This window comes from Gossypium hirsutum, chromosome A07 (genome assembly GCF_007990345.1).
Source record: "Gossypium hirsutum isolate 1008001.06 chromosome A07, Gossypium_hirsutum_v2.1, whole genome shotgun sequence".
Taxonomy (NCBI): domain Eukaryota; kingdom Viridiplantae; phylum Streptophyta; class Magnoliopsida; order Malvales; family Malvaceae; genus Gossypium; species Gossypium hirsutum.
In genome coordinates, this window is record NC_053430.1 from 33,962,530 (window position 1) to 34,034,618 (window position 72,089).

Genomic DNA, 72,089 nt, shown 5'->3' on the forward strand with positions numbered 1-72,089 from the left:
TATCACCTTTCCCGATTTAACAACATTTTTAGGATATTGCTAAACATTTATTTTAATTCCAAATAAATCTCAACATATATCAAATAATATCAAAATAATACATTAAGTCACGTGTTTACTTACCTCGGTGCAAAATATCGTAATTTTGCACTTTACTCCACTATCTTTTCTTTTCCTCGTTTGATATACTCTTCACGTCTTTCTTGATCTATAATAGCAAATTTAACTCATTTAAAGTCCACATTTATTAAAATAATCCACCACCCAACTTTTTGAAAATTACAATTTTGCCCCCAAACTTTTGCATAATTACACTTTTGTCCCCAAGCTCGGAAATTAAACTTCATCACTTATTCTTAGGTTTTATGACATGCTGAACATTTTTCCCTTCTATGGCAACATCAAATTCTCACTCTAACATACACTTATGAACAATAATTATTTTTACCGATTATGCCTATTTACCCGTTTTCGCTTAAAATCGCTTAGCAAAAGTTGTTTAACATAATTTATAGCTTCATATTCCACCATAAAACAGCAAAATAAACACATTTCACCTATGGGTATTTTTCCAAATATGAGCCCTAACACGAATTATTGCTTGAATAAGCTAAACCGAGTTACGAGGATTCCAAAAATGCGAAGAACATTAAAAACGGGGCTAGGATGCACTTACTATGAGCTTGAGAAAGCAAAGAAACCTTAGCTATGGCTTCCTTCAAATTTCGGCAGCAACTAATGAGGAAGATGATGATTTTTGTCATCTTTTTCCCATTTTATTTTTTTTATTACCAAATGACTAATATGCCCCCACTTAAAAAAAATCTATTTCTCTCATTTCTTATGTCTATTTTTGTCCATCAACTAACTAATGGTCTAATTACCACATAAAGACCTCCAATTTAAAATTTCATAACAATTAGACACCTCTAAGATGTAGAACTCAACTTTTGCACTATTTACAATTTAGTCCTTTTGACTAAATTGAGTGCCCAAACGTCGAAATTTTCGAACGAAATTTTTACGAAAATTTTCCGTGAAATTGTAGATCATAAAAATATAATAATAACCATATTTCCCCTCGTCGGATTTGTGGTCCCGAAACCACTATTCCGACTAGGCCCAGAATCGGGCTGTTACAGTTTACAAGTGAAATTTGAATAATGAAAGAATGAAGGGTGAAATTGTTGAAGATATGATCTTTAATCTTTTGAACATCTCATTTACGAGACTCTACTTATTTCTCTTCATTGACTTCTAGTTGTTTGGGTTAGTTTGAGGGAGATTCTAGTTATTTGGAACATTAAGTGCGCAAGTTATTATAGTCTTGCATAGAGAGGTATTGATACCCGACAAAAATAGTCATTAGAAGCAAGGAAGTATCGATACCATAAGTCAAGTATTGATACTTTAACATTTTAGAAATGGTAAAATGTGAGACAATAAATAAAATAATCTAGTTATATTTCATTTTATTTTAGGAAATGTAAGTGAAAAGAAGCATTACAAAGTTTATAGAGAAATGAAAAAAGAAGAAGAAAGAAAATGGGAAAAATTAGATGAAACTAGAGGTGCCTATGGGTTGGGCTGGTCTCAACCAAAATTTTTGTCCTGGGCCCGACCCAAAAAATGGGTCTAACATTTTGCCCAAGTCTAACCCGAATAAAAATGCTAAAATTAGGGTTTGGCCCGTCTGTATTAATTTTTATATTAATTTTTAAAATATATATAATACATCAAAAATACTAAAAATATTAAAATAAATGTTTCCCAACAAATTGAAAATAAAATTTAAAAAATGTATACTTAAATAATACTAAGACTAAAATAGTAACAAAATTAACAATAAAACAAGAGTTATACAATATCAAACAATAACAACAAAATAGTAGAAACATTATAGTTAAATGATAGCAAAAAAAAGTAAAAAAAACAAAAAAAAAACAAAACAAAACAAGAAAGTAATAACACAATAGTAAAAAATATCAAGATAATAATAATAAATAGTTTTTTTTCTACATATTCAGGCCGGGCCAGACTCGAGCCAAAAAAATCTTGCCCGAGACCTGACTCGTTTTCTAAACAGGCTTTTTTTTGTTTTTTTGCCCAAGCCTATTTTTCGAGCCTATATTTTTATCTTAACCCTCCCACTTTTCGGACGAATCTTCAGAACAGGCCATGGATAGGTCTAGATGAAACATAAAGCTAATAATCTCTATTTTAACTTTGCAAGTTAGGTTATTTGCTTTTTAAATCTTTCGTACTGGTGTATTTTCCAACTCAAACCCCTGTTTTAGTTTAATTTAGCTTCAATTTAATCCTTGATCTCATTTTATAATAAACTCAATTTATTACCTGTATAGAGTTGTGTTTTTCAATTCAATCGCTAAATGTAGTTTTCAATTATTTTTTAAATAGATCATTATTGGTGATATTCAAATGGATGCTATGAATAAAGGAGTTGAAGATCTAACCGTAGAGTTATAATTTACAAAAAAGCTATATTTGGATAAATGCACTATAATTAAACAATATAAAGGCTTAATAGTTAAGTATGGAGAATAATTTATGGTTATGACAACAAAGTGGACAAATGAAGCAAAAGAAAATGTATCTATTAAGAATTAATTGAATGAGTTATACAATAAAAGAAATAAGCATTAAGGATTTTATATATATATATAATGTCAAATTTAGTTCTCAACGTTTATATTTTTATTAATTTGGGTTTTTTAAGTTAAATTTAGTCCTTAATCTTTAAAAAAAGATAGTCTAATTTAACTATTAACTTTTTAAAAAGAATACACGTAAACTATCATGCATATTGTCACACCTACATTGTTAAAAGAAATTAATGTTTTAGTTAACATTTCAATTAAAAAAACAAGCTATGTAACTCTTTTTTGAAAAGTTGGAATGAAATTTAACTCATAAAAAGAATAAAAACTAAATTGACAAAAGATGTAAACAATTTGAGATTATTCCTCGTTAACATTCATCCCATAAAAATAAAAAAGTTGGGGTGGGGATGGGTTTGTGAATTTAGATGTCGGATGGTAAAAACTATGTTAGCTTCCTTCACCTTTCAACTATGAAAAAAGGGCTAAAAATAAAGTTGTAAGATTGATGGTGGTGATCTTGGTTCGGTGGTATTGCTCAATGACAAGGCTGTTGGTATGTGCTATGATGATGGTTGATGAATGATTTGTTGATTGGAGTTAGTTGATGGAGGTGATGATAGTTTAATGGTGGAGGCAGAGAGGTACTTAAAGATGGTGTAGTGAGAGTTAGGGATATTGGTGATAACAGCTGCTGCAATGGTGATAATGGTAATGAATTTGAGCTTGGCAATGGAGAGCGCAAGGACAGTGATGAACAATTGAAGAAAAAGAATATAAAATGTTTTGAGTTTTAAATCCAAAAATAATATAAAACATAAAAGTTTTAAATATTGTGCTTAAGTGAAACTTATGTGACAAAAATAATGACCAAAATGTTATAATTTGATAAGTTGATGATGATAATGTAACATTATCATTTATGTAGGTTATCTTAAATTTATGTTTGTGCAATATAATTAAAACAGTTAGCAAAATGATTATACTTGGATCAATGGTCAAATTTGAAGAAAATGCATATTTTAAAAAATATTTAAGGAAATATATTATTTTTTCGATAGTTAAATGTTACTAGTTTCAAATTTTTTTCTTACTCACATTTATATTTTTAGTTCATGTTATTTCAAGCTTTGCTCTTATTTTTAATTACTAATTTAACACATTAGTTTATTTGATTATATAATTAAATAATAGTGATTTTATTCTTGAGCCTTAATTTTGATTCTTGTTCTAAACATATTTTTTATTTTTATTTATTTCAAAATTTTTTTTAATTAATAAATATATTATTTTCAATTTAAGAATGAAACTACTTATATTCAACTATTTACCGAAAACAGTTGATATATCAGAAAACATGTCATATAAAACTTGTTTTCAACAGTTTTCTATCGAAAAAGTAAACATTTCTCTAAATATTTTTTAAAATCCACATTATCTCTAAATTTTGCGTAGATGAATACTACATGCAAGGCTTCATTTGATTTTAAAAAATAATGGTAAAATTCATATTATTTTCATGTTTGTATTATAAATACCAAATATATTTCATGCTTTTATTATTAAAAATATTTTTTATTTAGCAATTGTATTTTTGAATTTTAAAAAATACCTTAAAAATAAAATACATTTTATAAGGCAAAAGGAGCTAAAAGCATTTTTAATGAGTTATGAATACTATAATGATAAAATGATGTTTACACCTACACCGATGACCGACTGAAAAAATTGATTCAGTAATGGCTTTTTCCTGATTTTCTGTGATTTTACTATAAAGATTCAATAAGTTAATATTTAATTTCTTTTTCTAATGATGATCCTCTCTCTATCAACAATGCCTACAAGCTTTTATATCTGCTATCTTTTCTAACTCAAACCCTTCCTTATTAATCCTACTCCCCATATCCAGTTTTGCCCTACAGACTTTAATCACTATAGATTTAAGTTAACTTTGTCGACTATGGCTGCTGCTACGAAGCTTCAACTGTCCTTGGAGGAAAGCAGAATTCGAGGTATACAATCCTTATTAGCTGGTTATTTGACATGGGTTTTGATGAATTTTCTTAATTGGTTTTGTAATTACTGGTTTTCATTTTTTTTCTTTTTTAACTTGAATGAATTGTCATATCTTTAAACATGGAAAACTTTTTAAATCATGATAATTTGGCTTCAACGCTATCAAAACAATTGTATTCATTCTGAAAGGTTCTAATGTAGCCCATTTTCAACATTCATGAGGCTTTCTCCTACTTTTGTTGCTTTAATGTTTTAGATCATAAAGGATGGTTCCCGTATATTGAATAAGGATATTAGACAATCTGGTGTTTGTATTTATCAGATCATCTGAAACTTTTTATAGCCCGCTACTGTTACTAGCTCAGATTATATGCCTCTTTAAAACCTAGTAGATTTGAAGTTATTCTTTTTTATTAGGATATGTTTTAGATTAGATTATTTGAAATGCATGTTGGTTGTCATTGTGGTTGTAACTGGTAAAATAGTTGGTAGAAGTTGATAGGGCATCACTTGAGGATCTTCTTTTCTGTTTTTCATTGCAAGCTAATTTGCAGAATATGTTATGTTGTCAGTTGCATGTTCAAAGTGACTGTAGTTATCTTATCAACATTGTGCTTATCCAATCCTTTACCTGATAGATCGTTTAATTTTCTGTAGTTTCTTAGTTTCTTTCAATTTCCTCTACAATTTGCTTATATCTTAAGCTTTGCCCTTCTGATTATCAGGTTCAGATTTAGGCATGTGTCCTGATCGGGTGAAGCCTCTGGCTTGGGCACCTATGAAAGGAAAATACCGACGAAATTGTTGTGGTTGATGTGGACACAGCAGCCGCACTCATCATGGACATGTTTTCTCTTCAATAGGTTGTTTTTGTTTTATGCCAATCAAACATCTTTCTCTTCTAGGCCCTTTGGTGTTCTTTTCAACTTTTAAGACTTAGGGATGGTTATATGTGATTGAAATAGAAGATGCATTGACCATTTTTGGCATAGGTTTGCCAAGGAAGCAAAAAACTGGTTATTATTTAATACATACTCTTGGGAAATATCATTCGTGCTAGTGAAAGCATGAATGTGACAATTATCACCAAAATAGTGGGACTTTTAGCAGTTACTTTGCAAATTTTTGTATCCCATTTAGCTTTTTCAAGCATGCAAGAAGCTCTGGGGTAACAATAGCCATGTTTAAGTGTGAGTTTAAGTTCAATTCCAAAAAAATGAAAGAATAAAGGAAAAAAAAAGTGTTTACTTTGGCCAAAGAAACACCAGGAAAACCTATTAACAGTTTTGATTATGATGAAATGCTGTTCATCAAGGAATTAACGTAAGATAAAACTTTATATCTCATCAAGGAGCAAGATGATGTGGTGTGGTGCTTTTAACTTCCTTCAAAGTTCCTTCTCTCTCTCTCTCTCTTATCAACTTCTGCCTAGTTGCAAATTGAAACAGAGGAAATGAATGGAATTTATCACTTTTGTCTTTTACTTCACTTTTGATTTCTATTTATTTCATGGAAAACTTTGCCTTAAGGAAATATGTTTATCATTATTATTATTATCAGTGCTTTTACAATCTCACGTTCATAATTTCACTACCTTGTGTCTCCAATTAATTATTGACTTCTTATTACAGTTTTCTTATGATTGTTACTAATTTCATTTGAGATGTTTTTTTCCCTTTCCTTTTTTTTTTCTTAATGGAATACTTACCATGTATTATCAAGGTGAGAGATGTTAAAAGTGAAAAGATTTATCGGGATATTATAATCTTTGCTTCCTTTTTTTGCTGCAATAGCAACAATGAATACCTAAAAAGGAAAATAACAAATCAATTTACAGTCATATTTCTTATCACTCTTTATAGGTACAAAATCTCTGTAATCAGTTGTGACAATGAGCAAGTCACAATACATTATGTGTTTTTGCATTTGCTTAATAGTTGAAGCAAAAACTTTTATCCTTTCTATTCTCTTGACTGGTGATGGATTACTGATGATGATAATGATGTTGATTTCATTTCTGATGGTGATAATGGAACTAGTTTCTTGATTTTGATCCTTCTAATTTCTGAGTGGTATCACAATCGGTTGTGATGAGAATTGTTTGTATTAGTATGTTTCTTTCTCTTGATCAGTTGCTTGTAAATTATTATCACTGTGTCTCTGTTTCAGCTTGATTTGCTTGTATCGACTGAAGTCTAGGAGATCAAATGGCATTAATTAGTGAGTGTCCAAAACTTAACAGTTCATTTCCTCTTTGGTAATAGCATTTTTTCTATCAGTAGCTATCTTATTCTGCTTATGTCAACAAGCATAAAGTTATTGGAAAGAGAAGAGTCCAAAGGCATGAAGGACTCAAGTAGAGGACTGAATGATCTATCTTAGCAAGAGCCCCAGGAAAGTCTGGTGTCAAAAGCAACTATTCAAGGCCTTTGATTTCCCTTTTAAATCTGTTAAGCTCCTACTTGACTTTTTCATCAGTGGCCTGCTGTGATGGAGTGATCCTTGTGTGTTATGATTTCCTATAATCTATTGTTCTATTGCTCTTAGGTTGATAATCTTTCTTTGCCTGGTGGGATAATCTGTCTTGTCTAATTTGTAAGGGCTGTAAGAGGAGTCATCTCTTTTTACCACACTTGCAGACAAGCTACTCAATTTGCTTGAAAAGTAAATATGGAAGTTGTTTTGTTGGTCCATTGGTTTTTACCATATGCTCGTATCCCCTTGAAAATCCAATGGTTCTCTATCATCTTATCAAACATGGTAAGTATCTGTATGTTCTTACCTGTGTTCCATATATGAAAATCCAAATAAAGTGTTTTTTATCACGTAACTTTCGTTTCATTTCAGGTACGTTACAGATTTCCATTCATGGAACACGTGGAAAGAACGGAAACACGCGGCTTTAGAAATATTTTTACTCTGAGAATCGCCTTTTAAGTACTTTTTCCTTATAAAAAACCAAGGTCTGAACTATTTCTCTCAAAGAAGAAAAAGGGGGATTCTTGTAAGCACTCTTGAGAAATCATCATTTTCCCTATGGCAGACAAGGATTCTTCAAGGCCAATTCCTGATCACTGGATGCTGGTTGTTAAGGAGCAGAAGGATGGATCTAGTCTTTCGGTAATTGAGCGTTTAAATGTTCTTGTTTATCTCTCTACGATCTATATGATTTTGGCACAAGAAGTCTGATACATATCAACCCTTTTAATCAAGTTTTCTACATGCATTAACTTGTTGAGTGCTTAATAATATCTCGGTTTTAGTGATGGCTGATTAAGTAGATCTGGTGTTTCCTTTCTAGATTTTATTAGCTAATCTGTCAAGTCGTGTGCGTTTTTAGAGGCATGCATGTCACTTCTTGATATGAAATATCAAGAATGCAATTTTCTCGTGCATTTACTAGGCATGAGCCTTAGTTTTCTGTTTCAAGCAAGTGACAGAACTGTGATATGGTGGTTTAAAAAGTTTTGACTCCCTTGTAAGTGCATGCACTTGACGAAATTTTAAAATTGAAGTCCATTTTTTGAATGTAAATCAGATGATAGAAAAGATCTTAAAAATCTAGCTGTTGTGAAATATTCTTTTGAAATTGGCAATTGATCCTCTCTTGGTAGACTATATTTATCTTTAGTTGGAGTCTAAACTAAATTTCTGGACCTAGAAGGTAGTCATCTATGATTGTGCAGAGAAATCTAGGATATTTGCTAGTTGTTACCATTTTGACGAAATTGGTTATTCATCTGAATGACCGATCTAATTAGTCTAAAAATGTACCCTATACTAATGGGAACTGTAAATCCCTCCTTTTGAAGCTATTACTTGACCTCTATGATATATCTTAAGAGTTTCAAGACAATAATAGAGGATTGCTTTCTGCAAAATACCACTGCATGCACCCTTCAGCATCCTCACTTCGATCTTTATTTTTTTCCCTTCTATTTAACTTCTTCCATTTATATGGAATTTCTCACCATCATCTGTATCTCTTATTGAACCCTTGTAAATAGATACCCATCAATAGGTAAGTAAGAATGTTGGTGGAACCAATTATTGTTATTTTAGCGGTTTGGCATTTGTGAAGCCAGAGTTCCATAAAAAATCCATCTATTGGAAAAGTAATTCCAGTCTTCTCTTCTTTGAAGAGTTAAAGAAAATGCTTTTACCATACTAACAAGAATGCTAGGAACAAGCTCCTATTATGGTCTTTGCTGCTAGATTTACATTTGCAATGCTGATCCTTTTTCTGACTATTTAGATTGTTTGTTGTGTTCTTCATACAATCTGTAGTAGTAACGTTGATTATGATAAAAACAGAACCTAGATGAAAATTAGATAGTATGAAGACAAATTTTATTGACTGGTGATTTTAAATGGTTGGCTATTGCAGTACTACACATGTCCTGAGAGTGGGCAAAAGTTCAACACCTATGAAGATCTCATGCGATATGTGAACTATGCAAAAGCAGCTAAGCTTTCCATCTACTCTCCTGTGAGTTTAAACTTATTTTCCCCTATGATGTCATCAAGAATTTTATATATTAATGCGTGTCATGTGCAGATATGTGTTTGACATAGGTACATTAAATTTTTTCCTAGTTTTTTCACATATTTGGCGAGTATACGAGGGATCATATTCCCATACCTTGTCTAAATAAGTAGTGAAAACGGGTACTTCATGAAAAATGATGAGCTGAAGCGTCATAGGTGGTTACCATATTCATAAGGGTTGAACATGAATTTTAGGCCCCCAACTAAAGTGGATGAAACATAGCGTGAGACAATTATCCTTAGCCTTTAAAAGGTGATTTAGGCCTTGGTTTCTGGGCTTGCTTCAGTTTTGTTTAAAGATATGCATTACTGTCATGTTCCCACTTTAGATTTGATTTAAGATTTTTTCCTCTCTAACCTCCTTAGTCCGTAATCCTTACTGGATATTTTCTTAAAATCCTTTTTCTACTAAAATCCATGCGGTGATTAATGACCTTGTTCGTTAATATTTCTATATGTTTCCAATTTGTGTAAATAATCAAATTTGTTCCTTTCATGCAGTAATAATTGAATTTTATTTTTGTTTGGATTTGTTTTCTTTTGCATTAATCCTTTGTTGTAGGATTTCTGTCCCCGGAAACCTCACCGCAAACCAAAGAAAAAAGCTAGCACACCTGAAGTAGCTCAGAGTAAGTTCTAAACTTGATTCTTCTTACTAATCTAATGTCCCTGTCCCATCCCGAGCTTTTCGTTTTCTTTCGTATCTAAGTCTCTCTATTGTATTACTTTCATAAACAGGCCATTAGTACCGCTTGAACTTGATAAAATTACATTGCAATTAACCATGAGGCATATTTAAAAGATAACATGATGAAGTGTTGGTTGATTCTACATTCTTCGTACATAATGTTAATAGCCAATGAGTTGATATTTATGTTGTCTTTGACAGATGTAGCCGAGAAGGACAAGGACTCGGACTTAGACTCAGATTCAAGCGATTCAACATTCGAGTTGCCTCCCATTGCTTCGCTCGAGTTTCTAGATGAGTGGAGTTCAGCAGAGTCTGATAAGCAATCTGCTTCGGGAAAAAAGAAGTTAGAGAAGAACCATGCTTCAAGTGAAGGTTGCAGCAGTGGTAACATGGGAAAGGCTAAGAAACAGAAGAAGTAAATGAGTAGAAGATGGTGCGGGTGCGGTTGCAGGTGTAGTTGATCAGCAAGTTTATGTTCTGCCTTTCTCTTATTTTGCAATGGTGTGGTTTTATTTAGGGTTTGAATGAGTTGAAACAAAACTAAGAACAATAGATATTTTCTTTTTCTAGTGTGGACTGAATGACGTACTTTTAAGGCTGATCAATTTGAAATAATTTACTTTACTAATCCATGCATTCTTTCTTTTTATTTTTCTTTTTAATAATTAAAGCATTTAGAATTTTTATTCCTTTGTTTTATAATATCACAAATTAAATTTAAATCGTTCAAGAAGTCATATTATTAGAATTCTTTAAATATATTTTTAATATGTATTTGTAATACCCACAATTTTTAAATAATTATTATTTTAAAAGCCAAATGATTTTGTGGTTCATTACCCCAATTTTCTTTTTTACCAAACCCAACTTTATGAGTATTTTTATAGGGTTCTTATAAACAAAAAAAAATATTATTTTACGGTATTTTTCTTAGTTTGTGGTTTTAGGGAAGGGGAAGTGAAAATCGTGGTAAATTTTAGCGATTAAGGTGAGTTTTTGTTTAGATTTTCTTGAAATTGTGTTTATAAACTGTTTTTCATTTATTTGGGTTAGTTTCAAAAGTTGTCAAATTCCAATGACTTTTCGGTGAGATTCTGGTGATATTGTTAGTGACTAACAAATGAAAGTTACCTTCAAGATCTTTCAAATAATTTAAGAGAGAATAAATTTCAAAGTTTTTAACATGGGTTTTTAATAATTTCGAGTAGCTGACTTTGACACACTAAAAATTTATCTATATTTGTTTTGTAATTTAGATGCTTTTCTTTGTACTTCTATTTGGTATTGTTATTGAAACTATGAATCCAAAAAACTTGAGTGGTTTGTGATAATTTTTTTATGTTTAAGCTTTTGAAACTTAATTTTTTGGTAATCTATTTTGACAAAACAAGTTTTTATCCTTTAGTATTATATTTATTCTTCAAATTCATGTTTTTGCATTACCGAAATAATAAGTAAATTTTGAGTTTGAATGGTTTTAAATAAATCAAACGATCATGATGTTCAGAATTTTTAAAACTTCAATTTTTTAATTGTTTTTAAAAATATTTTCGATCCAAATACATATTATTTTGCTGGTAACCATACTAAACTGGTTTTTATTAATTTATTAAGTTTTTATGTATTTTATTAAATTTAATTAAGGTAAAATATTGTTTTATTAAACTGTACAATTATGTATTAGTTTGTTAGTGGGATTGTCACCGGAAAGTCATATCTTCATTGGTGAATTTTGGGACTAAATTTTGGGGCCCATTAAATTTTTAAAAGTTTTAAGAGTTCAATGAGAATTGTAAAAAAAATAAAAAATTGGGACCTAATTAAATTTTTTAAAATTTTTTTTGAGATTAATGAGAATTTAATTTTTTTTAAAAGATTTTAATTAAAAAATAAAAAATTTGAGGACTTAAAAAACTTTGAGGGAGAAATGAAAATTTTTAAAAAAAAATTGGAGGGTGAAATTAAAAGTTGGAGGAATTGTCAGTTACTTATTGAGTAGTCTTTTAATATATTTACAGATTCTAATTTGATTAGTGAGTATGAAAAATCCTAGAAGCAGTGATTTTATTTATTATCATATTTCTTTAGAAATTTCAAAAAATTTTAAACTTATTACACAAATTTCTTTCTTTTACTTTCTTCATTTACTACACATTTTGAGCATTACTTTCAAAGCAAATTTAAAATTATTAAACCTATGGTTTTTATATTAAATATTTTAATTAATTCGTTAATTTAGAGCGTCACAGTAATAATTTTTCATTCTATTTTAACATTACAAATTGCACAAAATGTATGCCATAATTTTTCAAAGTATTTTAATTTGAGGTTTGGTTAGAAACAAACAAACAAATGGTGGAGATGTTTGTATGTATATATATTGATATTTGGTTAAAGGAAAATGAAAGACAATGTGGGTTATTGATTTTGTCTACCACTCATTTTATATTAATGGAGTTTGAGGGGTTACAAAATCCAGGGCTGCCTTCTAAATTGAATGCTACACCCACCATCCTCTTTTCTTTTTATTTTTTTACTCTCATTAAATTTATAATTGGTGTTGTATGAAGCTTAAATATAAATTTTCTCATTCCATTACTCCGTAAAAAATATCTTTTTATGTATAGATAATAACATAATCATGATAATAACACACACAATCAAATTCAACAATTATAAAAAATTACAATGTCTACTTTTATCTATGATCTTTTTCAACCTTTAAATCGGAGGAAAAATCATTTAATTGCATTTGAACCCACATCTTCCTAATTATTGCCATACAAAGCTCGATTGTCACAACTTGCAAAGATTGAGGCTCCGAACTTGCAGTCCTTAGTTCAAGACTCATCATCCACAATTGTGATATTTGAGTCTCACTCTCATCATGTGCATAACCGTATGTGAGTTTTATCCCGTTCTTCATCCGTTGTGCAATATATACTATACACATGTATGAACTTTGTTCGGTTCTTTTTAGATTAGTTCAACTTTATTCAATTCTTCACCTTTTATAATGTGAATACTCCACACATATCCAACTCTTTTTAAATTAATCCGATTTTATGCAATTCTTCAAACTTTGTAGGGTGAATCCTATGCAGATGTGTGGGTTTAAGGGAGAAATTTGGTGATTGTGGAACCTTCATAAGATAGACGAGAAACCCATAAATCTATTGGACATTAGATTTCCAAGATGTTGCTTACTATGACACCACTAGAATTGTAATTCATATATACATGAAGTATTATTATGTATAAAATATTTTGTATTTTTACAAATATTGATATATAAACAATTTTATTGTAGATTGAATGAACTTTTTTGAATTAAAAAGCCACAGTCGATAGTCCCATTCAACAATGAGAATCAAATTACATCCACGATATCGACATTGTTCGTTTGGATAGTCTTGCCCCAACCCAAGTTCTTCAATCCTTACAAGCCCTATACCATATAAGGAATCATCTAGTGAGGTAGGTTTTATTTTGGGAGACATCTTTTTTTAGTGTTCTTTGGTGAGTTAATGAATTCTTGAAGAGAGGCATAATGTCAAGGTCTCTATACTTGATCTTTTCTCTTAATTTCGATGAGAGCCCTACAAATTCACGGGGAGTGCCTTTTGACCAATGAAATGCTAGACATTTGATTTTGGTGAGGTTTGAACCCTTGCCCTTATGTGGTATTAGTAGGTAATAACACTAATGCTTGGCTAGACTAGCTAAATGCCTAACATTTTCTTGGTGGCAAGATATTCCACAAACTTCACGAACCCGTTAGGCTCTCCCTTAAAGTGGAAAGACAAAGTTTAATGATAGAACCAAGCATAAACACACCGAACACAATACCTTTACTGTTGAGAGATTCGTCGGCTCCCTAGATGACACTCCAAGAAGATGTTTCCCTCAACAAATCTATTAGGGAAATTTTAAGTTTAAATTATTTAAGTTATTTTCGATTATTTCATGTACAAATAACTTTTTAATTGAAATATTAATAAATAAATTAAATTTGGTTTTGAATGGCATTTGTTTTTAAATTAAAAAAAAAAGAGTAGTGTTTGGAAGTGATCAATAATTGAATGGTGAGAATAGATAATTATGAAATAGGAAGAAGACAAAAAGGAAGAGCCCACCCCAAAACAAAACAAATATGAAAAAGAAGAGTTAGTCCAGCATTCATTGCTTTAAGATTTATAAATGATTTATTATCAAATTCATATCAATTGCTTAAACCAAAACTTTTGGTATTTATGTATATTGGACAGGATGATACTATATACTTGGGTTACAAATTACAATCATCTTTGGATCACTTCAACATATAAATATTTTAATAGGGATTGAAATTATAAAGTGTCACATCATTCCTCTTAATCATATAATTAGATATTTTATTTTATTGTTTATGAATATAAAGCACATTTTACAACCTAACTGTCTACCTCTTTAAAAGCCACTTGAGTTTCCAGAAGACAAGCATGTGATAGGAATGGGGATGGGTGGGGTCGTTTGGGAGGGTAGAATGCCAGAGGCAGAGGATTGGATAAATGAGTGGAGTGTGAAATGGGAGATTGAGTGATTGGAAAAGGTCCAAAAAAGCTGCTTTTTCTCTCATTCATATTATAATAAAAGAGAATGGGCAACTCCGCCTATTCCTTGTTTGCCATCCCCATTTCGTCTTCATCAGCCTTCCGCTTCAATGCTTTTCTTTTTTGTATATAAATATTTAATCTTTTTTATATACATCTATTCAAATATCAAGTTATTCACTTAAATTCTTTTTATATATGACTCTCCTCGTCGTGATGTCATTCTTGCTCCTGCCTCAAGTGATTGTCGTCTCGTCCCAATGATCTTCATTGTGACGTCGTCCCTTGCTCGTCGCATCGTCGCAATGTCACATATCTCCTCGTCGTAACGTTGCATGTTTGTTTCCGATAAGTGCTTGCAAAACGTCCGATAAATGTGAGGCACACCCCACACATATAATATTGATGCCATTACCATACATGAGGTTGACCTAACCCATGAACATTTCAACCCTTAAATATATGTATTAAATAAAATAATATCATTAATAGAAATCATAAACAATAATAATACAAAGATATAGTATATAATAAAAAGGATAATTAAGATAGTATAAATTGATGCACAAATGTTATATTTACAGAATAATTTCAAAAGAGGATAAATACAATTGATAATAAATAACCACCCTAAAATAATTTAAAAATAAATTAGAAATGCATCATTTTGATCAAATCGCAAAAAATTTCATTTTAGCCATTGCCATCATTATACCAACTTGACCATGAACTTTGTTTAACCAAGAAACCATTGCCAAGAGTTTAAGAAACCTACCACATCAATAATACACAAAACGTCAAGTCTCAAATATTTATCCTTTGAATTAAATTTTATAAATACCATCACTATACACTATGATAAGGTCCTTGGAGAATATTTTTTCAATATATACGCTAAAACAACCCATGCTTCTAGAGAAAACGATAAGCGGAATAATATAAATTGAAATAAAAAAGAAGAAAAGAAAAAATTATTGAACCATCCCAAAAGGGTTTGAAAAAAATTAGGGAGGTTTTACTGCCGCATATAACAATCCCTACACTTAGCGAGTGTAATAAACATAAATAGGTTTTTTACCACATAATGAATTTGGGATTAGAGTACAAAGCATTACTAAGAATAGACTACATCGCATTCGTCAATTGGAATTAGGACCATTTGTGTCATCTTTACTCCAATTAATCACTTTGAAATTTCTGCCCATTTTTTCCTTTCTTTTTTATAAAATAAAAATTAATAATTGTGTTGACATGCAACCTCTAAAATTAAAAATTAATTTAAAATAGAATGATATTAAGACATTAGTAGTAGTAACTGAATCACAATCTAATTTTGAAAAAAAACAAACTCAAAATTACTTGACATATAGCGTCGCCGCTGGCCACCAGCACATCAGACCTGAAAGCTGCTTTATATCAACCAAATTCAGCATCGGAGATTTTAAGTGCTAAGCTGGCAAACCCAACCATACATGTCCCTTCGCATTATAATCCAGAAACCCCTTCTCTTCCTGTCTGTCAAATACCCACCACAAACGTGGCTCTGTTTTTTTTACTTCCCCACACCCCTTTCTAAACTTGCATCGGCGGCGCGTTCCTTCAACCAACTATGAAATTAATGCATTAATTTAGTATGTTTCCAGAAACCAAACCACTTCGATGTGACAAACTCAATACAACGCTAGCAATCTCTTCTTCTCCCACGTAATAAGAGACTTGGAATTAATAAAGCGAAGATGTCTTCTTTCTGGGTTTTTTTTTTCTTCTCGAGCGGGTCGACCTGAGTCAATACCCGAACCACCATCCTTGCCTTCTGCTCCCCCACCCACTCACTACCTCTTTCATCACCATGCATTGCAAGGAGTCTCCCCCAGAGGTTCGTTCTTGACTCAACTCACCCACTCACACACTTTCTTGTTTTTTTCTCACACAATACCAACTAAAAACATCACACATTTCCATGTTAAAAAAAAAAAGAGCTATCAAAGAAACCGATTGCCCTCAGCTTTCGCATTGAAGGGCGGCTTTGATCTTCTGGACGGTGCATGAGATGAGATTATTGACCGTCTCCACCGATTCCACCGTCAGTTTGGCCGTGGGTAAACTGTTGACCAATATTTGAAAAGCCACGGTGAGAAGGGACCCACCCACCCTGTGGGAATCTCCATTCCCATTTGAGGTGGTGGGTCCAGGAGAGGCTGTACCATCAGGGATGATGGAAAAACCAGAAGGCAGGAGAGCCACGTAAGCAGAATCACCACCGTTCATGACAACCTGCATGGCTGGAATGTCAACGGGCGCGTAGACCACAAGCGATCCACCCGCGTCCATGCATGTCTCCTGCAATATCAACATGCTACTCTGATTTGTGTTCATGGCCTGCACCCAATTAACCAAAGAAAATCAAAATCCCCTCGAGAATCTACCCTTTTTAAATTGTAAAATATAATATATAAGATGGTCCCCCAAAGTGTCAGATGGTGAGAAAGAGTCAAAATGAGGTCGGAGAAACTTTTATATATAATATGAAAAAAGAAAAAAAAGCTAGAAAGGTAACAAGCGTCCTTTACTTTGACTTTTTTTAAAAAGCTTACAAATCGAAACCTGTGTTTCATATCCTGCTATAAGCTGTCTTCATAGATACTTCCAAATTCCATACTCGTCCTTTCTAATTCACCTTTTATCCTCATCTGACCCACCCCCATGTCAGTTCATTTCCCCCCCCCCATTTATTTTTATGTGTGAATAAAAAAATGATGATGATGATGAGTATAATAATTACGCTGGAACGGAGAAGGGAGACGCAGTTGCCGTGATCTTGGCCTTTGGCGATGTGGGCAATCTCTTGCATGGGACCACCGTTGGACAAGATGTCCCACTCGCTCCTCAGCCGTTCATCCCGCAGAAAATCGAATAGTCTTTGAGGTGACACCGGCAGCCAAACTGAAGTAGCGGCGCTCAGCACGATGCCCGGAGGCTCCCCAGGGTTGTCCACGCTCTTCCGTGTCATCACCCTTACGTCTTCATCCACGTTCCCTGCATTCAACTTGTTCCATTTATGAACCGTCGACGCACACACTCCCGCACAGAAATTACCCGTCATCCGCTGCGCTAGCTTTAACATGCTTCGCCTCCCACTTGCCGTTATAGCTACAAAAATTAATGTAACTATTAGTGTATGTATGTATGTATATAAATCCGTTCTCCTTAGTGTTATGATGGGGTTACCAGTATGGTCTCCAGTGGGAACAGTGGAGGACATGAGGATAGCAAGACATTCGCATTGGCGTTGGAGGGTGGCGACCCAACGTTGAGCACCAAAGCCAATGCCGGAGCTTAGTAAAGGGCGGTAGAGATGGTGAACTTGACTCTCGTCGTATTCTACATGTTCAACCCATGTTACCTGCATTTTCCGGTATCAATCATCAGTATTCCATGCAAATCTTTTTGACTATCTTACAATCATTGATACAATAATGTTAAAAGAAAAAAAGAAAAATGTAGCTTTCATTAGCTTAATAAAAAAATAGTTAAGTGAAATGAACTGAATCTACCAGTCAATCTATCTTTTGATAATAAAATGAAATCTCACTAGAATTAGTATAATATTGAACAACATTTTCTTGGTCAATTCCACTCATTTTTTTTGGGGTATAATATCGTTATTGACAAATGATATTGATTAACACAAAATAAATATCGGAGGCAAATCTTGGAAAGAAAAGGTATCTCTTATGGTGACATTGTCCCTTGTGTTCAGGCATTGGAAAAAAATAAAATAAAGACAATGAATTAATAATAGAGAAAGATTTGAAAGAAGAAAGTGCAGCGCGAGGTGTGACATCGAGAAAGTGTACTAATGTCGGCTCAAAGCCTCATGGTTTCAGATACAAACAAAAGCTTTGAGTTCTGTTTTTTTTTTACTAAAAAGGCCTAAAGGGCCCTCGTTAAGATTGCCTTAATGGGAGAATCGAGGCATCAAAAGAGATTGGAATAGAAACATCAAATCAATAGTTTATTCATTAGGAGAGGATTACAATGGGATTTATATGAAATTAATGTGTTCAAAGGGCACAAATTTTTGAAGAGTAAATAGAGGCTTCCATTGATATTAAAAAACAAGTATTAATGGGAGTAAGTGAGTAACCTCGAGAGGGGGTTATTTTATATTGTGATTAAGCAAAAACCCAGATTTTGAGACTTGAAATTGGAACAATATTTTTGTCTATCATGAAAGCATCGGGCAGCTGAATGACATAAAGATACTGTTATTGATTTTCTTCTTTAAATGTTTTGTAGTTGGAAACAACTACTTGAACAAGACACAATAAATGTAAAAAGAGAAAACAAACTGTCATGAACTAAAATGTTACCTTGGAGTATCCATTAGGCATATCTTGCACAACACAACCAGAAGGAAGCCTCCTACATTTGACATATGTTGTGGGTGCACCTGAAGTTTCTCGGAGGGTGTCGATGGACACATCCACCACTGCCCAAACCCCTTCAGCATGCTGCTTGCAAAACCTTAAGAAATTCACCTCACGAACTGGAACTAAAGGAGAAAGCAGTTGCAGCTCAGCATGCATCTGAGAAAAAAAAAAAAAAAAGAGAGAATAAAATATTATATAGTGATAAGATAGATGCAAAAGCATTGATTGTGGAAGGAAATTAACTTATACCAGTTGAATTGCACCATTTCTGGTACCACCCATGCCACTAGATATCACATCAGTAGTTGATGTCCTCGCGATCATACAAGGAAACATCTCCGCCCAACGATTCTATATATGAAACAAAAAAGGCCTTAAATTTCAAGTGAAAGTGAGAAATTTGAGGGATATACATGTATATAGTTGGCTTGGCTTACCGAGTCCATTAAAGTTTCAACAAGGGCCAAACTGTTGATAATCACCACCCCGGTCTGTCTGGATGCCTCGGTGAGAAAGCCGGCTGGTTTAATGCCAATACAAGGAGTGACCATCCTTGAGTATTCATCATGGTTTAGTACTTCTCTCCCACCTTCCAAGCTCCTAATCCAAAGTGGTTCATCAGTTTGAGCCATTTTAACCAATTCATCCATTGCCGCCAACGCAAGTTCCAAAAACATGGATCTTTCGACGCCATTAGGGGGAACCACCGGCAAAGAATTTGATACCCCACCTCCAAAATCAGGCCCCAAAGGTAAGGTTGTGCTTAAACCACCAAAGCCATTGCTACCAACTCCAAGTTCCAAATTGGAGTTGGGCAATGGAGGTGCAATTGAAGTAGCTAGTGATGAAAGGGGTCGCCCTAAAAACTTGCTGGCAAGTGCACAAACTCGATCTAGCTCATCCTTTAAGCGAGCGTTTTCGATTCTAAGATGTTGCTCTTCGAGAGATAGGTCACCGATGATTGCCGGACCTCCACAGTTGGTGCAAATGGGGTTCCTCATAGCTTCCCTAATAGACATGTTCTCAGCTCGAAGCTTGTCGTTCTCTTGCCTCAGCAAAGAGTTCTCATGGCGTTCCAATTGAGTCTTCATTTGCGTACGGCGGTTTTGGAACCAAAACTTCACCTGCCTGGTTTCTAAGCAAAGCCTTTTGCTAAGCTCCAATCTCTGTTTCTCATCGGGATGAGGGCACTCCTTAAAGAGACTAAACCAAAACCAAGAAAAGAAAAGAAAAAAAAAGAGTAAAAAGCTTGGTAAGGCCATGTTCCGAATGGAAAAATTGGAGCAAAAAACATGAAAGTGAAACAATACGCTTCAAGCTCTTGGATTTGTTGAGGAGTGTGGCGGTGGTATCTCTTCTTCCTAGGACGGTTGTCGGCAGCATCTTGATCGTCGCCTGAAACTCCATCAATGTTATCACTTCCAGATCTGCTCTCATGTTCCTCTTCCCTGCTTCTTCTCCCAATACTTGCATCAAAGTTCTCACCCATTCTAACTCCATCTCCCTGATTATCTATACTCGGTTGCTGCTGCAAACATCGAAAAAAGGAAAACCCACATCAGTCCCTGAGGTGAAAAGCAACCACACACAAAAAGAACAAAGAAAGCTTATAGAGAGTGGTTGTAGTTACAAGAGCAAGAGAGAGGCCTGGAGAGTTGTATATGTTCTGAGCCATAGCACCGGCGGCCGCCATGTTGTTGCTAAAGGGGATGTCGGCGACGATTGTTGCACCCCCAAGGCCTCCACCTGAGCTGTTATCGAGAAATCCCCCAAAACTCATCAAAGCAACTCCCTTTTCTTTAACCAAATTTCTTTTCTTTTTCCTTTTCTCTGTCAAGCACTCAACTTCTGTTCTTTTTTTTTTTTTTTGGTTTCTTCTTCTGACTCTGCAAGTTTTCAACCTTTCGCTGTACCTACACTCCCATCAGACTGATTTTCTTCATTACCGAGCCATGACTCGGCCATGAGAATGAAATTAGTAACTTCGGAACTCCAAAGAACTAAAACTCAAATTTACAGATTAACATGTACATTAAAGACAAATCTATCAGACACCTTTATATTTGAACAAGACCAACAAACTTATTACAAAAAGAAAAGAGGATGGAGGAGAAAAAAGGATAAAGAAAATCCTAATGTCTCGAACTCCCTCTTTACAAAGAAGTGATTTTTAATGGAGAGAAAGAGAAAGAAGGCAAGCAAAACAAAACTCTTTTATGTCTATTCCCTTCTCTTTCTCTCTCTCTCTCTCTCTCTTTCTTTTTCTTTCTTTCTCTATAAAGAAAAAAAAAACCTGTTTTTTGGCATCCGGGTTTACGTCTGAAAAAAAAAAAGTGAGGGAAAGGGCTTAAAATCAGATAGATGGGCGTTTGTCAAAGATAGGAGGATAAATAGGAACCCTAGTTTTGGCTGAGAGTGTTGATGGTGTTGTTCTGTTAATCTTCTCGTCTCGTTCACTGCATGCTTCGCTAAACACAAGTACTACTAAAAAAAAGCTTTTCAAAACAAACTATCAAAGTCCTCTCCCCAACATCACCAACAAAATACTTTCAAAAATACAAAAAGTTTCAATCGATGACTTACGTCTCAATTACAAATTTTATAATTATATTTAGGTAAATTGTCAAAATAATTACTTTTATTTACTTTATATTATATTTTAATCACTTATGTTTGAAATATTACGTTTTAGTCATTTATGTTATTGCGTTGTAATATTTTAGTCACTGAGTCATTAACGATATAATGGTAAGCTAATGTAGCACATTAAATCACCATTTTAAACAAAAATTTTAGATTAATTTATACAATATGTCCTTATATATTTTTATTTTGAGCAATTTAATTTTTTCATTTTATGTTCTTTTAACTCTTTTTTTTTTCTTTATTTTGCATTCTCTTCTGTTTCTCCCTTTATTTTTCTCTATTCTCCATTTCTTTTAACATAGTTCTTTCCATATTTTTCACTTGTTAAAACTAGTCCCTATACTTTTATTTTTTTTGAACAATTTAAATTTTCAAGTAAGGCGTGCTTGTGTACTAATTTTAACAAATAAAAAACATAGAAAAACCACGTTAAAAGAAATGAAGAATGGAGGAAAATAGAGGGAGAAGCATAAGAAAATGAAAAAGAAAAAGAAAATTAAAAAACATAAAAGGAAAAAATTAAATTTCTCAAAATAAAAAAATATATGGACCGATTATAGAATTTAACCTAAAATATTCGTTTGAAATGATTATTTAACATGTCACGTCAACTTATCGTTACATCTTTAACGACAATTAGCTGATCAATGACTAAAATGTTACAACACGATAATGTAAGTGATTAAAACATAACATTTCAAACATAAGTGACTAAAATGTAACCTAAGGCAAACAAAAGTGACTATTTTGGTAGTTTTCCCTTATCTTTATCTTTAATTTATTGTTTTATTAAAATTTAAAATTATGTATTAATATATATTTTTTATTATCCACAAGTATTGGGTACAATGGTAAGATATATTAATACATAGCCCCTCCTCAAACCATAAATAGGAGAATAATGCACTTCAACGCATTCGAATCCACGTCCTCCTATATTAGCAACCATGTTCATGCCAATCGAGTTGAGACTCAATGGGCAAAACAAAATAATTTATCTAATATTATTAGGTATTGATTTTCTAAATTTTATATTCTTTATTTTATTATTTATTAAGATATATATGGGAAATTATTTCTCGAAATAAGTTTTTTAAAGATACTTTGACACCTATGGGTATTGAATTTATGGAGTGGTGAAATCATTACATGAATTTCTGCAACACATGTCAAGAAAGAAATATTGCAAAATGTAGTTAATAGTGACTCGATAACCATGGTAGTTCAGTATATGCTTCAATAGTTCTACCCAAAAACTTATTTGGTAGTTAACTCAATCGACCTATTAAAACAGTGGAAGTCGACAACCATGGAACTCGACTTCCACTCTATATACCCCATCTCTTTCTCTTTTCTTCCACCCAAAATCCTCTTTAACTTTCCATAAAAAAAACTTGTTATTTTTTTCTTATTTTTTTATGGAAAAATGACAAAACCAGGGTTTCCAAAAGAACACATTGTCAACTAGACAACTACGTCATTAATATGGTGAATTTTTCAACTAATTTTTTTATTTTGTAATTTTTCCATAAATATTTTTAAGATTTTCAAAATATTACATTATTATTTTTTGATTTTTTTAAATAACAAAATGATCGAGTTGTTCATGCCAAACATAATTTAAAATTTTCGGAGCTTAATGGACATATCGTAGAATGCTTGAAGAATGTCGATTTATAAGTGGCATCTATGATGGCAAAGTTCAAGTGCATTCTCAAGTTGCTTTTTATATTGTTGGAAAGATGAAGATTGAAATCACATAAATTTTATTTTTTTTATGCGGAGAAACGACTATTATGTTTGAAGATGTCACTTTAATAATGATATTCCAATCGAAGAGCGCGTTGTAATCGGACCCATTAACATCGATCCGAAGTACAAGTGTCATTGGTTGCTAGGTTTCATCTCCTTTAAAGAGAGATTGGATAATGAATTAAACAGGTGTCGTGTGAAGTGCACATAGTTAGAGAGGCTTGTCACATGTATGCAACTCTGGAGGAGATAGATCAATATGCCAGACCTTTAATGCTTTGGAGAGTGGGGTGAATGTTGTTGCCAAGCAAGCCTAGTAACAAGGTCATTATATGTATCTTCCTCTACTTAAAGATTTTAAAGTAGTAGGTAGATTCAACCAAAATGTTGCAACTCTAGAATATCTATATAGGGTGCTTTGCAAGGTAGTCCCTAAATCGATCTACTAAATAAATGGTCATAACATGCTATTGCAAACATGGGCATGGAGACAAATAGCGTAGTTAGCTCTTATCCTTTCTAGCCATGGGAGTTCCCTCTTATTAGAAGGTAAAAATATCGTATTGTATATTATTTTAAAATGTGCTTTAGTACTCGTACCTCAAATATCCTATTGCCTTGAATATTGGAACAAATTTAAAGTCTCTCGAATCATATCGTGCTATAAAAGGGACTTAACATGATATGACAAGAAATTGATCAACGAGCTAGTAAAAAGGCATGTAAATATTGCATTCACATTCAATGAAATCCATTTTCTTGTTAATGAATAATAATGTATTTTTATGTTTTTGCAGTTTCAGTGGATGTCACACTTGGACAAAGCGATTTTTGCCATTATATTAGATTTTGCTTTTGAGAAGTATGTGTTGTTCAAGGCACATGGTGCCCATAATTTGTTTCAACATTATGGAATGGCAACATTTTGATTGGGTGAAACACTAGTTCGAGTTCATTCAGAAATTTTTTATGAAAACTCAAAACATTGAGTGGTTTTGAAGGATATATGTGAGGGGGATAGTAGAAGCATTGGCTACTAGAGCATGCACCATGGATTGAGCTTTGGATCATTGAGTTGAGCAGAACATATATAAGAAACTTAACCAGTACGGTAATTTTTGACCCATCGGTTTTGAGTTCAATAAGATTCTATGTTCAGTTTCCCTTTGCAGAGATTTCTAATAAGGTTATTAATTGACAAGACAAATGATTGTAAAAACCTCAACAACCATTAGTTCAATGAGGTCGCCACCTTTTGTCGGCGAGTTGCACCACATTTTGCTCTTTAAATATTCGATAAAGCCTCATTCATCATATCATACCCCAAAATTGGGCCTAGTAGTTTTGAAGGTATTTAGGAGTTTTAGCTCTAGTGCGCTCTAAAAATTTTTTAGCATGGTAAACCGGATGTCTTCGTCTATGGCTTTTAGAAAATCAAATTAAATTTTGGAAATGATGTTCAAAAGATCTTTAATTTTAAAATAAGTACCACTTTGAAATGGGGGTTAAAATTGGGAGTGCTAAAAGAGCAAATAGCCCAAAACTTTAAAATTAACCTAATATTTCCCCCACCTATAGGTTATTCACGATAGTTCTTCCTTCTCTTTGTTTTGTGCCATCCCTTTAGTTTTCTAAGCACTAATCTTCCAATTTTATTTCCAAACTTCATCCGTTCGATTTCTTTCATTCTCATAACATTAAATCTCCATAAAATTCCATAAAAAACCATTAAAAACACCATTGATTTTATCATCTCTCAAACTTTTGGGTTTTTTAGATTTTCCGTTAAATAGTCGATTCTCCTTCAACTGAGGTAAGGTTTCGATTTCTTATTAGTTTTTAATGTTATCTAGCCTTTAAAACTAAGTTTTTACCTATTGAATCAAATATTTTGAATATATGTCAAAAATTGGATCATTAATGGTGGATTTTGGGATTTTGAATAAAAACGAGGTTTTAAAGTATTTTCCATTAATTTTGATGTGATTATAAAGTTTTTAAACATTTCTTAAAGTTTCGTTAGAGAATCCTAACATTTTATTTAATTTTTGTAAAAATTGCTATAGTATGTTAAAAATTTCGGAACAATGAATCTGTATAGTTTTGGGTAATTTGAAGGTTGAAAACTAGTCATGGATGAATAAGTAGATGAATGGAATCAGATTTAGGAAAATGAATAAGTAGAGAAGGAGAAATAAGGCGATAAATGAGAAAGGGTCACTAAGAGGAAAAATAGGGAACAATATGATGTGCCAAACTATTTTTGTGCTTGAAACTATTTGATGCTTACTACTTTTGAATTCTATACCTGTCCCAAGCCTTAAAACATTACAAGCTGAAAAGCCTTATGTGATCTAGGTAGACTTATTCACAATTTGAAATCATACTGAATAATTACATTTACGACTGTTTCTATTCTGCTAGGATAATCAAATTGCTTGTATAATTTATTGATGGATTCCTACATTTGAGACCCTTAATACTTATATACTTTGTAATATACTGAACTTAGGTATTTAATATCAAAAGTGGTAATTCAGCTATATATCATGCCGAGATTATGTGTATATAAATGTAAAATGCTTATTTATGTGCTCCAAAACTGACATTTGTACCATATCGGCTTAAGGGTTGTCTTTTCATTTACTGTTTTTGTTTCCTTTGCTTGAGAACAAGCAATGATTTAAATGTGGGGGAGTTTGATTTGTCATAATTCAGTGTAGCAGATTAAACTAGTTTTTTGCACTTTAGGAGCTTGAATACAAGTACTTTTGTTAAGTTGTAGTTAAGTTGTCGTAATATTATCTAAATTCAATAAAGTGTGTAATTTGAATCTTTTATTAACCTTAGGGGCCAAATGAGACCTAGGGTAAGCAAATATACTTCGTGAGCGTGCAGGAGATCATTAGAAGACGTGTTAATTCGATACTGGTCGATTGTGTTGCAACATGGAGAGCTGGATGTTGAAACATAGGGAGCAGAATAGAAGAATTTCAAGACTGCCTTCGATGTCACGACACAGCCTGAGGATGTCGTGACACACCCCTGAAGACACCCTAAAGATGAATCATACTACCTTCGATGTTCCGAAACAGGACTTGGTGTGCTGTGACATCACCCCTAAACAAAAAATATGTAACACCCCTCACCCGTATTCAACGCCGGAATAGGGTTACATATGGAGCATTACTAGACCTATATAACATTTGAACATACATTTCAAATACAAATTATTAATTCAAAGACAATTCAATTATAACCAATCACATAAAATTTATCAATTCATAAACAATTCAATCACAATTTAACATTTCGTCCCTAATACGAGCCTATGAGGCCCTAAACATACATTGGGAGTGGTTCGGGACTAAACTGATAATTTTGAAAACTTTTTGAACACTTAAGAAATTTTCTCAAAAATAGGGGACACACTCCCGTGTGGCCCAGCCGTGTGTCTCACACGGCCAACAGACACACCTGTGTCATAGGCCGTGTGTACATTCGAAATGGAAGCATATGGTCGTGTCCCAGCCCATGTCCGACCCCGTGTAACTCTCTGACTTGGGTCACACGGCCAACACACACGCCCGAGTGGCTAGCTCGTGTGCCCTAAAAATGGCCAAACACGCTCGTGTGCCAGGCCGTGCCAAACCTGTAGGGCATACTGACTTATGCCACACGGCCAAGTCACACGCACATGTGTGAGGCCGTATGGAGCATATTGACTTGGTTCTAATTTCAACACCAGGGACACACGGCCGTGTAACATAACCATGTGTCACACACAGTTGAGACACACACTCGTGTCTCTACCCGTTTGGACAAAAAAATAGGCTATTTACCAAGTCATTTTGCCATCCAAACTTACATACCTACACTACATCAATTATCACCAACATATAGCATATCTAATCATCTAAACCAGCCAATTCAAACATAAATCCTGCACATTCCACACTTCCATTTTACATATACACAAATCACCAAAACATACCCTATCAATTGTATCAAACTTTACTTCCTTAAATCATCACAAATGGCTAAACTCAAATATGAAATGTCAAGCCTAATTTCATAAGCATACCATTATCTTTAACTCAACCATTTGATACTCATAATACCTATAGTCATCAAGCATTACGCAACCATCATATAACTCATATCATAAAGCATAAACACATATATCAATACATGATTTAACCATACCAAAATAACTCCAAATAAGCCATCACTTATACAAACCAAACCAAAACATATACATTTACAAGCCAATTCAAATGGCCAAAATCATTACCAAAATGTAACCAACATGACCAAAGTCCCTATACATGCCATATACTCAAAATGCCAAAGTTCAGAGGTACCAAGTGATAGGTGGATAGTGTGAAACGATCTCCGATGATTCCCGAATTCGAGATAGCTTAATAACACTATAAAACACAGGAAAATAAACAAAGTATGTAATGACCCAAAATTCACGGGCATCAGAAAATGCAATATCGAGCCTCCGTTTTAGTGAAATGGGTTCGTAAATAATTATTAGAAATATTTATGAGTCTAGTGATGTGTTTAATTAGGTTTAAATTAGATGAATTTAGATTAATTTAGAGTAATTAGTAAAAAAAATAGTAAAAAAGACTAAATTGAGTAAATGGTAAAAGTTTAATTATATATTAAAAAATAGTAGGGACCAAATGAGAAATTAAGCCACATTTGGAAGTTGAGGTGACATATAAGGAAATGTCTAGAAATTTTGTTTTATTATTATTATTATTATTTAATCTTATTATATTAGAAAAGTAAATTAAAATATGATAAGTGTAAGGTGATAAAAATAGATAAATGTAGAAAAATATATGTATACAATTGTAATATAAATAATTAATTAGTAAATAGATATTTAGTATTTATATTTATTAAGTAAAAGATAATTATTAATTAAATAATTACAATATGAGATTTTTAGTTGATAAATAAATTAGATTTATGACAAATGTATGGTTGAGATAAAGTCCATGTGTATTAATTAAAATAAAAACATTTGTAATAGATATTTATTATTTATTATTATTAAATAAAAGATGTTTATTTGATGATTAATTAAATTATAAGATTTTTATGAGGTAAACAAATTAAATAGAGACAAATGTAAATTATATGATTGTACAATTGTATTAATTATATTTGTTATTAAATAGATTTTTATAAAAAACAATTATCAATATAAACTAATATATATTATAAAATAAACAAAGATGAAACATAGAAGAAAAAAAAAAGAAAGTTACAGAGTGCAAAACGGAAAAAAGAAAAGGAAAAATTCGGGATTTGAAGCTTTAAACTTTAAAAAGTAAGTCAATCAAGTCCTTTTTTCTTAATTTTGATGTTTTAAAAGCTTTAGAATAAAGTTTTGATGAAATTAAATTGAGTTTTTGGAAGTTTTAAGGTTTTTGAACATATTTTATGTTGAAAAAAAAGATAAATTAGGAATTTATTTGATAGAATTATTGATTAGAATTGATAAAGGGATTAAATTGTAAAGTAAGCTATAAGTTTTATGTTGTAGGTACTAAATTGAGGAAAATTTGAAATTAGTGAAATATACTGAAATTTTAGTAGTTAAATTTGAGTTTGGATGAAATTTGAATAGAAATAGAGTGTGAATTAAATTAGAAAAGTAGATAAATCTAGTTAGGACTAAATTGGAACTAAAATATAAATTGGATAGAAATTCAATTATTATTATAAATTAATGTTGTAATTAATAGTGCAAATTATTATTATTTTTGTAGCTAACAAGGAACTCGAGGCATCAACACACAAAGGAAAGAAGAAGGTTATCGAGGAATAATCGAGTAAATCCAGGTTTGTATTACTATAATTTAAATCTATTTATTATTAATTGTTATATTTTAATTAAAATGCATGGTAGATAAATTTAGGAAAGTAATTAAAATAATGATATTGATTTGAATGAAATTGGTTTAAAAGTGTTTATGGCTATTGAAATTAAATGTTAAATTAAATTATGTATTTAGTAAGTAAATTATGAGGTAAATGTTGTTATGGAATTGAATGATAATTGAAATGGTTGTTAAATAAATTTTAGTGTTGGATTATGATTGAATTGTTGAATTGAAAGAGAATTTTGGATTTAAAGTGAAGTTGAATTGAATGAGAAATATGTGTTAGTATTGAGTTGTATTTTGATTGATGAATGGAAAATGTATTTGATTTTGAAAGTGGATTTTTGAAATGAAAGTGAAATTGGATTGATATTGATTTGTAAGTGAAAAGTGTATTTGAATTGGTAAATATATGAGAAATTGTGATTTAAGTGGAATTGATGTGAATATTGATTGAAACATAGAAAGTGAATTAAATACCCTATTAACTAGTCAAGTTGAGTTGAGGGATACTTCAACCTCGAGTCGATGAGACACTGGGTGTCACTATTTTACTTAGGATAGATTTGATGAGGTACTGGGTACCACTTTACTTCGGCTAGGCCAATGAGACACTAGGTGTCAACTTTGCTTCGAACTATCCGATGAGGCACTAGGTACCATTCTGGTGTGTTTGGTTGGATCCGTGTATCCGCCAAGGTCCGGGTTTGTTAATAGGGTGAATAACTGAAATGAGAAAATTAAATAAATTTGATTAATCGTACTATTAAAAGTATGAGAAAGAAATTATGAGTTGAATTGTGAATTTAATTGAGACATGAGATTTGAAGCATGAACTTAAGGTTCATGAAATTGTTAAATATCGAATTATCGATATTGAAATCAATTGAATAAATGAAATGAGAAAATCGAATGAATTTGATCAATTGAACTATTGAAAGTATGAGAAAGTGAAATTATGAATTGAAATATGAATTGAAATTGAGATATCGAAATAAGACGTGAAAATAGGATGAATAGGAAATAATGAAATAGTGTATGAGTTAATTGAATATAATCATATGAATTAATTATAATTATTTTTATTGAAAAATATTGGTTTAAATAATCATTGAAAGACTAATGTTACTGAATAACTGGTGATTACTGAACGATTATATTAAAGTACTGAACAGCTGATTGTTATTTATTGATTATGAATAGAAATGAATATTTTCTTGAGAATAAGTTATTGAATTGAGATATAGAAATAAAATTTATGAAATAATGATTTATGAAATGGTTATTGATGAAATGCATGAAATGGATATTGATGTAGTAAGAAGATATATAAATTAAAATGAAGAAAAGCTATTTAAAATACATATTATTAAATTAAAAATTAAAGTTTAAATGCATGAAAGATTTATTAAAGGTAAAATAGTGGTAAGATTTAATGTATATATATATTGTTTTACCTTAAGTATTTGAATTATAGTAATACCACTGAGTGTATACGCAGCGTACGTTTTGTTTACGTGCGCAGATTAGGTACAAGAATTTTTAAAGAGTTGAATTTTGAGATTTGCAAGCTTTTATCTCATCACATCTTCAAGCAACAACATGGTATGTTTTAAAATTTTGAATAGAATGACATGTACTTAGGAAAAATATTAAGTATGTTCCAAGTGTCCGTTTTTATGTGCCGATTTTGTCAGTCGATCAACGACAACCCAAACAACATCTTTCTTTTTCGGAGTCAGGGGTAATCCTAATGCGAAATCTATCGTAACTCTGTCCCACTTCCACTCTGGTATCATCACAAGTTGAAGCAAACTCGAAGGCACTTGATGCTCGGCTTTCACTTGCTGACAAATCAAACACCTCAATACAAATTCTGAAATATCTCGTTTCATGCCCGATCACCAATACAATTGTTTCAGATCATTGTACATTTTAGTACTCCCCGGGTGAACAGATAAACAACCACTGTGTGCTTTATGCAAAATTTTTCTGAATTAGTTCAAAATTCTTTGGTACACAAATTCTGTTTCAGAATATTAAACAATCATTGGCTCCGATTTGATTGTCTGAATCATTATTCGACTTACATTGCATTCTTTTAGCTTATAACTTGGTATTGCATTTTTGAGTTTCACAAATTTTTTGAAGAAAAACCAATTTAGCTTTCAACTCTTCTAAAATAGAACCATCATCGGACGTAGTCAATCTCGTATTCATCGCTCTCAAAGTAAACAAAGATTTTCTACTCAAAGCATCTGCAACTACATTAGCTTTCCCAGGATGATAATTTGATTACTAACTCATAGTCTTTTAGTAGTTTGAGTTATCTCCATTGTCGTAAGTTCAGATCTTTTTGAGTCATAATATACTTTAAACTTTTATGATCGGTAAAGATGTGGCATTTTTCACCGTGCAAATGATGTCGCCAAATTTTCAATGCGAAAACAATAATAGCCAACTCTAAATCATGCGTTAGATAGTTCTTTTCATGCGGCTTTAACTGTCTAGAAGCATATGCTATAACTTTTCCTTCTTGCATCAATACACAACCCAAACAATTCAATGATGCGTCACTGTAAATCACAAATTCTTTACCCGATTTAGGTTGAACCAACACTGGTGCCTCAGTTAATGATGCTTTCAACTGTTCAAAACTTTATTGACATTTCTCAGACCATTCAAATTTCAAGTCTTTTTGTAGCAATCTGGTCATAAGAGTAACAATCATCAAGAATCCTTTTACAAAACGTCGATAGTAGCCAGCTAGTCCCAGAAAACTTCTGACTTCGAATACATTTCTTGGCAGTTTCCAATCAACAACTGTTGAAATCTTGCTCGAATCAACTCGTATACCTTCCGCTGAAATATTGTGCCCAAAAATTTGATTTCTCTGAGCCAAAACTCACATTTACTGAATTTAGCATACAATTGCTTATCTCTTAATGTTTGAAGCACATTTTCAAATGTTCGACATGCTCAGACTCATCTCGTGAATAGATCAGAATGTCGTCAATGAACACAACAACAAATCTGTCTAAATACAATCTAAAGATCCGATTAATCAAATCCATAAAGACTACAGGAGTATTAGTTAATCCAAAAGGCATAACGAGGAATTCATAATGTCCACACCTTGTTTTGAAAGCATTTTTCGGCATATCCGAATCTTTAACTCGTTACTGATAATAACCAGACCGCAAATCAATCTTCGAAAACACTGTTGCACCTTTCAACTGATCAAATAAATCATCTATTCTTAGCAACGGATACTTGTTCTTTATCGTAACTTTATTGAGTTGTTGATAGTCAATACACATCCTCATTGACCTGTCTTTCTTCTTTACGAACAAAACTGGCGCACCCCAGGGTGAAAAACCTAGGTCGTGCAAAACCTCTATCTGTTAACTTTTGCAACTGAAATTTCAATTTTTTCAATTCTATTGGAGCCATTCTATATGGAGCTATAAATATCGGTGTAGTTTTCGGTACTAATGCAATAGCAAATTCAACCTCTCTAATCGGTGGTAATCTAGGCAATTCTTTTGGAAACATTTCCGGAAACTAACAATCTATCGGCATTGATTTAATCTTCGATTCAGTCATCTTTATATCCACTATATAAGCAAGATAAGTTTCACAACCTTTTCTCACACATTTCTGAGCTAACATAGACGAAATCACAATAGGTAACCCACTTGACTCATTTGATTCGATTCGAAGAATTTCATTATTCTAACATTTCAATTCAATTATCTTTCGTCTACAATTTAAAACGGCATCATGCAGAGTCAACCAATCCATACCCAGAATTACATCAAAGTCATCAAAAGGTAGTACCATCAAATCAGCCGAAAAATAGTAACCCTGAGTCGTTAAAGGACAGTTCTTGCAAACTTTATCAACTAGAACATACTTGCCTAAGGGGTTTGATACTTTAATCACAAATTCAGTAGACTCAACAGACAGACCTTACTAAACACTAAATTCATACAGATATATGAATGAGTCGATCAAGGATCAATCAATGCATCACATTAGTGTCATAAAGAGAGAATGTATCGGTGATAACATCAGGTGATGATGCTTCTTCGCGAGCGCGAATAGCGTAAACTCTGGCTGGTACTCTAGCATCGGATCTCACAGCTGAATCTCTAGTCACACCTTTGCCACTAGACACATTCCCCATATTTCTCGGTGGTCTCCTTCTTGCAGTTGTATTACTCGGTCTTGTATTCTGAAATTTATCTTTTTCGAATAACTCTAAGCAATCTTGAATAAAATGATTTGGCGAGCCACATTTGAAACAAGCTTTATTACTCTTATTCCAGCACTCTCTGAAATGTCTTCTCCCACACTGTTGACACTCAGGTTTGTTGTTTTTCGCATTGCCAAAGCTTAAGATGGAAGTAGCTTGAGCTTTGGGACTCACATTTTGATTTCCATGATCTTTATTTTGATATCCCACTGAAGCATATGATCGACTATATAAATCTTGGGATTTCTTTGATGAAGAATGATGATGTTTACTGATCGACCTCTTTCTCAAATCTCTAGTATCTGAATCAGCTTTCTTCTTTTCTTTACTAAGTTCTTCGGCTTCGCAAGCTCTATCAACAAGGACAACAAACTCTTTCAAGTCTAAAATTTCGACCAGAAGTTTAATGTCTCCATTCAATCCGTTAACAAATCGCTTACACATGATTTCTTTGGTAGAAACATACTCTCGAGAATATTTGCTCAACCGCGTAAATTCTCTCTCGTACTTGGTTACGGTCATACAGCCTTGTTTCAATTCTAAAAACTCTTTGTGCTTTTGATCTAGAAACCTTTGACTTATAAATTTCTTCTTAAACTCAGTCTGAAAGAAATCCCAGGTGACCCGTTCTCTAAGTACTACAGATACTAGAGTATTCCACCACTGGTATGCAGTGTCCCTTAGAAGTAATACAACACATTTTAAACACTCAGTCAGTGTGCAAGAAAGCTCATCAAGCACTTGAATTGTATTTTAAAGCTAAAACTCATCTCTCTCAAGATCATCGTCAACAGTAGCTCTGAACTCTTCAGCTCCATACTTTCTAATTCTATCAACATGTGGGTTATTCAATCGCAAAGGTTCCAAACATTATGGAGCTACAAGAACCGGTTGGGGATTAAGAGGGGATGGAGACTGTTAAGCAGTCAAATTCATTTGGACATACTTAGTGAACCATTCGTTCATCATTTGGAAGAAGGCTTCTTTAGCCTCTCCTCCTTAGCTACCCGATACGGGTCTAGATCTAGATGGCGCTATCCCTTGAACGAGATCTGGCTCATTACTTTCATCAGCTCCATACTTTCTAATTCTATCAACATGTGGGTTATTCAATCGCAAAGGTTCCAAACATTATGGAGCTATAGGAACCGGTTGGGGATTAAGAGGGGATGGAGGCTGTTAAGCAGTCAAATTCATTTAGACATACTTAGTGAACCATTCGTTCATCATTTGGAAGAAGGCTTCTTTAGCCTCTCCTCCTTAGTTACCCGATACGGGTCTAGATCTAGATGGCGCTGTCCCTTGAACGAGATCTGGCTCATTACTTTCAACCTCATCAGCTACAGCTCTATTGGGATCCATTTACTATATGAAAACACATTTTAAAATTTCAGGAGCCATCACACTATCACAGTTTATATATGACATTTATAACTAGACTCTCACATACGCTACATTAGTCCTAAAATCGACTAAATTGTAGCTCTGATACCAATAAATGTAACACCCTTCACCCATATTCAACTCCAGAATAGGGTTATAGAGCATTACTAGACTTATATAACATTTGAACATACATTTCAAATACAAATTATCAATTCAAAGACAATTCAATCATAGCCAAACACATAAAATTTATTAATTCATAAATAATTCAATCACAATTTAACATTTCTTCCCTAATACGAGCCTATGAGGCCCTAAACATACATTGGGAGTGGGTTGGGACTAAACTGAAAATTTTAGAAACTTTTTGAACACTTAAGCAATTTTCTCAAAAACAGGAGACACACGCTCGTACGGCGTAGCCATGTGTCTCACACGGCCAACAGACACGCCCGTGTCATAGGCCGTGTGGACACTTGAAATGGAAGCACATGGCTGTGTTCCAGCCTGTGTTTGACCCCGTGTAACTCTTTGACTTGGGTCATACGGCCAACACACATGCTGGTGTGGCTAGCCCGTGTGCCCTAAAAATGGCCATACACGCCCGTGTGCTAGGCCGTGCCAAACCTGTAGGGTATACTGACTTATGCCACACTGCCAAGTCTCACGCCCGTGTGTGAGGCCGTGTGGAACATACTAACTTAATTTTAATTTCAACACCAGGGGACACACGGCCGTGTAACATAACAGTGTGTGACTGAGACACACCCCCGTGTCTCTGCCCGTGTAGACAAAAAAATAGGCTATTTACCAAGCCATTTTACCACCCAAACTTACATATACCTACACCACATCAATTATCACCAACACATGGCATATCTAATCATCTAAACTAGCCAACTCAAACATAAATCCTACATAAATCACCAAAACATACCCTATCAATTGTACCACACTTTACTTCTTTAAATTATCACAAATAGCTAAACTCAAATATGCAATATCAAGCCTAATTTCATAAGCATACCATTATCTTTAACTCAACCATTTGATACTCATAATACCTATAGTCTTCAAACATCACACAACTATCATATAACTCATATCACAAAGCATAAACACATATATCAATTCTTGATTCAACCATACCAAAATAACTCTAAATAAGCCATCACTCATGGCTATTTATACAAACCAAAACTTATACATTTACAAGCCACTTCAAACGGCCAAAATCATTACCAAAACATAACCAACATGACTAAAGTTTCCTATACATGCCATATACTCAAAATACCAAAGTTCATAGGTGCCAAGTGATAGGTGGATAGTGTGAAGCGATCTTCGACGATTCCCAAATTCGAGCTAGCTTGATAACACTATATAACATCAGAAAATAAACAAAGTAAGCTATAAAGCTTAGTAACTCGTATAAAATAAACTCAACTCAATCTCAAGATTATAATTCAATAATTTGAATATATATATCAACATTTAGTATATATTAGCTAACAAACCTTTCATATACACAATTATGATATTAATCACATTCTTCACAAGTTTCTTCGAACCAAAGCTTATACATGTCACGTACGTACCTGTACCATCTCAATCACATCTTTTGTTTACCCTTTGAACCATTTGGAATAGAAGTTGGATACTCAAGAGTCTCGCACATTAAGTAGCTATACCATGGCCCAAAGCCAAATCAACATAGCTTATATCTGAAATACTAATATTATGGCCCGAAACCAAATCAGCCGATATTCATGGCCCAAAGCCAAATCGGTATAACTAGTGCTAATATCATGGCCCGAAGCCAAATCCATGTGACCCCTAATGACATGTCACTAGTATCTTAAACTATTCCTAAGGTTCAACTGGGATTTCGAATGTTAAATCGTCGTCAAATCACTATCGATCAAATTCATAGTCTTGTATTCAAAATTTATGCAATATCAAAGCATATGAAATACATTTGTATTAAACCTTATAATATACGAACTTACCTCGGGTTCAAAAATGATGAAATTGGTCGATTAATCGAGTACTTTGTCTTTTCCCTGGTCTAATTCCAAAGTTCACTTTTCTTGATCTATATGATATCAAAATCAGCTTATTTAATCATCTCTCTATTCAATTTAGCCCAAAATTCACTTTAAAGCACTTTTACACATTTGCCCCTAATGTTTCACAACTTTTACAATTTAGTCTTTATTTCATAAAATCACAATTTAACCACAATCCATGCTAATCGAATTACTATTATGCCTCTAACAGCCCATATTTTTCATTTATTTCACATTTTAACCTCTAAATTTACACATTTGACAATTTAGCCCTTAATTTGCATTTTTATTAAAAATCACTTAACAAAACTTATATAACTATCATCAAACATTCAAAATCTATCACTAAACATCAAAATGATCATGTATTCATAAATGGAAACATTCAAAATCTTTAAAAATTTTGCAAATTAGTCCCTGGGCTAGCTAGACCTAGTTGCAACGATCACAAAAACATATAAATCATTAAAAATCGAGTTAAAATCACTTACCAATTAAGCACACAAGTAATCGAACCCTAGTTTATTCCAATGGCTTCCTTTTTGTTTGAATAATCGGTTTAAGAGAGAATTAAAAGATGATGGCTTAGTTTTTCTTATTTTATTTTAACTTAATACATAAATTGCTAATTTAACCTTTAATTAAAGCATTGAAATTCACTTTAAAGATGTCCATAAATGTGCACTACCAATTAAAATGTCTAATTACCATTGAATGACCTTAACTTTAAGGTTCTATAGCTATTAGACACCTTTAGCTATTAGAACTTAAGTTTTACGCTTTATGCGATTTAGTCCTTTTATCAAATTGACCAATCAAATGATAAAATTTCTTAACAAAATTTTCACACCAATACAATATCATACTATAGATATTAAAATAATAATAAAATAATAATTTTTACTTCAAATTTGTGGTCCCAAAACTTCTATTCTGATTTGACTAAAAACGGGCTGTTACAAAATAATTATGAACAATAAGTGTTTTGGTCCACACAATCAAACATTATGCACAAGGACGACAGGTGACCTAGGGTTAAGGACAACGACCATGCTAAAGTCTATAAATAGGCTCAATTAACACATGTGATAGACAATTTTCATATTGTATATTTTTTTTCTTCTTAGTTTTAGTCTTTAGTCTTTCTCTTTTCTTAGGCTTTATGCTTATTTCAATTTTTTTCTTTGTTTTTTGGAAAAATCAGATTTGTGAAACGTGATCAAACTCTGTGAGGATTCAACACTCTAGTCTAATACAAATTAGGCTTCTTCTAAACCTTATATTCTTGAATTATTGTTCATGCCTATTCTTTCTATCAAGTTTCTATTGTTTATGATATCCACAAGAAACTAATCCTCCTGTGAGGGATTAGAAAGTGGAGGTATGATTAATTAACTGTTTTGTAGGGTTTTCTTAAGTAGATCAACTGTTCAGGAAAGGAAGAACTTAAACGCTAGGCCTGACAACCCTAGGAAGTCATTAAGGTGGGAATTAACCCAAATTTGGTATGACCTATCTATGAACACCTCAACCCTGAACTAATCTGGACTGTGAGGTTGAGAGATAAGTAGTTCTTACCAACTTATTATTCTAGTAGAAGATCAGTAGATCATGCTAGGATATCGACCAGTTGATTGAACAAGAAAACCTGAAATGATAGTTGATTATGTTACCGAAGCAAGCTAATCACCCATGCTCAGATTTGATAAATTTACTATTTGATTTCTCATTATTCTTTATTTCTTTTCTTTTTTCTTTTTTTTTCTTTTTATCATTATTAAGAATCCTAAAAATCTTTCTTTTTATTTGATTGTAATATAATTCATCTAAAGTACTAATTAAATCTATTTATGCTTAGGTTAGAATTAATTTAATACTCACCTCCCTTGGGTATGATCCTCGAAGTACTCATCTAATCCGTTGTAACTATATTACGACCTAACCCATATACTTACGGACACTGCTTCTTCATATATTTTGTTCAGGATTTCTACGCTGGATATTGGTATGTCCGGAGGCGGTCATACCCTTTCTCACTGGGTTTGTTCTTACCTTTTAGGTTATTTTCTTGCCAAGTTAGGGTTCAATTTGCTTTGGTTCGGTTTTCCCTAGCCTTAAACAACTTGAATCTCAATCCTATCCGTTATGTCATATCATTTGGTATCATCTTCGATTTCCAATTTTCAACCAAAGTAGATAAGAATACAGATATATTTAACTCTTTCAATTTGGTTTGTGTGATAGAATCCAACATCCGTTAATTGGGAAATGATTCTCACATTAGACGGACTTATAATCATATTTCTATAAAGTCAATCCACAAGAAAATACTTTAATGTCATAGCATCTTAGGTAAGATTTTATTTTTCGAATGTCAAGAAGTTGACAGCCATTACGATATAATTGGAAGTTGTACTTTAGATGTACTTATCTATGTAGGTTTTATAGTGGAACGTAGCAGGCTTTTTTTTTGTACGTGAAAACTAACAACTATGATCGCCTATTTATATATTTTAAATTTAGATTTCTATTAGGATTCTCAACTTTTTTTCCATTAATTTAATTAGATTACAACATCTTTTATTTTTTTAAAGTATTCAAAACTCGACATTTGTAGATATCAAGTTTAGGGTTCTATGTTACCCACAACCGTTTCAAAATTAAATATTATTATTATAGTTTGATTCTTAAATATTGCATAATGAACTTGATAAAAAGAGTTGTCGAGGTCTAGTAATCATATCATAATAATTATATTGATTCCAAAAGTGTGAAAATCTTGGCGACATTGTCATGCACACCAGACTTGACACCCGTGGTTGTCGAGGTGTTTTTTCAAGAACAAATATATTTTGAGAAATAACTTTCACATACGCACATAATAATAAATAATATTAAAATAGATAAAATATGTTATAAATTCTTGTACTTTTCACAAATTTGGAATTTAGGCCATGTACTTTTATTTTCAGAAATTTAGTCACTTTATTTTTAGATTTCAAAATTCAAGTCCTATCGCTAACACTGTTTTACTTTTTTTGTTAAATTTGTTGGTTTAACATTTTGAAGTTTACAAAAAAACCCATTTGGTAGCTATTTGACTAAAAAAATGACGTTATAATGAACCTGAATTTAACAAAATAATTTTAACAATGTTAACAGTTGGAACTGAATTTCGAGATATAAAAAACTAGATGAACTACATTCTTAAAAAAAAAGTACATAAACTAAATTCTAAATTTACGAATAGTAAATAAACTTATGGCATATTTTAACCAATTAATATTTAAATTATCAAAGTAAAAGAGCATTAAGCAAACATTTACCTTATTCAAACAAAAAAAAATTATCATTTAACTTAGAAAAGAATCAACATCATTCGGAGGTTGAACATTTTTTTGTAAAAAGAACTTTTCAAATGGAGAAATATCCATTAGGGCTAGTTATCGTAGTGGTTGAAAATTTTTTATTTAAAATTGATACTATTTATTATTGCTGGTCAAAAAATACTTTTAAAAATAAAAAAAGTTCTCTTTTAGATATAATGTTGTAAAGTAAAAAATACATATTTAAATGATATTTAAATTCATTAATATTATAATATATAGACTATATAAATTTAAATTATAATAAAAATATTAAAAATAAGTTATTTAAATAATTAATATTATGATATAGGAATATATAATCTTAAGTTATAATAAAATTTATTAACATTGGGCAATAAAAAGTGTTTACTTTTTATGTTTTAAAATGATGTAAAAAAAAGTTAAAACTAATAATAATTTGACTAATATTAATAGTTATAATGTTAATGTGATGGTTAACAATACTAATATAATGGTTAATGATGTGAATATGGTATCAGCAACTCTTAATAGAGAGAAAGTGAAAGTGAAGATACATAACACCAAAAAGAAGAAAAAGAGAAAAAATGAGGAAAAGGTGAGTTGACTCTGCTCTCACTCACACTTCTCTTTAAAAGTTAAAAACTTACAGTTTTTACTTCCCCATGTGACATTGTGGTTCAGATTTGCTATTTTTTTCTCTTTCTGTACAAATTTCAATGCATAGGGATTTGTAAAAACACCAAATTTATGGACAAAACCAAAGACATTATGTATTATGTATATTTTAGATTGTATTTTAATTTTTCATAAAAAAATAAATAAATTAATCTTTGTAGGATATATGAGTGAGAAAAGCAATTTCTCCATTAAAATTTAGTGTTTATATATAAGGTATAATAATAAATTTAGCTTTCAACCTTTACACATTTATCCAATTTGACCCCTACTCTTTTATTGAAAGTAAATTAGAAAATTTTTGAAACTAATAAGGCTAAAGGGTCAAAAAGACCTTAGTAACAAAATTTTTAAAAAAATTCAATTAACCCTTTTAAAATTTAAAAATTATTAAAAAATCATAAAAATTATAAGCAAAAGTTATAAAAAGTTTAAAGTTATTAAATTTTTTATTAAAAAATATATTGATCCAATAAAAGAGTAAGGGTTAAATTTTTTTTAAAACCTTATAAGATTTTAATGGGTTGATATGTTATTTTAAATAAAAAATTTATAATTTTAAATTTGTTTATAATTTTTATGATTTGTTTATAATTTTAAAATTTTAAAAGAGCTTAATTCATTTTTTAAAATTTGTTACTAAGGCCTTTTTGACCATTTAGCCTTATTAGTTTCAATTTTTTTTAATTTACTTCCAAATAAATAGTAGGGGTCAAATTGTATGTGAAGGTTGAGGGCTAAATTTATTTTTATATCTTATATATAAATACCAAATTTTAACATATGAGCTGTTTTGCACACTCATCTAACGTATAAGGGCTAATTTGCTCTCTTTTTTAGTAGAGAGGCTAAAATACAATCTAATTTATTATACTGGAGGTTTTGTGGTACTTAGTTTTCTCTACCATTTCCATTAGGTGTTGGAGGTTTGCTATATTTAACTTGCATACTTCTATAAAAGATTTTCAAGAATAATTACTTAGGTTTTAGAATCAAATTTTTTGAATATATCTTTGGACAAAAATTAATTTTGTTACTAATAAGTGGTCAGGTGCAATGGTAAAATACATTGCATTCCCATAGGGAAAATGTAGGATTGAATCTTAGAAATAACATTATTGGGAGTAGCAACCATATACCACAAACATGTACTGCAAAATAAACATGGACAATACCAAAAAAAAATATTTTTGTTTGCTTTGTATAAGCTTTAAATTATCTATAAACCCTTCAACTTTTAAATCGAAAGATAATATATGTTTAAGCTTGTTGAAATTCATGTCCACATCGTTGTTGCAATAACAAAAACATCAACTAAGCTAAAATTCAATAAGTTAAATTGTTTATGCTTTTTTGTTGAAATAGCACAATTCTACATTTAAAAAATACAAGGTTGTGGAGTGTTTGTACTACTATAAATAGATGTGGTCTCTCCACCTTTAAATCATCCCAAAACTTGTCATTTCCTTCATAAGGCAATTTCTCCCTCTTGTAATTTTTCACATGCATATTTTACAAGGAAACATATTTGGTAGTATCTGAGGATGTAGGCATAATTTGTCGAACCTCGTTAAAATTTTGGTACTCTTTATTGTCTCTCTTTCAATATTTTGTAGAGTACATTTGTGGTGATATATTGTGCTATTAAATTACATTAGAGGGAGATTTTGTCTAGGAGGCTGGGTTTTAAGTGGGATTGTCTGTGACCCTCCAATCTTTCTTGGGAATTGAATCTGATGTGATTTTCTAGTACAATAATTTACTTTCTTATATCCTATTTTTAAAACAAGTGGTATTAGAGCTGAAGGTTATTTGAAGCATGTTCTGTTGTTGTGGTTTAAACTGATCTTCCATATCAAAAAAGATTTTCTTTGGCATATTGAAAGATTAAGGCTGAAATGGTGGACAATCTAGTAGCTTCAACATCGTCCACATGGGAAAGACAGGCAGTGGCAAATACGAGATTGGTATTAAAGATCTTCGATGGCACAGGTCATTTTGGTATGTGGCAAAATAAGGTATTTGATGCTCCCTTTCAGCAAGTTTAGACATTACCATTGAATTGCCATTGATAAGAAGAAACCAGATGATATAGAGGTTAGAAGACTATTAATCATTTGGCATGTGGTACAATTTGATCGTCCCTTTCTCGAGAGCAAATGTATGCTTTATCAAAAGAGAATTTTACAAATAGATTGTCGTTGACACTAAAAGAATTTTTTTTATGAAAAATAATCAAAATAAGCTTCACATGAAAAAAGTGTTGTTTCACGTCACTTATGTTCCGAGTACCATTATGAATGATCACGTCACCAATTTTAATCAATTAATTACTGATCTGGTAAATATGGATGAGATTTTCAAATATGAATATTTGACTTTGATGTTGTTAGGGTCACTTCTTGAGGAGCTTGAGTTCTTTGAAACAATGCTACTTCACGAGAAGGCTGATATATATCTTAGTGAAGTGTGTATTGCTTTTTACAATAATAAATTAAGAAAGAAAGAAAAGTAGATAAATTCAACCAGAGATGAAGAAGCTTTGGTAGTCCGAGGTCATTCACACGCCCAGAGTAAAGTTCAGAATGGGAGATTCTAGTCAAAGGGGAAACCAAGTAAAGACGAGTGTGCTTTCTATCAAGTAAAAGGACACTACAAGAAAAATTGTCGAAACTTGAAAAATAAGAGTGAATCTGATAAAGGGAAAGTTGAAGCAAAATCAAATCTAGCTGAGTGTGAGGATAAAGATTCAGATTTCTCACTTGTTATATCAATAACTAGCCATTCTGATGTATGGATGTTGATTCAGCTTGTAGCAATCATATGTGTCCTTATTTGGAGTGGTTATTCGATTTTGAAGAACTAAAAGGTGGAGATGTCTATACAGCAAATAATATTCTTTTTATCACATATGGGATTGGTTTTGTTCAATTGAGAAATCATGATGAATCAATAATAACTTTACATGATGTTCGTTATGTGTCAGATTTGATGAAAAATCTCATTTCTATTGGAACATTGGAATCAAAAGGTTTTTAAGTGAGAGCTAAAAATGATTGATGTGACATTGATACATACACAGATGGGGTGAAATTTACTACATTCCATTCACCGAAGGTGCCAATTTCTAAATTTGGAAACTCAATTGACTTGCGATAACTTTTTAGATAGGATTCTAATATTTCTAGGTCAATATTTCCTCATATCGATTGAAGATATGTGATACATATACGGAGGGGGTGAAATTTATTAAATTCCATTCATCGAAGGTGTCGATTTTTAAGTTTGGAAAATCAATTGAATTGTGACAACTTTTTGGATTGGATACAGACATTTCTGGGTCAATATGTCTTCATATTGATCGAAGATCTATCTCTTAGCTTCATAATGCACTTTGAATTTTTGGGAGCTCAAGTTATGCATGTTTTAGTAAATGCTACATGAGCAAAATTTTTGGACGGGATTATTACGGGAAATTATGAGTTTCGAGTTTTAGTTCGAGTTTAAATCATATTTGGTTCGATTTTTAGGCTTAATTTTTATAATATATGAGCCTAATATTGTATTTATTAGTTTTTATTATTTTACTATTTATTTATTTCAAATTTTAGGATTTTTTTAATTATTTTAAGTTATTTAGGAGTTTTATGTTTCCTAATCAACAAAAAAGTTTAGTTTTAAAACTACTTCTTGCTTGGATTAATTAGAGTTTCATTATGCTTGAGAATTTTATTTGGATGTAAGTAGCTAGCCTATATAAAGGCCTCTTCATTATTCATTAAGAACACAGTTGTTTTTCATTAATAAAATTTTCAACTCTAGGAGTTAGTTTCTTTTGTGCAAGATTACTTTATTATGATTTTTAGAAGTAATTTTCTTCTCGATTTTCTTGGAGGACTCGTGAGAATTCATTCTTCATCATTCAATTTGCCAATGATTATTTCTTGGAGGGTTGATTAGAGCCATTGATTGAATTTTTTGAGGTTTATATCTCAAAAGGTTCAATTGGACACTTATCCATCTATCCATCATTCCATGAGTTTATCCAATCCATCTTTCACTTTTTAATATTTCATTTCTTTTATTAATTTATTGTTTTAAATATTTATTCTTTGTTCTTAATTTCTTCTTTTAGTTTTTTTTCTTTATTTTCCTATATCTGTTTGGTTTTTTCTTTTCAAGTCAGATGTGAATCTTTCTTTCTTAAGTTAAACAACTTGAATACGATCCTCGTTTGCTGCCCTATCAGACATGATGTGGTGTAATTAATCATTTGATTCATGAAAATTTTGAATAATGATTAATGAATTCTTTTCTTTGTGAGTTAGATCACGTAGTTCAATTAGTTATATTTTGTAATAAAGTAGAGGTGATCAGCATATGTATAAATTTTTAATTTTAGACCATGTGATAAATAAGTATGTGGTTAGATTTGTAAATGAATGTATTAGAATTTAATGTTATTCATGGAAATACAATTAGAAGCATGTTTTGGTTTTATAATTGTTAAGATGTTTAGGAATGAAATAAGGCATTGTTCGAATAGCCAAGAGCCTTAAAGGACCAACCTATATGTTATATATTTCTAGTTCCCTTAATTTGAGTCTTTGTTAAACCTTTTTTGATGAATCTTTATTCTTTGAAACATTAAGCCCAAATTGAGTATAAATCTCAAACTTTCTCTGTCCTACATTTGATTTTCACTATGAAATAAACGTCATGCCAAGAAAATTGAGGGTTAGGTAAAAACATTTTGGTGGTTTTAAAATGAATTTGAGTGAATAATGAAGGGATGTTTCGCTATGGTGCATATAGACTCTTGCTAAAATGTGCTTAGAATGAAAAGTGTTGAGTGAACAAAAGCAATGTGAGGGTCAAAAGCAAAGCGAGTGGACAAAATTATGGATAGAGTCGAAAGCATTGTGAGCGAAAAGAGTGAAAATCTTTAGAATGTGCTCAAAGTAAAAATCAATTCCTGAGCTTAAGATATATGTTTCACTTTTAAAATGCATAATTACTCGCTAGCTACTTATACTCACTAATATTGAACTATATCTTTCATATTTTTGGAGAGAAAAGGGAGGTGAGAGAATGAGAAATAAGGTGGTGAGCTTAATGATTAAATTGTAAGAAAACAGGGGACAATTTCATGTGTTATACTATTTTTAGTGACTGAATCATTCTGAACTGATCTTTTCTTTGAGTCCTTACCGTCCTAAGCCTTAGAACATTACAAGCCTAAAAGTCCTATGCTACCTTAACATTTCTATTTACAAGACCATAACTTGCAACATTTAGTGAGAAATGAATGAGTTAAATTCCTTCTTGTGTATATGCATTATATTTGCATAACTTATTTTGAAGGAATAATATAAAGTATAATGCTTCTCTATGATTGCCTCTATATCTGTTTATTCTGTAACTTTGTGAACTAGGTTAATTTTCATTCAAAGTTGTGAATTCACGATTCATCATTATTAAGTTGTATAGTAGAAGAATTCGTTACACTGTATATATTCGTTAATTGATTTTCATGTCTCACCATTGTTTAAGAGTCGTCTAGTTGCATGTGCTAGTATCTTAAGTGTTTGCTTGAGGACAAGCAAATACTTAAGTTTAGGGGAGTTTGATTTGTCATGATTTGATATGTCAAATTAGGGTCTCTCGAACACATGGTGAGTTTTTTATCAAGAAATTTACGAGTTTTTTCGATGCTTTTTGTTAATTTTTAGTTTTTAGTGTTAATTGGTAGTTTTTCTTACATTTTGATCATTTTAAGACCTAAATTGGCAAAGCTATGCCATTGGTAGTGTAATGGTTTATTTAAGTATGTGTAAGGAAATGACAATGGCCAGACCTTGAGAAAAACATTAACTATTTTAGGTGTCACGATATTGATGCATGTGTGTCGCGACATTGACCTTCCATCACCTCAAAGGAGTAAAACTTCAATGAGAAACCAACCTGGAGAAGTCTGCCAAGGATGTCGTGACATTAGCTATGTTGTGCCGTGAAATTGACCCCAATGTCTCGACTCCAAGTCTTCGGGCTCATTACTTCAAACTGATGGTTGAAGTGAAGGATCCCAGGGCCACTATCGAGGATGTCGCGACACCAACTAGTTTGTGTTGCAACATCAAGAACCCCCAAGCCAAGATTGTACTTACCATCAAGGATGTCGCAACACTAGAGCTTGGGTGTTGCAACATTGAAGCCTGAAAGGGTAGAAAATACTACAAGGGCAATTTTGCGTCCAACACTAACTCAAGTTAACTCATGCACTCCAAGGGCATTTTTGTCAAATTTTAATGTTGTAAACTTGGTTTTATTAAAGGAATACTTGATGCCAAACAAAAATGACCCATCTTTATCATCATTTTAACTCTCTTTTTTATTTCTTTCACAATTTTTTTTAGGTTTTTATTTTTTCCTTTCTTAGCTTAGTTAGTTAATAGCTGGTAGTTCTTCATTTTTACTATAGCTTTCACTTTCTTTTAATTAGATACAAAACTTTCTCTTGTTATTTTGATTTCTCTTTAAAGTATCCAATAGATTTTATCATTGAAAATTTTCAAAAGTGTAAAAGTCTCAACTTTGGTTGTATTTTCCTCACTTTCAGTGTTGTTATCATCTTTAACAAAAACTCCTCCAAGAGTCCTCAAGAAATCCTTAATATTGTCTTTTTATATTTTCTTTGATGATTCATTTAAGCATAAAATTGGCTAATTATTGTGTTAGAATTAAGTGACCGGAATCATTATTTAAATAAAATACAGTGGTAAAATAAAATAAAAGAAGAATCCATATAGAATTACACTTTTTTATTTTATTTTAGAATAAGGTTTTTTAAACCTTATTAAATTCCATATATTTGATATTTATTAGAATAAAGTGTTTCAGTCTTACTAGAATATGGCTTTACAAGCCTATAAATAGATATAGTCTATTCCTCTTGTAATTAATTCGAATTCGACATAGTGAATTTTCTTCTCCTCTGCCCGTAGTTTTTTCCCAAAAGGGTTTCCACGTAAAAATCTATGTGTTCTTTATTTTATTTTTTTATTTTTATTTTTTTCACAAATTGATATCAGAGCTTCCGGTTATTCATCTCGATCACGGTAATGGCATCTTTGAAGTATGAAATTTCGCTGTTGGACTGCAACACCAGATTTGCATTGTGGCAGATTAAGATGCAAGCAGTTCTTGTGCAGATTGATCTGGAGGATGCCCTGGTAGGGATAGATAAGATGCCTTCAACATTAACAGATGAAGAGAAGAAGCGTAAGGATCGGAAGGCGTTAACACAATTACATCTGCATTTGTCCAACGAAATTCTGCAAGATCTGATGAAAGAGAAGACTGCTGCTGCATTATGGAAGAGGCTAGAACAAATATGCATGTCGAAAACTCTAACACGCAAGTTGCATATAAAGCAGCTTCTTTATGCTCATTGTTTAGAGGAAGGTGCGTCTGTACACGAACACTTAACTGTGTTTAAAGAAATTCTCTCAAAATTGGAGGCCATGGAGGTTCAGTATGATAAGGAAGATCTAGGGTTGATTCTACTTTGTTCGTTGTCCCCGTCTTATTCAACCTTTAGAGACACGATTTTATATAGCCGCGAGTCTCTCACAGTTGATGAGGTTTATGATTCTTTAACCTCGTATGATAAGATGAAGTATCTTGTGGTTAAACCCGACTCTCAAGGAGAGGGTTTCATTATTCGTGGGAGACAAGATCGGAATGCTGATAATAATCGTGGTAGGACACAGGAACGGAATCCTCGTGGTAAATCTAAGGGTAGATCAAAGTCTTCAAACAGAGGTAAAACTTGTAACTTCTGCAAGAAGAAAGGGCACATAAATCTGAGTGCTATAAGCTACAGAACAAAATTAAAATGGAGGCTGCAAATCAAAAGGGAAAACAACCAGAAAATTCTAATGAAGCTGATGCTGTAGAAAACTACAGCGATGGTGAACTTTTAGTCGCTTCTGTCAATGATTCTAAAGTAAGCGATGAGTGGATACTTGATTCAGGCTGCACCTTCCACATGAGTCTTAATCAGGATTAGTTTACAACTTACGAAACAGTGTCTGAAGGTGTTGTTTTGATGGGAAATAATGCTTCATGTAAAATCACAGGTGTTGGAGCAATTAAAGTTAAAATGTTTGATGGAGTTGTCAGAACACTTAGTGATGTACGACATGTTCTAGAATTGAAAAGAAATTTAATTTCATTGAATACTCTTGATTCAAAATGGTACAGATACACAACAGAAAGTAGGGTTTTAAAGATTTCCAAATGTTCCCTTGTTGTGATGAAACGGCATAAAAAGACTGCCAGGTTATATGTTTTGCAGGGTTCTACTGTTACTGGTGATGCAGCTGTCGCTTCTTCTTCCTTGTCAGATGATGATATTACTAAACTTTGGCATATGCACCTAGGGCATATGGGTGAGAATGGCATGGCAGAATTAAGCAAAAGAGGACTTCTTGATGGGAAAAGAATTTGCAAACTGAATTTCTGTGAGCATTGTGTTTTTAGGAGGCAAAAAAGAGTTCGATTCACCAGAGGAATCCATACACGAAGGGAATATTGGAGTATATTCATTCTGATCTATAGGGGCCATCCAGAGTGCCTTCGAGAGGTGGAGCTAATTATATGCTAACCTTTATTGATGATTTTTCCAGAAAAGTTTGGGCGTTCTTCTTGAAGCAGAAAAGTGATGTGTTTTCCGCATTTAAGTCTTGGAAAATTATGATTGAAAAACAGACTGGAAAACAAATAAAATACCTCCGTACAGACAATGGCTTAGAGTTCTGTTCTGATGAGTTTAATAGATTGTGCAAGGCAGAAGGGATCGTGAGACACTTGACAGTTCGCCATACTCTACAGCAAAATGGCATTGCAGAACGAATGAACAGAACGATCATGGAGAAGGTTCGATGTATGTTTTCAAATGCCAACTTATCAAAGTCGTTTTGGGCCGAAGCAGCCTCTACTGCACGTTTTTTGATCAACTGGTCCCATCTGTTGCCATTAAGAAAAAGACTCCACAAGAGGTATGGTCTGGTAATCCTGCTAATTATTCTGATTTAAAAATCTTTAGGTGTCCTGCGTATGCTCATGTTGATAATGGAAAATTGGAACCAAGATCCATTAAATGTGTTTTTCTTGGTTATAAAGCTGGTGTAAAAGGGTATAAGTTATGGTGTCCTGAAAATAGAAAAGTTGTGATTAGCAGAGATGTTGTTTTTTATGAAACTGCTATGCTACCTAACTTATCTCTTAAAGACTCTTCCAATAAAGAAAATCAAAAGTAGGTGGAGCATCAGATTAATACAGAGTCGACTTCTTAAGCTAGTATAAAAATTGAGAATAGAGTTGCTTCTTCACCGCAATACTCTATCACCAAAAACAGAACTAGAAGAGAAATTAAACCTCTAAAGAAGTATATTGAGGCTGATCTAGTTGCTTATGCTTTAAATGTGGCTGAAGATATATATGCGAATCAATAACCATCTAATTATATTGAGGCGATTAGTTGTGAAGACTCAGAAAAGTAGATGTTTGCTATGCAAGAGGAGATGGAATCACTCCACAAAAACAGAACATGGGATCTTGTAAAACTTCCTAAAGGTAAAAAGTCTGTTCGTTGTAAATGGGTGTTTAAAAATAAAGAAGGGACTCCAGGAGTTGAAGAACCCAGATATAAAGCAATGCTTGTTGCAAAGGGTTACAGTCAAATTCCAGGAGTGGACTTCACAGATGTGTTCTCCCCAATTGTTAAGCATAGTTCGATTCGAGCTTTGCTTGGTATTGTGGCCATGCATGACTTGGAGCTTGAGCAGTTAGATGTAAAAACTGTATTTTTGCATGGAGAACTTGAGGAGGATATTTACATGCAACAACCAGAGGGTTTTACAGTCTCAAAAAAAGAGGACTATGTTTGCTTGTTGGAAAAGTCTCTTTACGGTTTGAAACAGTCACCAAGACAGTGGTACAAGAGGTTTGATTCCTTTATGACTTCTCACAATTTCAAAAGAAGTAGTTTTGACAGTTGTGTTTACTTTAAGAAAACAGTGATGGTTCTTTTGTGTATCTATTTCTTTATGTTGATGACATGTTGATAGCAGCAAATGATAAATGAGAGATAAGAAAGGTCAAAACCCAACTAAGTGAAGAATTTGAGATGAAAGATTTAGGACCAGCAAAGAAGATACTTGGTATGGAGATTCTCAGAGATAGAAAAGCAAGTAAATTGTACCTAAGTCAGAAGGGGTACATTGAGAAAGTTCTTTGCAGGTTCAATATGCAGAGTGCTAAGCCTGTTAGTACTCCTTTAGCAACCCATTTCAGACTTTCATCGGCTTTGTCTCCACAATCAGATGATGAGATTGAGTACATGTCACATGTTCCATACTTTAGTGCAGTGGGATCTCTCATGTATGCTATGGTTTATTCACGTCTAGATTTATCATATGCAGTTAGTGCAGTTAGCAGATATATGGCGAATCCCGGTAAAGAACATTGGAAAGTAGTTCAGTGGATTTTAAGATATTTACGAGGAACTACTGATGTTTGCTTACAGTTTAGAAGAACTAGAGATTGGGTAATTGGGTATGTTGATGCTGATTTTGCTGGAGACCTTGATAGAAGAAGATATCTCACAGGTTATGTCTCACAGGTTGTGCAATTAGTTGGAAAGCCATTTTGCAAACTACAGTCGCTTTATCTACCACTGAAGCTGATTACATGGCGATTACTGAGGCTTGTAAAGAAGTTATTTGGTTGAAGGGAATCTTTAGTGAACTCAATGAAGACTTTCAAATCAACACAGTATTTTGTGATAGTGAGAGTGTCATCTTTCTTACAAAAGATCAAATGTTTCATGAGAAAACAAAACACATTGATGTTCGGTATCCTTTTGTTCGTGATATTATTGCTCGTCGTGATATTGTTGTGAGCAAAATTAGTACCCATGAAAATCCTGCAGATATGATGACTAAGTCACTTCCTATAACCAAGTTTGAGCATTGCTTAGACTTGGTTGGTGTTCATTGTTGAAGTTAAACCTTTAAGGGGTTTTATGGAAGAGGTGGAGAACTTGTTCGTTGAGAGTTCGCGATGAAGAACTTGTTCATTGAGAATTCGTGTCAAGGTGGAGATTGTTAGAATCAAGTGACCCGAATCCTTATTTAAATAAAATACAGTGGTAAAATAAAATAAAATAATAATCCATATAGAATTAAACTTCTTTTATTTTATTTTAGAATAAGGTTTTTTAAACCTTATTAAATTCCATATATTTGATATTTATTAGAATAAGGTGTTTCGGTTTTACTAGAATATGGCTTTACAAGCCTATAAATAGATATAGCCTATTCCTCTTGTAATTAATTTGAATTCGACATAGTGAATTTTCTTCTCCTCTGCCCGTGGTTTTTTCCGAAAGAGTTTCCACGTAAAAATCTGTGTGTTCTTTATTTTATTTTTTTTTCATAATTTGTATGTTGATGATGAATATGCTCTAAATCTTATGGTGGTTGGTTGATTGAAATGTTGCGTGGTTAGTTTTTGGGTCAATGACTAAATCTTAAAATTAGACTGAATTGAATAGACTTCAAAACCTAGAATTGACACCTCTAGGTGAACGTTTAGATAAGTGATACTGAGAGGAAGGCCTATTACAAACCATTTTGATTGTCCCGATTTATTTTAGTAAGGTTGAGAGATAAACCAAACTAAATCATCTAATTGGGTAAAATGGGGACTAAAAGGTAAAATTGTCCCAATTAGTAGTTTGATAAATTTAAATCCCTAATCAAAGAATTAACTAGCAACATGAATATCAACCGGCCACTGTATCTCATTGGATTAATATTTGTGCACTTTTGTATGGTATTCAATTTAGTCCTCCTAAGTGTAGTTTAGTGTAATTAATCTTTGATAACAATTTGTCGTAATATAATGCTTAGTTATTAGCAACCTAGACTTCTTAGTTGCATGTATAATCATTTTTAGTCACCTTATTGCTCGATCTCTCTTGGGTTCAATTCTCGAAATACTTCATATCTTGTTGTAACATATAAATACTACAATTGACCTGTCACATTTGCAATTAAGTCGCTTTAATTCCTGATAATTTTGTGTTGATTCTTTGTTCGGCATTCGTGCATCGTGGCGCGACCAACTATTTTAAATGATGTCATACAATATACAAGTCATGTACATACCAAGTTTTGGCCCTACTACCATGAGAGAGCACTAGTTTTCAATATATCGAAGTACAAGAATTACACACACATGGTCATTTACTTACTCAGGATTTAGGTAAGGCACACAATGAATGTCACAAGTAAATAAATTCATAAATAGATGTAAGATTAATTAAACTTGGGTCTTGTCTAATGTATTTTTAGTCCAAACAATCACATCTATGTCTCTGTCTCTTGGAGTAAATCCTACTTTGATAGCTAAGGCAATCTATCTCCCCAATTGGACTTATAAATGACATAATAGTCCCCAATTATTTAAATCATTTGCTCAATTAGATTTTACGAACTATGGAGAATGTAGATTACTTACTAATATAAGTTTTCTTCTTACATTATAATCTGTTCATATAATGCAACTTAATTTTAGTTAAACTTTAGTTAAACAATGAGCCAATATTTGCTTATATTCTTCTTTACTTAAAAAATCACCAATAATGGATAACATTTGTTTATTTGCATGAATAATCAGTTTGTCATTTCAATAATTTATCAAATATGATAAAATTATTACACTAAAGACACAAAAAAATCTAATATAATGCACCTCAAATATTCAACACTCATGTCTTAGGTGATTCCATGAAAGAACGATTTGGAATTTTTTAAAAATTCTACAAAGGATTGGAATTGAGGATGAATATCATTACTTCCTTCTTGATCCATTATTAGAGAAACCAAACGAATTACATGAGGTCTATCTTGGAATGACCTCTTGCTTTGTTTTTATTTGAATTTTGATTTTGGTTTAGATTTATCATTTTGGTTTTCTCTCTTTCGATCTTGATAGAGAAAAAGAGCGAGTCTAAATTGTGATAATGAGATTCATCATATACTTACACAAGTAATGATGTATCTTGGACGTGAAAGTTAATTATGTACATTGGAAAACATGTTTACATTATGGGAAAGCATGTTCACATTCGTCATATAACGGGAGAGAAACATTAATATCATAAACTTAAGGGAGTTAGTACTCTTTTTTTTTTTTTAATATTTTGTATATTCCGATATATTATTTTAAATTTATCGTTATTTTTCTAAAAGTATTATATATGTATATAAAAATATTTACAAATATCAAACAATGAGATTAAATAAATAGAAAATAGAAAATACTCATCATTTATATAAAATACTCTTCAATAAATTTCACAAATCACATACTATGTATATAATAATAAATTAATTAACAAATTCAAAATAGCTAATAAAATATTTATATTTATATCTTAAATTAATTTTTTTTTTTGCACTAAACAATTCATCATATTTTGATATGTACAAATGAAATCAACAGATACGTATTAATATTGAATGTATATCAAAACAATACCGTAACGAAACATGAAGGGTACCAAAACTAAAATGCCACCTCTCTCATGGATTCATGAATTCAGTTTTAGATATTGAGGACGTATAACAACTTTCAATAATGAAATACACTTTTTTAAAGTTTAATTTTAAATGATGAATTGGTAAATTAAGGGATGGTTGAAGAAAAGATTAACAGAATTTCATATATATATATATATATATATATTAGGCGGGTAATACATTGTAAATAACTATAAGTGGGCGTGCTTTGAACCCTTGGCTAAATGGTACATTTTGCAACTTAAATCCCTTTATTTTAATAGTTGGATTTAGTCCCTTTATTAAGTAAGAAAATTGCATTTTTGGGCCCTACCAAAAGTTAAAAACCATTTTAATAAGCTTTGAAATCTCAAAGTTCCAAAAACATTAACCCAATAAAATATCAAATCCAAAAATCTTTAATGAGCATATAAATATATGCTTGTACGATGAAGAATACCACAGATTTTTTGTTTGTTTGTTTGCAAAAGTAAGTAATTGTTACATTAATAAAGCATATGGTAGTATCAAATTTAGATTGCTAGCTTAATGCTAATTAAATAAACATGGTTGCTAAAGAAAAAAGAAAAAAAGAAAATTTGTGGATTTACAATGTTTTTGTGTATAGCTCAACCTTTTTAATTTAACAAGTTCATCATAAAAATATAAAGAAGCATATGAGTAGTTGTCCGAACAATTTCAATTAGAATTAATACTATAAAAAATTATTAGAATAATAATCGAATTATATCTAGATAACATTAATACATGATGAAACTTAAATCAAAATAAATTTAAATTGAAAATACTTTAATTTCTCAAAATTCACCTCACCTCAATTTATATTAACATCCACGAATTTTACTTTTGCAATCAAAGCTTGTGTCAATTATTCATAAAAAATGAAGTTAACACAATGAATTCCAATTACAATAAAGGAAAGCAACAGGGGGACCGTCCTATCTATATTGGGTGTCTTCCTATTATTAGATGTGTCCACAAAATGAGTTGTGTTAAATGGAATTCAAATAGAAAGATTGGACATTGGTTGTTGAGACTTTATTTGGGGGTTGGGGAGCAAATCATAAATTATTAGTGTTAGTAGATTTTATGTGGTTTCCCCATGATTGAGTCCACGGGTTTGAAAGGTTTAAGAGAACAGAAGAATGGGGATGAAATTGCAATAAAAGTAAAATATTTGGTAGGTAAGGAAGGCAATGAGACTCAACAAAAGGAAGTGTCCAGTTAAATTTTGATTACTTTAGTTGAAGTAGTCCTCTAATCTTAGCCTATAAAAAGGGCTTTAGTAACAGGGGCGAAGCTAGAAAATTTTTTTAGGGGGCCAAAACTAAATTGTAATTTTTTCGATAGTAAAAATGGAAATTTACAATTTTAATAGCCTACATCTTTATAATTTTTAAATGATTAAATTAAAATTTTATCATTTTAGGAGGGTCAAAGTGCAGTTTTACCTTTACTAATTAATTTTAAAAATTTTAATGGGCCTAAATGAAATTTTTTCCATTTTAGGGGAGGCGGGGGCTCCTGCCAGCCTCCTAACTACTCCCCTACTTGGTAACCCTAGAATAGACATCTTCATAACACAACATTAGAGAGAAATTCAAGAGAGTTTTAGAGAGCTTTAAGGGAATTTTGTGTTTTAGCTAAGAGTTTTATACTCAGGGTTAGGGTTTGTTTTGAATTTTTTCATCTTATACTCTTTATTTGTTTGCTCTTTAGTAAAGTCTCTTTTTCGCGTAGTTTATTATCCTCTTGTTAGGAGGAATTTTCTACGTAAATTTATGTGCCTAATTTTCTCTATTCCTTTTTTGTCGTAGTTTATACAAGCTGATCCCCAACAATGTATATGTTAAAAATATTTTTCAGATTAAACTAAAAATGAAATTATTGAAGGGATAGGATCTGATATGGGATATATGAATAAAAAGGAAATTACCACACATGATTGAGCAATTCAGCTGCTAAATGCTTCGCGCTTAGTTGTTGTACCTGCCCTTTACGTGACTTTGGTCTACAAGCCCACATGCTATGTTTTTGCTGACACTGCCTTCGTATACTACAGCTAACCAGCTATATGATGTTATCTATTTTTGATAATACGTTTCATTTATATATATTTTTATACTATCTAACTTTTATTACATTCATATTTTCCTTTTATCATATTTTTCCCTCTTCATCCCCTCACTCTAAAATTCTTTGGTTAGTAGAATATTACACTATTTTTTAGTAGAATTATTGAAATATAAAATTATTTAGTACATTATTGAGTAAGATCATTTAGTACATTATTGAATATTTTGTACTGTCTTTTTTAACTTATTTAATTGGAATATAAAATTTTATTGTTTGATTGATGAATTATTAAATTTTTATTTTTTGAGTTTTTACAACATAATGGTTTAAGCTTATAGCATTTTTTTTATTTGATTAACGAATTAATAAATTTCTCTAATACATTAATTTCATATCTCATTTTCAAATAAATAAATTGGAATTGAAGAAAAGCAATAAGGAGGTTGAGCTTCTGTAGGATCAAAGTGACATGAAAGAAAGAAAGAAATATTTTTTTTATTAAAACATGTTATTTGTTATGAGTTCAGGATAATTTTGATTAAAATTATATATATATATATATATATAAACAATGAATGGTAAATAACTATAAATGTAACATTTCAGGTAGAATCAAATAAACAAAATATAATATCAACAGATAAATTATTAATTTTTCTCAACTTATAATAATAACAATAATAAATATATGATTAAAATGTTCATAAAATTTACTTAATCAATTGTTATTATTATTATTTTGTTTATGCTTGGGCAAAATGTTAAAAGGAAAGAAAAAAAGAGGTGCACAATTTTCAACATTATGCTTATTAACCTAATTTATGGCACATTTAACTAACAATTGGTTCAATGTTTGATGTATATTTTCACCTAAAGGCAATTATTAGAAAAAATTTATATGGAAACTTGATTTGATATCTTGCAAGTTTCACCGGTAATATAAGAGTTTTAATTCAATTGATATGTGTATTGTTGTCAATGTAAGAGGAGTGAGTTTGAGTGTGCTGAAATACATTATCCTCCTATTTATGGATTACGCTCTAGACATTATGTCAAAAAGAGCAGATATAATCAAAATCTATAATAATATTGTTAAAAGAAACTAGTCAATTTTCACTATTATGTATTTAAAAAAATGAAAATATAACCATTTTCAAACCCTACAAAAATATCATTATCTTTATATATATAAATTTGTTGAGTTAATTAATTGGTTCATGTAACCAAAAGAAAAAAAGAGTTAATGGTTTTAAAATCCAATACGTATATATCATTGGATAGATTAAATATTTTATTATAAATAAACATATGTACGTATCAAAATATCGTAATTCATATAAACTTTTCCTCCATGGCTTCCTATTTGAAAGGTGTAAAAAAGTCTACATTGACAGATGAGATGAAAAAAGCATTATGTGAGTACAAAAATGAACATCCCTCTACAAGTCAAAAAGATTTGCAATAGTGGGTTCAACAAACATTTGATCTTTCTGTTAGCCAATCAACAATATCAAATACTCTTAAAAGGTCATCTGAATATTTGTCAAAAGAGATAAAGAATAACAATGTTAAAAGGCACAAATAAGCCAAATATCCTGAACTAGAGAAGGTATTATATCAGCGGTTTCTCCAATATCAAGAGAAAGTAAACATGATTGAAGAAATGTTTCAAACTAAAGCAAAAGAGTTTCTACAAAAAATGTATGGTGATGCAAATTCCGAATTTAACTTCTCAATTGGTTGGTTAGAACAGTTCAAAGCAAGACATGAGATTAAAGTCTTATAGAAGATTTGGTGAAAATGGTTTAGTTGTTATAGAGAATATACAGATGCTTTACCTCAAATAAGAGCTAAATTGGAAAATTTTGATTGGAAGGATATCTATAATATGGATGAAATAAGCTTATTTTATCATTTGCAAGTAGATCATTCACAAGCTACAAACCAATTAGACGGACGAAAAATGGACAATGAAAGACTTATTGTTGTGATTTGTTGCAATGATGATGGTTTAAATAAAGTGTCTCTTTGAGGTATTGGTAAGTTTGCTAATCCTAGATGTTTTAAACATGTGAATATTGACAATCTTAGCTGTCATTATTGAGCCAACAAAAAAGCAAGGATGGCTGGATTACTCTTTTAAGATTTTGTTCAGTGGTTTGATGCTAGAATGATTGGTAGAAAGGTATTGCTAATAGTAAAAAATTGCTTGTCCCATCCCAATGTTATCGAAGGCTTAAGAAACGTTGAATTGTTTTTTTTGCCTCCAAATTCAACATAAAAAATTCAACCATGTGATGCAAGAATTATTAGAGCTGTTAAGATTTATTATCAACATCGCTTTTATTCTAGCATCTTGGAAGGTTACGAGAAAGGAGAAATAAATCCTGAAAAAAGTAATGTATTGGATGCAATCCATTTTATTAATGTTGCTTGAAATATTGATGTCAAGCCTACAACTATTGCAAATTGTTTCTAACATTGTAAAATTCAATCCGAGGAGGATATCTCTCGAACAAGAAATTGGTGATATTGAAGGCATTCATAAATTAAAAGCAATAATTTCTGATTTACACTATAGAAACGCCATGGATGTTGAGTAGATTTTGAATTATCCAAGTGAAAATGCCTACAGATGAAGAAATTATTCAAGGAGTAATGGATGTGTCAACTGATGACTAACAAGATTCAGATGACTGTAGTGTTTTACCATATGTTTTTCTAAAATTGGCTTTTCTAACTGTGGATATCTTGAAGAATTATTTAATACAAACACGAGAAGAATAAACCAATTAAAGATAAAATTGTATTTGATTCACATGCAAAGAAGAAGCAGTTAACTATAGATGCATATTTTAGTAAAGAATAAAATTGAAAAAAAATAAGTGTTGCCTAGAAAGCACTTTAGTTTTATTTATTGCATATATAATTTTTAGTATATTTAATGATTTATTATTTTATATTTTCATTGGGTCCTTAAGGATTTTTTTTAAAAAGTATTATCTTATGTATTTAGCGAAATTATTATTTTATCCCCTTGACCTAAGTTCGAGACTGAAAAAATTATTATTTAATCGAAATTATTAATTTATTGAATATCCTTTTATCGAGATTTTACTGTATATCCACGAATATGCACTATCTATTGTCATTTAATAATGCACGGCACAAATAGTTTACAAACTTTTATAATTTTTTTGTATTATTAATATTTTGATAATTTAATAATTAAATTTATATTTGTTTAATAATTTTTTGTATTATTAATATTTTTTGAATTTTGAAAACTTTTCATAAAAATTTGATTTGAATTTTTTATTTTTTATGTCTCTTGAATTTATTTTAATAAAATAGGTTTTGTTTTTATCACTTTTACATATTATTTAATGAAGTTTCATAGTTTTTTTTTATATAAATATCTCTAAAAACTTAGTTTTGAAGTAAATAAAAAATAATTAATAACTGTTATATAGTTTTTTTGGAAAAATAATTTTATATAGAATTTTTGAAGTTATTTTTATTATTTTAAAGATAAAATGTTTATTTTTATATAAATAAAAAATAAAATTAATTATAAATTAAAGGAAAAAATTAATTTTAATTAAGGTAATCATGATTTTTTTAAGTTGTATTCTAAAACTTATTTAAATGATTAGTATTTGGTATATTTGTAGTATATATATTTTTGTTCCACAAACAGTCATAAAGGTTTGCCATATATCTATGTTATTTATGTAATATTTTATTATATCTTTATAAGATACTTGTTATCACTCTATGTTATTTGTGAAGTTAAAAACTCCAATGACTCTAACCCTGACTCAAACCCTATTATTAGGTTCTAACATCTCATAAATTTTATTTGTAACCCATACTCAATCATATTTGAAAAATTGGGATACATCCACTCTAAAGAAGTAGGTAATTATGGTGAAGATTGGATTATTGAGAGGCCAATTCAACTCATCCATCCAGGTAGAATTAGAGTATACATTTCTTTCACAGTTAGGCCAAGCCCCACCCAACGTCCATCCAACACACCTATCCTTGCATTAATGCTGCTAATTTTGTCCACTCAATCATCTTCCAATTTGCATTAAAAGCCATTTATGTTTTTGAGTACCCTTTTTCTTTCCAAGCAAGGAAAATGAAATTGCAACATCAAAATCAAAGTTCCAATTATCTTATAGCTTTAAATATAAAGGCCCATCAAAGTTGAAAAAAAAAATCATTTTCATGCTTTTCTAAAAAGCTTCCCGAAAAGGTATCCTTGTCTCGTATCTCCCTGGAAAAATAATACTGCTACTGTTATGGATTTGTACAAACACATGTTTCATCATTATTGAAGCTTTTCTTTGTCACATTGCATGCAAATACCCTTGTGAGATTTACGTGTGACGTAACCCTCCCCCTTGGAACTTTGACCCTTTTCTTCTCCCTTAAGGGTGGGTGTGAGTCTATGTGTTTATGGCTTAGTTGTGAAATGGAGTTAATGCAATGGCAGCAAACATGAAGATTTGGGAGCCAAACAGACAGGAAGCCTCAAAATTAAACACAAGAGGGGTATAGGAGTTGGTTAACCATTTAACCTGTCAACAAAGTTGGTAATTTGCAGTCTGATTCTGGAATATATTAATTTATCTGTCTGGGAATGAAGGGGTAAGGCCATAATCTAATCATATGCCGGTTTTGCTTGCATTTAATTTCATCTCTTTTCAACTTTTCACCTCATCCAACCAAATGTTTATATTTTTTAAAAACCGATTTATAGAAAGCCCATATCTTTTTAAATGGTCAACAATAAATTTTGGCCCTCTTCAAAGTTGAACTTTTTTTAGTTTAATTTCTAAAATAACAAACATATATAAAGATAAAATTATAATTTGCCCCTCCAAAAATAAACTTCTAGTTTCGTCCATGATTAGGGACATAATCATATTAGTCTCGTTACTATTAAATGGATTAATTTAATCATTGTACTATTAGAAAGAATCAATGCCAAATTAGAATAGAGTTAATATTTATTGTTTAACACACTTAATATTTTTAAAATCTTTATGATTTTGTAAATAAAATCTTTTGTTTAGAATTAAACTGCAATTAAAAATAATAATATTTAAAATATTTTTTATATAATAAATGTTAAATCTTTTATAATTTGAACTCGTTTAATTCTTTTAAATAATATAAACACTAAATTAATCCACTTAATACTAGACAGAATAATTGGATCCAACTCCTATCATACATGTACCTCGTAGGAAACAAGATTGATTTAAGGCTGTAGGGTGGTGGCCTCTTTTGAATTTTTCAATTTCTCAATTTTTATATATAAATTTTTATTGCATTTTTTATTCATTTTAACAATTTGTCTCCGTTACTTTGAATTTATATATTATTTTTTGGGAGTGTAAAATTTTTTTATTTCTAAATTCAAGATATTAATATTAATTATACTATATATTGATGTAAATTATTGTTTCAAAAATAAGTTTTATATTCCAATAACTATATTTCACATTAAAAGTAGATATATAAGGCCCAATTATTTTATCAAGTTCGCGTTTATTATAACATATTTTTTATCGTTTCTCTCCCTATCACAAATTTGTCATTGGCTTAGCCTCTCTGACATCTCTCTCCATCCCTAAAACAATTTTTTTAAAAAGGGTATTAATTGAACAAAAGAAAGCTATAGATCCAAAAAGAAATACCAATTGAAGTGGTGTCATCATCTTAGAGAATTTTTATGTAAGTATTCTATAATCTATCACTTAGATGTTGGTGTGAATTGTGAATTGTGAATTTTGTTTGTTTGATCATTGTGAAAGTTTAGGCCATGTCATGTAGTTTGTCAAATAATTTATTACAGAGTGTTTTTTATGATAGCTTTATTAAATAATTTATGCAATTTTAATAGAATTGCAAAGTTGTGCTAAGTGTTAGCAAACATGAGAAAGTTAGAGATTTATGCTGTTGTTGATAGAATTATGTATCTTGTGCTAACTTGTAACATCCACGTTTTAACTCGGGGCTAGGTACAGTGATGGATCGGGTCAAGAATTAGTATAAAATTTTTGAAATATAATAAATAGGAATTTTGAGTATTAAATTAGGAAGTATATAGATCCAATAAGAAATTTTTAAAAAAAAAACTCTTTAGATAGGAAATTTTAAAATAGATACATTGATTTAGTTGAAAGAATAAAGAAATTGTTGTGGCCAAAGTAGGAAAAATATTAAGTTAGGAGATATATAATAGTATAGGAAAAGAATGAAGGATTAAAAAGAAATTTAACCAAAGTGTTGTATGAGTCATACTAGGAAATATGAAAGATGAGGAAGGACAAAGTGGTAATTAGCCAAGTAAACATTTATTAGGTGTAATGATGATGGGTAAAAGTAAAAAGATGGATGGCTTAAGGACTTAGTAGCAATTTGACCATTTTAATTAACAAGGTGAGATATTTTAGTGGAATGGTATAGAAAAGTAGATAAAAGATGAAAAAATATCATCTTTTCTCAAACACAAACCATCACTACTTCTTCTCTCCCTCCCCTCCCCCCAAACTTCCATCCAACTTTTCTTTTAATCCCCTACATGTCCTTCCATCATAATTGAACCATTCAAGCTTCAAACCTTTATTTTTTTTGAAATTTCCTTAGTAAAAATAAAAGAGCTAAGGTAAGAAATGATAAAATTATCATACCATACATGTTTATTTTTATTAAATAGTATAGGAAAGTCATTTGATTGTGGTTTTTTAACATATAAATGTTATATGTTTTATATGAAATTGAAAAAAAAAAGAAAGGAGAGGACCTAATTGAAGAAAAAGGAAAAGAGAAGGCTATGAAGTGAAGGAAGAAGAAGATACATCATCTCAACCTTTCTGTTGTAAGTACTACAAGGTTTTTAAATTATTTTTATTTAAATGCTTATATTGTAGTATGAAATTACTTAGAATAGAAATGTAAAATATATATTTAAATTTGTAAATAGATAAAAAAAGATTAGATTATGAAATTATGAAATTTGTAAAGAAAGTTATAGGTGGAGAATATGAAATGGTATATTGTTTGAACACTAAGTAATGATGTTGTGGTAAAAGTATATGTGTGAAAAAGGTGTGATATTTGTGATTTGTGAAATAGGGACTAAATTGTAGATGATGGAGAAATGAGAAATCTTTTCCGAAATATTTATGTAAAGTATTTAAATGTATGTAATTCAACTTTAATGCCCAATTAGATGGAATTTAGAACTACTAGGATATTAGTGACATGCCATTAAGGGACCTTAGTGCGCTCTCTGATTATTAGCACATTAGTGTTCTCCGTTTAGCACACTCGTGCTCTTTGTATAGCACTTTAGTGCTCTCTGTTCAATAGTGCATAATAATGCACCTCTATATTTGTTCCGTATACTCGGTTTGTTCTATAAAGTCTACTTTGGGCTAAGAATATGAGTTGTAAACAAAAGTGAATCATCAATGTGTTGAGGTAAGTTTGATAACTACAAAAGGTAAGTTAAATTTCATTAAAGTAAGGTATTGTTGAAGAAACTTGTATGTGAGTAAATATGTATTAGTTGAATAAGTTGTGTAAATATGTATTAGTTGAATAAGTTTAAAATTTTATGTTATGTTTCATTTATCTATTTAATTCTTATAGTGCTTACTAAGCCTTCATCGGCTTAACGCATTTATTTTTAACTCGTAGGTACAATTAGACTCGAAGAGGTAGAGTCGGGCTAGTAGATCTCTTATCTCATCACATCCTCAAGAGTTTCAAGAGTAGGTACTATATTTTGAATTAAAATGGCATGTACAAAGGTAGACCAAATGTGTTCCCATGTGTTAAGGACTAAAATACAAACTCTTGAAACTTTATCTATTTTGGTTTTACTTGAAGTATTTTAATTTTATATGAAATGAATTAGTGAAACTATAAGTATGTTTGCAAATGTGGTTTGGTAAGTTAAAATACTATGTATAATTGTTTAAATTAAACAGTATCTAGCCAAAACGGTTTTGACACCAAATGTAATAGTCTTATACCGGGTCCATACAATCAGACCCGGTGTAGGGGATTTACATTTATTGGTATCAAAGTCTAGGTTTTCTGAATTCTTAGGTTAGGAATGAGTTTATCTGTACATGATATTTTGTATATTGATGTGATGAGATGAGGTTTAGTTATTTAACTGTGTAATTTATGAATATTATAGAAACTTAAAAATATATCAAATAGACCTCGTGAAGAGTCGAAAAATGAAATAGATAGTAGGGCGCCAAACCTTAATAGGGAAAGAGATCAACATAGAGCCCAAGCCTGGAGTGAATCGGTAAACTTAGGGGATGATAGGGAGCTTGAATTGGAAGAAACAACTTAACCTGAAACTGAGCCGATACCGCCTAGAGAAGAAATTCCAATTGCAGCCTTGTTACAGACAATGAATCAGTTATTGCAGCAAGTTGTAAGAACTAATAATGCTCCACTTGTTCCACCACCACCTCCTCCTCCTACTACTTCACAATCACAACCGTCTGCAGCTAATCGTCGATCTCCCTTAGAGAAAATAAGAAAATATGCAGCTGAAGAGTTTAAAAGAAAGAAAGATGATGATCCAATTGAAGCTGAAGAACGATTAGAGAATAATCAAAGGATATTTGAAGAATTGCAGTGTATAGGGGATGAAAATTTGAAATGTGCAATATCTTTATTAAAGGGTGAGGCTTACCAATGGTGGACCACTGTTATGAATATTCATCCTGCAGAGAAAATTAATTGGAATTTTTTTGTATCAGAATTTAGAAAGAAATATGTGAGTCAACTTTATCTTGAGAAGAAGAAAATAGAATTTCTGGATTTGAAGCAGAACAACATGTCTATTGCTGGATATGAATGTGAATTTATCAGATTGAGTAAATATGCCAAGAAATTACTATCAAATGAAGCAGATATGTGTAGGAGATTTGAATGGGGATTTAATGAAGAAATTATATTCCTTTTATACCATTACATCTACAAGAATTTCCTATTTTGGTTGATAGAGCACAACGATTGGAAGAAGGGTTAGCTCATTCAAAAGAGAAGAGTTTTGGGAAGAGATTAGCAACTAGTTCAACACCACCACCGTTTTCACAAAGAGTGAGGGATTTTAGAGATTCTAGATACACTTCTCCTACTATTGGGAAAAGATCCAGAAATCAAACAAGACAAACTCTGTAGGCAACCTCTATGGTTAGTACTAGGGGTTCTAGAAGAAAACCAACACAGCCATCATGTGAGCATTGTAGAAGATATCATTGAGGAGAATGTCAACTTAATTCCCAAGCTTGTTTTCGATGTGGATCGAAATATCATTTGATTAGACATTTTTCCAAAAGTGTCAGAAAGTGTTACACAACAATCTGCGAGAGGTAGCTCGGTTCCAAAAAGAGGTAGACAACCTGGAATTTCTGGTGGCACTAGTAGTTGTACAAGATCGGTGAGAGAAACAGTTGATAGATCTGAATCTCAGAGACCTCAAATTTATGCTATCAGAACACGAGAAGAGGGAGACGCTCCTGATGTGATTATTGGTAAATTCTCTTTATTTAATTCATTTGTAATTGCACTAATTGATCCTGGCTCTATGCATTCATACATATGCATTACATTCATGAAAGAGAGAGAGTTATGATTAGAACCTACATAATATGAAGTAGTAGTTACTAACCCTGTAACATTCCGAATTAGAGCTGGTTGAAATAGTGATTTCAAGACCACAAATTCGAAATAGGAGTAATTATTATATGATTCTTATGAGGATTATGTTATGAATGTATGTTTGTGTGAAAGTTTCATGAAGAAATTCTATGCATAAAATGTCTAATTGCATTTTAGGGACCAAATTGAATAAAGTGCAAAACTTGCATTCTAGAAGCTTTAAGCATGAAATTGCATTAGATATTGAATTAGAGGGTTTTAATTAGCAATTAGACCAATTTCTATAATTTTGGACAAAAATGGACATGCATAAGAAAAATGTGAAAGAAAAACCCTAAGGGCATTTTGGTCATTTGGTAATTAAAAGAATAAAAAGGGAAAATTAAGTCAAAAATGGTGTCCATCTTCTTCCTTCATTGCTAGAATTTTCAAGACACCATAGCTAGGGTTTGTTCAACATTTTCAAGGTTGATTGTAAGTGCTCATTAGCCCCGTTTTTAATGTTCTTTATATTTTTGAAGTCCTTGAAGCATGATTTACCCATTTCTAGCTATATTTTAAGCTAGGATTCATGTATGAAAATTGATCCATGTACAAATGCATGTATTTTGATGATTAATGAAGGAATATGAATGTTTGAGGCATGATAAACATCTTTTACTTGGTGATTTTTAGTGAAAACACCTAAACAAGGGACTTGTTTGTAAAAGTGTAAAAGAGAATAGTAATAATATGAAATAAGAGAAAATATAGGCTGGTATAAGCTTAGTAAAGGTTCGTCTAGGCTTGGGTAACCAAGAAAATGCATACATTCTATTTTACGAGCCTAGAGACTAAATCGTAAATATGTGAAAGTTTAGGGGTCAAAATGTAAATTTGTAAAAGTATGAATTATGGACCCATTTGAAAAATGTGAATAATAAATAAGTTAAATTTGGCATTATAGATCAAGAAAAACGTGAACTGAGACTTGATCGAGGAAAGAATAAAGTACACGACGATTAGGCTCGATTATCATCATTTTGTACCAAGGTAAGTGCATATGCAAATAATGTCATGTTGTAGTATGTTTTAATATTTTAATATATCGTAATAATTTTTTTATTGTAATTATGAGCTATATGCTTATTGATTGTTATGAAAGCATGAATGTTATTATGGTTGTTATCCACGACGTTACAAGCAAGTAAGATGGAGATACTATATGCAAGTGAGGAAAAAATCTTGTTTGAACCTTAGGAATAGTTTAGGATACAAGTGATATGTCACTAGGAACTAAGGCGTCCGAACTCGTTGAGTGGTCCGGGTTCATGAGATATGTAGCATCCGAGCTCGTTGAGAGGTCCGAGTTCATTATGGATGTGTTACATGTTATACGGTAACCTCGGCTACATTTGTATATATATGACACTTATGTGCAAGGTTTCTGCGTATCCAATAATATTTCGAGATTTCAACAGGTAATGTAATGATTGTAATTAGAATCCTGAGAAGGACATATGAAAGAGGTATAGTTATGGATACTTTACGATGAGTACAGGTATGTATGCTAAACCTATGAGTAATGTCTTAATAAAGATCAATTTACGATGAGCAAGTATATATGTGCGTATGGATGAGTAAGTAGAAATGTTTGAATGATGAATAATCTTTATGTATATGTTGCTATGTTTTCGCATGTTAATTCCTTACTACCATTTCATATTATTTGTATGTGGACTCACTAAGCTTTAATGCTTACTCCCCTCTCTTTCCATCCTTTGTAGTTCTGCCAAGCTAGCTCAGGGATCGGAAGCTGTCGGAGTCTTCGATCACACTATCAAAAGACTATTAGGTATAGTGAAATTATTACTTTAAGTATGACATGTATAGGAAACTTGGTCATTTTGTGATATGTGTCAGGCTATTTGGCCAATTTGTGAAGGCCTGTGATAATGATGATTCATTTTGTAACGGCCATGTGATATGGCTTATATTTGATCATTTGGGTTGTAATCTAATTACCCATGCATGCATGTGCTAGTGTTTTGGTGGTAGGATATGTTATTGCTTGGTGAGTGCAAGATAATGATGTGATATGTTGTTGATCGATGAATGTACGGTAAAGAATGAATTAGGTGCTAAAGGATAAGGGATGACCTAATGGCTTAAAATGACTATAAGTATGAATGCACAATTTGAAGTCATGATAACAAGTTTAATAATACATGAAATTGGTGTGGAATGTCTCTAAATGGTGTAATAAATGAAGGTGCAACAGGATGACTTTATGAAGATGTGAGAGTGCCATGGTGTGGAATATTTGAGTGCTTGAATATGTCATGTTGCATGTTATAAAGTATGTTTGAATGTATGAGTGATTGTGGGTGACTATTGGCTTGGAAAATAGACTTTAAATGGTCTACACGGGTAGACACACGGGCGTGTGTCTAGACCGTGTGTGACACACGGTCTGTGCCATGGGTGTGTTGAATGACCGTGTATCCTCTACACCTAAAATTTCTAAGTTAGTATGCATGGTAGTAAACACATGGGCAGAGACACGGCAGTGTGTCTCATCTGTGTGGAGGACACGGCCTAGTGCACGGGCTTGTACCCCTAAGTGAATACTGACGTCATAAACAGAATGTCTAGGTTTTTGGACACGGACGATGACATGGGCGTGTCTAGGCTATGTCAGGGACACTGGCCAGGGACACAGGCATATGCTGGACCGTGTGAAAACCCCTGTAGGTTCGAAATGAAAAATAATTTTTAGTAATTCCACAAGGGTAAGGGACACAGGTGTGTCCCAATGCACACGGGCGTATGTATTGCCTCCACATGGGCGTTCCACATAGGCGTGTGAGGCTTAAACCTAGAAACTTTCTTAGAATTTTCTTAAGTTCTCAGTTTAGTTTTGAATTTCTTTTAATGTATGTTTTGGACCTCGTAGGTTCATGATAAGGACAATATGATCTTGTTTGATTGGTTTTAATTTGGAATAAAATTCCCGTATTTTCCGAAAATGCCCTGTTTATGTATGGTAATGCCTGGTACCTTGTCCCGGTCTAGGGGTATGGATAAGGGGTGTTACATTTAGTGGTATCAAAGCTATGGTTTAGTTGATTCTCGAACTAACCTAGCCTATTTGAGTCTAGCTATACATGTCATACGTATATATACATATAAGTAATGATAGTGTGACGATCCTGACAATATTAAAATGTGTTTTCATATAGGAAATGGATCCCAACGGAGCAACGGTGAACGACGTAGAAAGTAACGCGCCTACTCCAGTAGAAGAAGCAATGTCATCTGAAAGTAGGGTCGAAATTGTCAGTAGAGGAGAAGGAGGCAGAGAGGCCTTTCTCCACATGATGAATGCATGATATATGGAGTTCTTCGAACGAACCCGAATGCTCAACCTCCCTCACCTCCCCCAAATCCTCAACCTACATCTGTGATGCCTTAACATATGGATTTTATGAGGTTTGCTAGAACACCTGTTGACAAAACTCAAAAACAAGGTTCTGAGGAATTTAGGGCAAATGCTAACGATGACCTTAAAAGAGCTAAGTTCTAGTTAGAGAACTCAATACAGGTATTTGAAGAATTATCATGTGCACCCGAGGAGTGCTTGAAATGTGCTATATCCCTGTTGAGGTGGAAAACGCTGATATCTGTAGTACTACCAGAGAGGGTTATTTGGGAATTCTTTCAAGAGGAATTTTGAAAGAAATACATTAGTGAAAGATTCATCAAACAGAAGCATAAGAAATTCCTAAAATTGAAACAGGGTTGTATGACAATCAGTGAATATGAGAGAGAATTCGTCAGACTTAGCAAATATGCTTTGGAGTGTGTACCCTCTAAAGCTAAGATGTGTAAAATATTTGAAGATGGGTTCAATGAGGATATTAAGGCATTAGTGGGTATTCTCGAGTTGAAAGAATTTGTGGTACTTGTTGAACGGGGTTACAAAGTCGAAGACTTACTTAAAAAGAGGAAGAAGGCCGAGTCTGATGCAAGAGAACAAGGAAGAGGTACATGAGTAAGTCATTGCCATCTTTGTCTAAGAAATTTAGAGAGATGTATTCTCATTCACTTGTGTCAGCTGGACACTCATACGGGAATCGTAGAAAGTAGAATTTGGGTTTTAAATCTCAGGCTACGTCTGCGGCAAGTGTGGGTAACACTAAACCTTCCAAGGCTGAATGTCCGTAATGTGGTAGACATCATTCTGGCAACTGTAAATTGAGTGAATGATCTTGTTTTAAATATGGTTCTTTAGACCACTTTATTAAGGATTGTCTCGAGATGATGGAAAAAGAAAGATTTCAGAGTCTAAGACCGAGTGGCACAACTTCTAGGGGATGACCCTCGAGAAATGCCAGGAATGGGTCCGGTAGTAAGAATGTGACTCGAAACATAGCAGTGAGGCCGAAGCTAGAGCTCCAGCTAGAGCCTATGCCATAGGTGCACGCAAAGACATAACTTCTAAGATCCTCGACTTTACAAGCCTTTTCAACCAAAACGAAAAATCCTTTCAACTCTAGAATTTCAACTAGTAGTTTTATATATTCGTTCAACCTGTCAATGAACCGCTTACATATAATCTCTTCAGTAGAAACATATTTCCTGGCATACTTGCTCAACCATACAAATTCTCTTTTATACTCGGTTATAGTCATTCAACCTTATTTTAATTCTAAAAACTCTTTGTGCTTTTGATTGAGAAATATATGACTGAAGTATTTCTTTCAAAATTTGGATTGAAAAAACTCCAAAGTAACCCGTTCTTTCGAAACCACAGATATCAACGTGTTCCACCATTGATACGTGTTGTCTCTTAGCAAAGATACAACACATTTAATACATTCATCAGGAGTATAAGACAATTCATCGAATACTCGAATCAAATTTTCGAGCCAAAACTCAGCTCTCTCAGCATCATCATCATCATTAGCTCTGAACTCTTCAACTCTGTGTTTGCAGATCTTGTCAATTAGAGGCTTATTCAACAGTATCGGATCTATAACTTGAGGAATAATAGGGATTTGTTGAAGAATAGTTGGGGGTGAAGGTTGCTGAGCAGTCGGGTTTGTACGAATGTATTGAGTGAACCATTCGTTCATCATTTGGAAGAAGGCTTCTTTAGCCTCTCTTCTCTGACTACCCGTTTCGGGTCTAGAATTAGATGGCGCTGTCCCTTACGCGAGAGCAGGCGCATTACTCTTAACCTTATCGGCCATAGCTCAATTGGGATCTATTACTTTACGAAAACACAATTTAAGGCACCGTTTGGCAACCAGGAAAACATTTTCAGGAACACGGGTAAAATTACTTGCTTTTTATGTAAAATGTCTTACAAATTTTTTTCCTGTAAGATATTTTCCAAAGTCAGTGCGTCGTTCATCTTCCATTTTCTTCTCATCCAGGTAACTTTTCTCCTTCTTCTTCTTCTATTCTCCCTCTTAAGCTTTCACTCTCTCGAACATTTCAATACAAAGAATCAAATTTATTATTTCTTTTCACTTTTACCCACTTACCCCATCTATACAATCTGTGTTTTTTTTCTAAGGACAGCTGGGAATTTGTTTAAAGATCTCGTACGCCAAAGGGTTCTACTTCCACAGCATCCTCTAGGCATTGCTCTTCTGTTGCTGCTTCTAAACCTAAAATCCTCCATTCTTCAAAACAAGTAAGGTTTTTTAGGGGTGATTTT

General features: G+C 32.0%; 2 protein-coding genes across 13 annotated transcripts; one reads left to right on the forward strand and one right to left on the reverse strand.

Annotated features, from left to right (window-relative positions):
- The first annotated feature begins 4,261 nt into the window (after positions 1-4,261).
- On the forward strand, positions 4,262-10,501 carry LOC107955331 (uncharacterized). Of its 11 annotated transcripts, none has more exons than XM_041118023.1 (9): positions 4,317-4,630; positions 5,360-5,497; positions 6,804-6,854; positions 7,182-7,394; positions 7,482-7,597; positions 7,678-7,754; positions 9,022-9,123; positions 9,745-9,811; positions 10,072-10,501. In XM_041118023.1, exons 6-9 carry the CDS (start codon positions 7,713-7,715, stop codon positions 10,290-10,292), a joined length of 432 nt encoding a protein of 143 aa, XP_040973957.1. In that variant the 5' UTR covers positions 4,317-4,630; positions 5,360-5,497; positions 6,804-6,854; positions 7,182-7,394; positions 7,482-7,597; positions 7,678-7,712; the 3' UTR covers positions 10,293-10,501. The 11 variants fall into 11 exon arrangements, with proteins under 11 accessions (XP_016746568.1, XP_040973960.1, XP_040973956.1 ...); XM_041118024.1 differs by having other exon boundaries at positions 7,235-7,394; XM_041118025.1 differs by having other exon boundaries at positions 7,274-7,394.
- Positions 10,502-15,738: 5,237 nt separating this feature from the next.
- On the reverse strand, positions 15,739-21,465 carry LOC107955330 (homeobox-leucine zipper protein ANTHOCYANINLESS 2). Of its 2 annotated transcripts, none has more exons than XM_041118028.1 (8): positions 20,529-21,465; positions 20,209-20,423; positions 19,336-20,101; positions 19,148-19,249; positions 18,839-19,054; positions 17,694-17,868; positions 17,248-17,615; positions 15,739-16,844 (listed from the first exon to the last, which is right to left on the reverse strand). In XM_041118028.1, the coding sequence occupies exons 1-8, from the start codon at positions 20,676-20,678 to the stop codon at positions 16,467-16,469; spliced, it is 2,370 nt and encodes a 789-aa protein (XP_040973962.1). In that variant the 5' UTR covers positions 20,679-21,465; the 3' UTR covers positions 15,739-16,466. The 2 variants fall into 2 exon arrangements, with proteins under 2 accessions (XP_040973962.1, XP_040973961.1); XM_041118027.1 differs by having other exon boundaries at positions 20,209-20,426.
- Positions 21,466-72,089: the final 50,624 nt, after the last annotated feature.

Excerpts from the sequence above, each read along its gene's own strand:
- LOC107955330 (XM_041118027.1), bottom strand. The coding sequence starts at position 20,678 with ATGAGTTTTGGGGGATTTCTCGATAACAGCTCAGGTGGAGGCCTTGGG. Across the intron at positions 20,102-20,208 it reads CAAATCCAAGAGCTTGAAGC|TCTCTTTAAGGAGTGCCCTC; the intron begins GTATTGTTTCAC and ends GTTTTGGTTTAG. Across the intron at positions 16,845-17,247 it reads TCTCCCTTCTCCGTTCCAGC|GCCATGAACACAAATCAGAG; the intron begins GTAATTATTATA and ends AATTGGGTGCAG.
- LOC107955331 (XM_041118019.1), top strand. The coding sequence starts at position 7,671 with ATGGCAGACAAGGATTCTTCAAGGCCAATTCCTGATCACTGGATGCTG. Across the intron at positions 7,755-9,021 it reads AGGATGGATCTAGTCTTTCG|TACTACACATGTCCTGAGAG; the intron begins GTAATTGAGCGT and ends TGGCTATTGCAG. Across the intron at positions 9,812-10,071 it reads CACACCTGAAGTAGCTCAGA|ATGTAGCCGAGAAGGACAAG; the intron begins GTAAGTTCTAAA and ends TGTCTTTGACAG.